Source organism: Anolis carolinensis, chromosome 2, assembly GCF_035594765.1.
Source record: "Anolis carolinensis isolate JA03-04 chromosome 2, rAnoCar3.1.pri, whole genome shotgun sequence".
NCBI classification, from domain to species: domain Eukaryota; kingdom Metazoa; phylum Chordata; class Lepidosauria; order Squamata; family Dactyloidae; genus Anolis; species Anolis carolinensis.
This window is the reverse complement of record NC_085842.1, coordinates 298804839-298876927: the sequence shown is the minus strand read 5'-3', so window position 1 is coordinate 298876927 and position 72089 is coordinate 298804839. Positions and strand designations below refer to the sequence as shown.

At 43.1% G+C, this 72089-nt stretch overlaps 1 protein-coding gene and 1 long non-coding RNA gene across 7 annotated transcripts; one reads left to right on the top strand and one right to left on the bottom strand.

Annotated features, from left to right (window-relative positions):
• Nucleotides 1-13222: 13222 nt before the first annotated feature.
• On the bottom strand, nt 13223-20104 carry LOC134296752 (uncharacterized). Its single transcript, XR_010003602.1, has 2 exons — nt 17730-20104; nt 13223-16334 (listed from the first exon to the last, which is right to left on the bottom strand). It is a non-coding gene; the product is annotated as an uncharacterized LOC134296752 (long non-coding RNA).
• Nucleotides 20105-26590: 6486 nt separating this feature from the next.
• Nucleotides 26591-63741, top strand: isl1 (ISL LIM homeobox 1). 6 transcript variants are annotated; one of them, XM_008102804.2, is made up of 7 exons: nt 26591-27188; nt 28561-28750; nt 34822-35081; nt 43556-43839; nt 51407-51574; nt 56763-56840; nt 61828-63741. In XM_008102804.2, exons 1-7 carry the CDS (start codon nt 27161-27163, stop codon nt 61942-61944), a joined length of 1125 nt encoding a protein of 374 aa, XP_008101011.1. In that variant the 5' UTR covers nt 26591-27160; the 3' UTR covers nt 61945-63741. The 6 variants fall into 6 exon arrangements, 4 of the variants coding, with proteins under 4 accessions (XP_008101011.1, XP_008101010.1, XP_008101012.1 ...); XM_008102803.2 differs by having other exon boundaries at nt 26599-27188; nt 43553-43839; XR_010003601.1 differs by lacking the exon at nt 56763-56840 and adding an exon at nt 54333-54454 and having other exon boundaries at nt 26602-27188; nt 43553-43839.
• The last annotated feature ends 8348 nt before the right edge of the window (nt 63742-72089 follow it).

The window sequence follows — 72089 nt, the reverse complement described above, 5'->3', positions numbered from 1 at the left end:
AGAATTCTGATTTTAAAGGGTGCACTTGCTTTATGTGAATAGTACCTGGTCTAAGCACTTCTTCTGTAATTTTCATTAATGAAAATATGCCTTTTGTAACTTTTCAATGTGCAGACCATAACATAGTTTTTGCATTTTAATAAACCTTTTCCATGTTTTCATGATAGAACCAATTAGGAAATGACATTTATAACCCAGGAACAAAAAATGTGTTACATGGTGTTATGATTAATTTATATCCTGCCTTTTTCTCTAAAACAGAAACTCAAGGTGCGTTCCAAAAATTAAAAAGTTAAAAAAAATCTATAAAAAGCATTTTTTTCTAATATGTAAGAAAAACATATAAAAGCTGCTAACATTTAAACTATCAATTGAATTAAAACTTTTAAACAAAACAGTTAAAAAGAAAAAAAGACCACAATCCACTAAAACAACACACTGTAAAAACCTCTTCCAGGCAGAAGAGAAGTTTGAGGAGGAGAGAGCCATCCTAGCCTCCAGATGAAGGGAGTTACTAGCCTGGTGGGAGCAACCATTGAAAAGGCCTTTCTGGTGTTCCTATCAGAGTCTCTGTGAAGTTAGTTGGGTAGACAGGGGAAATTTCTACATGCTTGCTGCTGTCCCACACCATTCTTGCAACATAGGATGGTGGCAATGTACCATTATGCAAAATCACGGCTGTGTGAAGCCTCACTTCCAAATCTGCTGTGTAATTCCATCTTCGCTCTGTCCCCTAGTTCTTCTTTTTTATATTTTTAAAATGGCAAAGTGCTTGGTGAAAGAAAAATTACAGTGACGGTAGGGTGACATACCACTACAGAGGTGCCCAGACTCACCACAAAAAGTACACCATAACAGAGCTGTGACCTAAGTCATATAAAACAGGCTTTATTTATCATGTCAGAAATGAATTGATATAAATACAGTTATACTATACTTAAAAACACATACAAAGAAAGTTAAAAATTTGGCATTATACTATATTTCCTTTGACCAGTAGCTGGCTACTTGAAGTGCCTCTGGTGTTGCTGTGAGAAGGCCCTCCATAGTGCACGTGGCAAGGCTCACACTACATTGTAGTAAGACCCTATAAAATAGATATAAAAATCAAACATTTACTGATAGCATTTGCAAGTCTTGCTAAACAGGCCAATTGAAACATTTTCTGCAAAGTCCAGTATAAACACTGCATGTTGTTGCTAATAATTTGTGAAAATGGGTAGTGGTCAGTGACCCTTTACTGTTGCCAATTTTTTCATGACATTGAGCTAAGGTGACCCCCATTTGGGGGTCGGGACTCATAGTTTAAGAAGCAGTATATGTCTAGAAGAAATTTCTAAACTTATACTCATGTATAGATTTAGAAATTTTATTTTTTTAAAATCAATAAAAAAAAACCTGAGTCAACTTTTATATGGGTCAATGTGAGTTATCAAAAACTATCTCCTTCTCTAAGTAGAGTGGTGAAAGGCCAAAGTTTAGACCACCCTGAGAGTACCTAAAAGAAACAGCAATCCCTGCTACTCTCTCCACCACGGCACCGGTTCTGGCCTTTTGGAATGCCTTGGTAGGAAAATGGCTATGACCAAGGGTGGCTGGCTCCCTGAGGTGACATTGGTGCTTTGCCCTCTCCACAGAATGACCCTTGACTTATCCATGGGTCATATCAAAAGTCAGTAGTTTGGCCCCCAAAACCTGTGCTCAACATATACATTTGGTTAGTTTATACACAGGTGTATTTGGTAAGTCCCAGAATCCCACAAATATTTTAAGACATAGCAGGCTCACATAGGAAAATATGGTCCCTCAGATAACCTAGAGCTGAGCTGGAAAGCAAATTGAAAGACACTTTTGCAAGGAGAGAGAAAGACTGCACCTTACAAACAGTTTCAAAAATAGGTTGGTCCCTTGTGGTGTACAGAACCTGAGCATCCTCCCAAACTATCAGCTTTGCATCCAAGATTTTCAGTCAGTTTGAGAAAACTATGTCCTGTTTTTATGATAGCACTTGTTTATTTCTTTACACTGGCATTTCTCTGCATTTAAACACTGCAAGCCATGTTGGGTCTCTTCCCTTGGCAGAAAGGCTGTATATACATGAAACAAATAAGCAAAACAATTCCCTCTTTGCCTCATAACTGTTACAATCCTTCCATCAATCCTCTGACTTTGTGGCTTCAACTGTGCACCTGTCTACACAACCCTGAGCCCCATTGACTCCAATGAGACTGAAACATGTGTATCTGGGTGCCAGATTGCTGCCTAAATTAATTATTTAATGCTTAATTATCCCTTTGACCAGATTCATTGCAGGGAGGACTGACAAGCTGAAATAGTATGCGTTGAAGTGCTAAATTATTAATATACCATTTGGGACCAAAGAAACAAACAAACAAAAAAAGAGAATAAAGAAAACACTGTGGGCTGGTTGGATTTTTCTGGTAAGTTTGAAACAGCATTGGAGAAAAGGGCAATATCTGAATAATGTTCATAACAAGCCAAACAAGGTGTATGGCCATTCACAGAACTCTGTGACCCATGCTTGCTTCCTTCCCTCATTACCACCTCATCTTGGCTATCGCTACTAACTCATTCATTTGAAGTGACCATTATCTACAATGTGCTAACTACTCATTGTGTGAACTCCACTCCCTGGCACCTCTACGACTTGCCTCTAAGGATTCTATTCATGTCAAGTGGCTACTCCCATATGCTCTTATGTGTTTGCCTCTGCTTGTACTTAGCCCCTCCTTTTGGCCTACCTTCTCATCTGACCTTCTCATCTCACACAGCAGAGAGACGAATGGACTAATAGATCCAATATATCTGCTCAAATTTGAGCTCACCAGCTCTCCAAGAAGCTTAAAGGAGAGCTTTGAGCTATTCCTCGACCTAACCTGTTGTTGTTACATGCCTTCAATTCATTTCCAGCTAATGATGACCCTTAGGAGAACCTGTCATGGGGTTTTCTTGACAGAGATTTGCCTTTGCCATCCTCTGAGAATGTGAAAGTGTGACTTGCCCAAGGTCACCACTGGGCTTCCATGGCCAAGTGGGGGATTTGAACCCTAGTCTCCAGAGTTGTAGTCCAATGCTCAAGCCATGATGGCTATCACCTTCCTGAAAACAAATCCTGATAAAATGAACTGGAAATTACTTCCAAGTAGACTGCTCTAGGAATCCATTGCCACTAGGGCTGACCTATGACATTTTTCTACCTGAGCAAATGGAAACACCCTATATTCATCATAAGCAGAACTAGACATAGGAGGAACTACCGTGATGCCTTCAAATTCACCATCTAACAGAAAAGCCCAACAATAAATTGTTTTTGTCAGTATTGGTGCAGAAGACATAGTAGAGATGAAGATAGTGATGGCTGATGGATTTGCTGCCTCCTCATCACAACACAGTCAGCTGCCAGTAACTGTTGCCTTCCTCTTGACTAATACATGGACTGGTCCTTCAGTTGGATATAAATTATCCAGCCCTTCTGCATTTTTGTTTCCTTGCCCATATTATAATTAAAAAACAACAAAAAAATTATATAAGTGTGCCAGAAGAGTGTGCAATAAAGACCCACAGTAAGCAATATCTTCATGAGAGAAGAAAAAAATATAGCACCAGAACCGAACTCTCAGACATTTGGTGTAAAAGCTAAGACATTTAGACTACCACTAAGTACTGGTTTACTTAGAAATAAATCCCACTTCATTAGGATTTAATCACACACACACACACACACACACACACTATAACCCACCATATCCATGGGTGATGCATTTCTGGACATTGAAATGATGGACTTGTGGCCCAAGAATGCTACACAGTCAAGCTGGAGAACTTTTGAAAAATGTCTCGAGATGACATGTTTTATCAGACATTAATAAATGAAGCCATGGATACCAATTCCATGGATACAGGGGTCCCACTCTACAAATGAATATCACTGAATTCCTTGGGCTGCTTAATTTAATCCTACATTAAATCCTACGTTTACCTAAAAGATAGGCCCCATCTACACTAGATTATACGGCAGTCTAGACTCATAGAATCCAGTTCAAAGCACATACTGTGGATTATCTACTTTGATAATCTGAATTACATGGCAAAGTAGAAAGGGCCTTAAATTCATTCTGAGTAGAAATGTAAAAACTGCAGTGTTGAATATCATATTATTTCAATGAGTAGCATGACCTAGGACATGTCAGTTCAGGGTGAATCTGAGTTTTCATGCCCATGTAGACATGCCCCTTGTGTACACTATGCCATAGATGTCAATAAACATATCTACATGCATCTCTGTCATCCTCTATTTCTCAGCTTCAGCATTGGAAAGAATTAAACCAATCTACTTTACATGATTGTCACAAAGATTGTAACAAATGTGATGTACACTTTGTACACTCAAAAGTTTTATTATGTGTACATCCTATGTGAATGATAGATATTTCTAATACATATTTACATGTATATTACTAATCTACTAACAAAATAAATTAACATTAAGATATGTATATAGTTGACTATCATCAAGCGTGGATGACTTGCAGTTTTGTAAGAGCAGAAAAAATAGAGTTTGAATTAGTTTAGTGATAAAATAATGAGAAGGACTACTATGCAATCAGAAGAGAATAGAAGAAAAGAAGGGAAAATGTAAGGAGATAAAAGAAATCAATGCAGATCCTGAAGGATAATCTGTTACACTTGGTAGAGAAAATTGAACTTTTTTTCCTTTTACTGTACTTCCTCCCTATACTAAAGAATATGTATAACGATACTCCTTCCCCCTCTATGTCTTTGACAATACAATATACTCATGTGTAGAACTCTTTATCTAACAGGGATCCATAACGTAAATACTATATCCTGTGATGTTTCCCATTTTTCCTTTCTTTTTTCATTTTTTAAATTATTTTTTCTCTTTTAAAAAAAACTAAATAAAAACTTATTTGCACCAAAAAGAAAAGGGAACTATGAAACAGTGAAACCAGAAGAAAGAGGAAAAATTGAGATCTTGTCTTCAGTATCTAGTTGCCTTGCCAACAATGAATCTCCACAATTTTCACCACCTTGAAGTTATTGTAGTCATTCCTTTTGTCTCTGAGCATAATGACTGTATCAATGATGTGCTCTTTTTCTCTCTCTTAGTGAAAACCTGCAATTAATCAGTTAAGGAGCTGATTAACTACACTGGTGTAATTTGCTAACAGTTACATACTGTACATTGAAACTGAAGTATTAATTACACCATACACTGAGCCAAGAAGGAATATGTGTTATCATCTGGTTTTGCATTATTCAACTGTTTCTTGTGCCTTTATTCATTTCTTAATTCTTCACTAAATGTATAATCCTAAGCATGTCTATTCAAAAATAAGAATGGCTGAGTGAGTACCATAGTGCTTGAAGCTTGACACCACTTTAACTGTCATGGCTCAGAGCTATGGAATCATGGGAGTTGTAGTTTTAGAAGGTCTTTAGCCTTTTCTGCCAGAGAGTGCTGTGCCTCACCAAATTACAAATCACAGGATTTCACAGCATTGAGCTATGGCTTGAAGAAAAGACTGTCCTTTTTTAACCAGCAGCCTCCTCAAACCTCATGTTAGAATTGATTGGAAAAGTTAAGTGTAAGAAAATGCACATGCAAACGCATCTCCACAAGAATTTTCCAGCAACATTTTAGAAAGGCTAATGTTGCATATCATTCACCTATTAAAGCCATTTGATATTTATAATAATATAATAACGTTATTCTTATAACCCGCCTCCAGCTCCCCAAAGGGACTTGGGGTGACTTACATGGAGACAAAGCCGGGAAAACAAGTGTACATAATATAAGAATAAAACGCATAACAACAATATAATTAAAAACAAACTACAGAATAAAAACATTTTTATGATCATTCAGTTATTAAAACTCATTCACAAAGCATTATGCTCAAAGTTTTTCCGGTGCAGATATATGACCATACAAATGTTTATATTTAGATTTATTTAATGTTCTATTTCAGAGCTGAAACTAAAAGCCTACATTATGCTAAAACTAAACATCTGTTGTTATGGATTTTTCTACAACCATGGGTGGCTAACTACAGACAAGATTTTCTCCAAACATCTAAACTTGATGCTGGTTTTAAGGAAGATTCTTACCACTTACTTACTTAGGCGATCCCTCGACGTTCGAGGACGATGGTCTTCCAACCTTGGTATCTTGGGCGTGTGTTCTTAGGTGACTGAAGAGACCGATTCTTGACCCGCATATTCTCCCGCAGTGAGGACATCGGTTTCCAGGTGGAAGGCGGTCCCGGTCGGGGTTAGCTTGACGCTCCTTCCTCTTGGCACGTTTCTCCCTTAAGCCCTCCGTTCGTGCCTCTTCAAACTCCGCAGCACTGCTGGTCACAGCTGACCTCCAATTAGAGCGCTCAAGGGCCAGGGCTTCCCAGTTCTCAGTGTCTATGCCACAGTTTTTAAGGTTGGCTTTGAGCCCATCTTTAAATCTCTTTTCCTGCCCTCCAACATTCCGTTTCCCATTCTTGAGTTCAGAGTAGAGGAGCTGCTTTGGGAGACGGTGATCGGGCATTCGGACAACGTGGCCAGTCCAACGGAGTTGATGGCGTAAGAGCATCGCTTCAATGCTGGTGGTCTTTGCTTCCTCAAGCACGCTGACATTTGTCCGCCTGTCTTCCCAAGAGATTTGCAGGATTTTCCTGAGACAACGCTGATGGAAACGCTCCAGGAGTTTGGTGTGACGTCTGTACACAGTCCACGTTTCGCAGGCATAGAGCAGGGTTGGGAGGACAATGGCTTTATAAACAAGCACCTTGGTCTCTCTACGGATGTCCCGGTCATCGAACACTCTCTGCTTCATACGGAAAAATGCTGCACTCGCAGAGCTCAGGCGGTGTTGTATTTCAGTGTCGATGTTGACTTTTGTGGAGAGGTGGCTACCAAGGTAGCGGAAATGGTCAACATTTTCTAATGTTGCACCGTTAAGCTGTATTCCTGGCTTTGCAGAGGGATTAGCTGGTGCCTGTTGGAAGAGCACTTTGGTTTTCTCGATGTTCAGTGAGAGGCCGAGCTTCTCGTATGCTTCTGCGAAGGTGTTTAGAGTGGCTTGTAGGTCTTCTTCTGAACGCGCACAGACTACGTTGTCATCAGCATATTGGAGTTCTATAACAGATGTTGTGGTGACCTTGGTTTTGGCTCTCAGTCTGCTGAGGTTAAATAGCTTGCCATCTGTCCGATAGATGATTTCCACTCCGGTGGGAAGCTTCCCATCAACAAGGTGAAGTATCATAGCGATGAAGATGGAAAATAAGGTGGGGGCAATAACACATCCCTGCTTGACACCTGATTCAACCTTAAATGGGTCACTTTGGGAGCCGTTGCTGTCCAAGACTGTTGCCATCATGTCATCATGGAGGAGCCGCAGGATGTTCACAAATTTGTCAGGGCACCCGATTTTTTGGAGGATGGTCCAGAGAGCGCTGCGATTCACTGTGTCGAATGCCTTTGCAAGGTCAATGAATGCCATGTACAGAGGTTGGTTTTGTTCCCTGCATTTTTCTTGGAGCTGTCGAGCAGTGAAGATCATGTCCACTGTTCCTCTGGAGGGGCGGAAGCCATTCTGGGATTCTGGGAGGGTGTCTTCTGAGACAGGGAGAAGGCGGTTTGCAAGGATTCTTGCGAGGATTTTCCCGGCGGAGGTTAGAAGGGAGATACCACGATAGTTCCCGCAGTCTGTTCTGTCCCCTTTCTTGAAAAGGGTGATGATGGTGGCATCCTTGAAGTCTGCTGGGATTTTCTCGGTCATCCACACCTTTTCAATAAGCTGGTGGAGTTGTTGCATCAGCTCAGGTCCACCCTCTTTGAAGATTTCAGCGGGAATCCCATCAGGTCCGCTAGCTTTGTTGTTTTTTTGTTGGCTGATGGCATTGCTGACTTCTTCCAAACTAGGCAGTGCTGCAAGCTCATCCCTGGTTTGTTGTTGCGGGATTTGTGAGAGGGTCTCTTCGGCCACATTGGAGCTGCGATTCAGCAGGTTCTGGTAGTGCTCTTTCCAACGTAGTGCAATTGATGTTTTGTCCTTCAGAATTTTGGTTCCATCTGATGAGCGTAGGGGCTGTATGCCATGGTTTCTTGGTCCATAAATGATCTTTGTGGCTTTGAAAAATCCCTGAGCGTCATGGGTATCTGCAAGGTGTTGGATTTCTTCAGCCTTCTTTGTCCACCAGATGTTCTTGAGTTCTCTGGTCCTTCTTTGGACCTCGGCTTTTGCACTGGCATAGATCTTTTTCTTGGCAGCACAGTTGGTGTCTCTCTGCCATGTTTGGAAGGCTTTCCTTTTGTTATCAATCAGCTGTTGGATCTCTTTGTCGTTATCATCAAACCAGTCTTGATGTTTCTTAGTTAGGTATCCAATGCTTTCTTCGCAGGCTGTGATGATGGAGGTCTTCAGTTTGTTCCAATGTTCCTCAACATTTTCGGGGTGTTCTGTGGGTAGATGATCTTTGAGTGTTGTTTGGAGAAGGGCTCGTTTGGAGGGCACCTGAAGGGCTTGGGTGTTCATTTTTCGCCTTGTTTTCCTTCCTTGGAGTCTGCGTTTGGGGACGATCTTGATAGCCATCGTGGATCGGATTAGCCTGTGGTCTGTCCAGCAGTCATCAGTACCTGTCATGGCTCTTGTGAGAAGCACATCGCGGCGGTCTCTGGCACGTGTGATAACATAGTCCAGGAGGTGCCAATGCTTTGACCGAGGGTGCTTCCATGATGTCTTGAGCTTGTTTTTCTGGCGGAAGAGCGTGTTGGTGATGACAAGGTTGTGCTCTCCGCATTTGGTGAGAAGCAAGATGCCATTCGAGTTGCTGTTTCCGACCCCGTCTTTTCCTATGATCCCTGGCCACAGGTCAGAGTCCCTTCCGACTCTTGCGTTAAAGTCCCCCAGGAGGATGATTTTGTCCTCCTTAGGTATCTCCGATAGGATGGTATCCAGCTGACAGTAAAATTTTTCCTTGATGTCTTCGTCAGCATCTAGAGTTGGTGCATAGGCGCATATGATGGTTGCCTGTTGGTTTTTGGCAAGGTTAATTCGGAGGGTTGAAAGTCGTTCGTTGATGCCAGTGGGTGCTTCAGTCAGGTGCTTCACCAGGTCGTTTCTGATAGCAAAGCCAACTCCGTGTATTCTTCTTCGCTCTTCTTCAGGTAGTCCCTTCCAGAAGAAGGTGTAGCCTCCCTTTTCTTCCTTCAGCTGCCCCTCTCCTGCTCTCCGGGTCTCCTGAAGGGCTGCTATGTCGATCTTGAAGCGTCCCAGCTCTCTTGCAATGAGAGCAGTCCTGCGTTCGGGGCGCTCGCTGTCAGTGTTATCTAACAATGTCCGTACGTTCCATGTTCCAAAGTTCATTTTTCTTTTTTGGCCGCAGAGTGGTGACCCCTCTGGACGCGGCAGTCCAGTCAGGGTAGGAGAGGCAGACTATGTTTAGGGCACCTTTTCTAGCCCCTTCCCCGTGTGGGGTGAGCAGAGCGGATCCTAAAAAGGGCTGCTCAGTCATGGATACAGCTGCCGGACTACTCAACTGCCTCGGTCCTTGAGGTAGAACGACTGAGTCCATATCCACCGCCCATGTGCCAGTCTGTGACTAGGGGCTTCCAGATTTCACAGTCCTGCCCCCGTCGCCACTCGCTGATCGCCATGGGACTTTTGTAGGTTTGTTTTTATTTTTGTTGGAAGACGCCTGTGCGTGATTTTTTTTAATGTGTGGAGGTCGGTGCACGGCCCCCCTCGATGGATTGTCACCTTGCCGTGGTGAGGGGGCTTGCGTGTTCCGATGAACCTGTGGGCACTGGAGTGATGCACTCCCAGGAGTGGCCGCAGGGGAGGTTCCAGACCAAGCACAATCCGAAGACCCAAAGACCTCAACGGCGGAGCAGGCGGAGGATAACATGGTACATGTTACAACGGCTGTGAAGGCGGAAGAAGGCTGCAACAGACTGAGAAGCCACTGTCGTTGTGTTAACCACACCACTGCTGGAACCTCACTCTGTGAAGACTGTGTGTTACCACTTAAGGACCTAGGATACTGCCTGGATCCAACTGCTAGCCCATGTCACTCCATATTATCTTTCTATACCAGTTGTTCTCAACCTTTTTTGACCAGGGCCCACTTGACCAGCGACCACTTTGACCAGGAGTCACTCTCCAACATTAGTATCAAAAGGGTTACAAATCAGTTTTTGGTCAACTTTAGATTTGGTTGGTTATTTGGGGTGCTGATTCAGAAAACTGCATTGGATAGACCAGATCAGCTAGAGCTGATGTGGCCTATCTAGTGCAATAGTCAGCTCTGTGGAAAGGAGTGGAAATAAAATTAATGAAATAAAATAAATAAAGAGAAAGAAAGTTTGTGGACCTGATTTTCATTTTCATGACCCACTGCTGGGCCACAGCCCACAGGTTGAGAATCACTGATCTATACTAACTGGCAGGTTTTGATCACTGTTTCAGACAGTTGTCAATTCTAGTTCTACTTGGAGATGTCAAGGATTCAAAATAGGTCCTTTCATAAGCAAAGCATGAGTTTTACCATTAAACTCCAGATATTAAGACTCAACCTTGCTTGCTATGAAACTGAAACAGGAAAACAGCTGCTGGAAGTATTTGGCAGAAATCATATGAGATAAATGTCTTGCAATACAATCTTTTTTCTTTCTTTTTTAGAACTTCTGCTTAAGAAGATTAAACAAGGGAATTCGGAATTTTATTTTTTACAACATTGCCAGTCTATACCCATATGAAGGGTTAAATAAGAAAACTGCACTTGTGTATACACACATATCTGAATTCTCTTGTTTAATGTGTGTATGTATATATGTTTGACGAGTTTGTGTCCCTGGATAATTACATTTGAATTGAATGTTAGATATGGAAATTGGAAAGCTTAGTGACCTAAAGTCAGCCACTATGGCTCAGCCTAACCTTTCCCACAAAGTTATGATGAGAATAAAATAGGGGAGACCATGCATGTTGCCCCGATTATCTTAAACGTTGGATGGAGTTGGATATGAATGAAACACATGCATACATACCTATTACTATTACTATTACTATTATCTCCGTTATCACCAGCAGAAGTTTTCCCTGATGCTAAACTGAGGTGGAATGTATTTTTTTATTATTACTAATTTCCCATAATCCCTAAGCATGACTAGGGAGCTTTTTAAAAGTACCCTTTTCAGGCTTTGAATCTAATTGCATGGAGAATGTCATTCAAAAGGAATAATTCCCCAGTGTTGACTTTCTGTTCTTTTCTTAACTCAGATAGTTAAAATAGACATAAAATTGCTAAGGCAGATAAAGAAAGGGATAGAGATGCAGAGGGAGAGAAGAATAGAGAAATATATAGAAAAGGCAAATGGAGATACAGATATAGACGAGATAGAAAGAACTATATATTCTTGTATTGGATCTTTGCAGTGAAGACAATCTAAAGTGGATATTGGAAACAATATATGAATGCTGAATTGGCATAAATATCCTGTCTGTTAAGGTGTTTGTATCATGTTTTAAAAAAATGTCACTACCACACAGTTTGGTTTCAAAGTTCCAGAGTTTCACCTGTCTTTAAAAAGAAGCACACAACCATTTGTGAACTTATGGTGACCCTAAGGAGAGCCCATCACTTTCTTGACAAGTTTTGTCCAGAGAGAGTTTGCCTTTGCTTTCATCTGAGGCTGAGAAAGAGAGAGTGACTTGCTCATAGTCACCCATGGATGTTAGGATGAACACATGGATTCAAACCCTTTTACCAAAGTCATAGGCCAATGCTCAACCCACTACACCACACTAGCTCTCTGTGTGACAGCTACTTGGGATTATTCTTTATGATTAAGAGAAAAACTATGTATATATCTTCATTCTGTTACACAATTATTCTTTTGTTTGTGTGCTGAAACACTGGAAGGAAATGTTCGGGATTCAGTGACATCCAGATTCAAAAGTGGTGTAAAGTGTTTATAAACAGTATAAGTAGAACAATATATGTATATCCTACTAAATGTATGTCCAAATTGTGTTTTGTCGATTTAGGGCTGAAACAACTCATAGTAAAAGTACCATGATGCCAGAAACAGAAGTTTCACATCACATTGTTCAGTAGACCCTTGGTGTCCACTGGGGTTTGGCTCCAGAACCTCCAACAGATACTAAAATCCAAAAATGCTCAAGTTCCATTTTGTACAATGGCATAGTAAAATGATATACCTTATATAAAATGACAATATTGAGGTTTCCTTTTGAATTGTTAAAATATTTAAAGCCATGCATGGTGGGATCTGTGGATATAGATTCCATGGATATGGAGGGCCAACTTTATTTTAATTTGTAAACATCACAGGTCCAAATTTGGGGGGGGGGGGGGGGGAGATGGTATGGGTCACTGTCATCACCACCTCTAAGAAAATGCTTTTCATTAAAGTTAGTTGACATTATTCATCTGCCCCATTTCTAGAAAACATAAAAGCAATTTCATTCATACACAAACAAATGCAGGAGTGAATGAGCCTTTGCATAGATCATGGTCTCTTTGGCAGCATGTGCTAGAGCTTTCATCCATTAAAAGAACATTAGGCTGCAATTCCATATGTACTCTCCTGTCCATAGAACTCATTAAATTCAATAGGACTTACTTGGGGGGGGGGGGGGAATGTTCACTGATCAGAAGTGTTATAGTCAATTGCATAAATCTGCTTATGGATAAAAAGAGTCCCTCCAAAATAAGTACAGTAGAGTCTCACTTATCCAAGCCTCTGGATTATCCAAGCCATTTTTGTAGTCAATGTTTTCAATATATCGTGATATTTTGGTGCTAAATTTGTAAATACAGTAATTACAACATAACATTACTGCGTATTGAACTACTTTTTCTGTCAAATTTGTTGTATAACATGATGTTTTGGTGCTTAATTTGTAAAATCATAACCTAATTTGATGTTTAATAGGCTTTTCCTTAATCCCTCCTTATTATCCAAGATATTCGCTTATCCAAGCTTCTGCTGGCCCGTTTAGCATGGATAAGTGAGATTCTAGTCTGTAGTTTTAATTTTTAGTTAGTTTAGTTTTAAAGTATTTAAAAATAAGAATGAAACAACAACATTTTTATAATTATGTGTTTGTGTGAGAGGTAAATATAAGCCAAAATGGTTCAATGACAGGAGGCTGTTAAACTTCCAACTTCAGGTAGATCATGATTTTATTTATTTATTTTGAAAAGACTTCACTGCACAAATAGTTCCCCCATTGTTATAGCTAAACCAGGCTACTCTAGACTAGGCTTGGTTGCTGTTATGCTTCTTTGCTTCCTTTTTTCAAGAAATATCAAAAAGGGAGCCAGGAGAAATATGATCACCACCACCACCTGTAGGCTGAAGGGGTGCATTCCACTGCAACATCTCTCGAAACTTTGCTTGCTCCTTCCTTTGCACTGATCATGCCTGGGGGTGTTAAATAATAATAATAATAATAATAATAATAATAATAATAATAATAATAATAATAATAATAATAAAAACTTTATTTATACCCCGCCACCATCTCCCCAGCGGGGACTCGGGGCGGCTAACATGGGGCCATGCCCAAAGCAATACAATATAATAAAATATAAAACAGCATATCAAAACATAATTAAAAGTAATACAAGAGATAATAATAGACATCACATCAAGAAATCAAGAAACAGTAAAACAAGAGCAGGCCGCATGAACACAAAGATAAAACCCGGAGTGAGAGGGACAGAGGGGTACTCCAATGTGGACAGGGACATATGAGAGTGCGAAGGATGAAAAGGGGCATGGCCATTCATGATAGACGGGGACAGGGTTCCCATCATTCCAGGGTCCCATTTTCTGGAGCTAAGGAAGAAGGTACAGAAAAACAGAAAGAAATTGGGAGAGCCTTGTCTGTATTGTGCATGTGAATGTCTCTGGGTGCATCTATGCTGTAGAATTAATGCAAATTGATAAAACTTTATCTGCTATGGACCAGTGGTATGAAATCCTAAAAGTTGCAGTTTGGTGAGGCACCAGCACTCTTTGGCAAAGTAGGCTAAAGATGTTGTAAAACTACAACTTGAAAGAATCTTTGGCCGCATTCACGCGTGGAAAAGGTTAAGGGCGAGTGTGGAAGGAAACCCAGGATGGAAAGGGCAGGAAGAAGAAGACCAAGCAGAGCCATCTGCTTGGCGAAGGGGGCGAGGAAAGGGAGATGCGGGGTTTGGACACGTGTCTCGTCTGCCGCGTCCTCCCACCCGAGCCCACCTGGAGCACTTTTCGCCGAGGGGGACGCTGGGTCTCCCACCTCCAACCTCCCTCCTCGCTTGGCTTGCCCCGTTCTTTCTTCCACGAGGCAAACTCCCAGGAAGGCTGTGAAGTCCTGGGGTGTGTGACGAACGCAGTTTGACGCCCTTAACCGTCATGGCTCAATTTCCCATGGGAATCGTGGAAGTCTCACGAGGTCTTTAACCAACTCCGCCAACTAGCTTTGGTGTCCCGCATTGAGCCTTAGTAGTTAAAATCCGATGTCAAACTTTAATAATTCTACAGTGTAGATGCGCCCACCGTGGTGGTTCTGGGGTCGCTGTAACGTTTTTCTATTAAGCTGCTTTGAGTCAGGGAGGATAAAGCGGGCTATAAATACATTTAAGAAGAAGAAGAAGAAGAAGAAAAGAAGGAGGAAGAGGAAGAGGAGGAGGAGGAAAAAGAAGAAGAAGAAGAAGAAGAAGAAGAAGAAGAAGAAGAAGAACAACAACAACAACAACAACAACAACACAAGTCGGGAAGTATTTGAAGTCAAACAACAAGGAGCGCGTGGTGGTTGGATAGGAATAAAAGAAAGAAATACGGGAGGTTATAAATATATTTTAGGTAGAAAAGGGAGTTGTTAAAACATGCATCTAATACACAAACACATATATGAATACACACACACACACACATCGGGATGAAAATTTAATATACTATATATATGTGTATATATACATATATATATATATATATATATAATATATATATATGATTGTTCAAAAGGAGTTACTGAAACATGAATCTAACACACACACACACACGTATGTATATGTATATATGTGTATGTATACATACACACACACTCATATATATAATACATACATAGGTGTGTCTATTAGATGCATGTTTCAGTAACTCCCTTTCAATCACTTCCCAACAAAGGATTCCCCCAAGCGAGAAGCAGCCAAGCGTTGAAGCTGCAAGGCTATTCAATGCTAATCAGGGTGATCAAATTGTAACATTCACACGTGCCTCAAGAGTTCTTTCACCCATTCTGAACATTCCACAGATATATAAACCCCACTTGCCTAGTTTCCAACAAACCCCACAACCTCTGAGGATGCCTGCCATCGATGTGGGTGAAACGTCAGGAGAGAATGCTTCTGGAACATTGCCAGACAGCCCGGAAAACTCACAGCAATCCCTTTCAATAAACCTCATATACACTATATAGATAGATAGATAGATAGATAGATAGATAGATAGATAGTATCTATCTATCTATATTCATATATCTGGAATTTATTGAAAGGGAGTTATTGAAACATGCATCTAATACACACACATATGTATGTGTGTGCGTGTGCGAATGTATAGCTATCAAGTTTTCACCCGGATCCGAAACACATTGACTTGAAAGGAAGCCCAAGTAAACGGCTTAGGATGTCAGATTTGATTTAAAGCCGTCTCTCTGCTTCGGACGGGTGAGTCTGAACTTCTGGTTTGCCTCGAACCGGGAGGCGAGTTTATTTTCCCCGCTTACGATTTTTTTGTCTCCTTTTCCCCAAAACATGTTGCCCACCCCATCAGGATACATATAACCCATTTAAAAGCCCATTTTAAAAAATCCCCATCTTTTCCACGGCAAGGAAGGACCGGGTTCCACAGGATCCGGAGACTCGGTCTCTATGTTGGGCTGTGTGTCGTGGAAGAGTCGCTTTCCGGAACTGGATGGGTTAAGCCTGCCTGCCTGCCTGCCTCCAGCCCCCTCGGTAGGCAGGAAGGCAGGCAGCCCGCCCAGCCCGCCCCCCAGCCCTCCAGCCCCCGCCTGGCAGGGTAGTCGCCAAGGGGCTCCCAAGCACGGTTTGGACCTTCTCGACCCTCCCGACACAGGCGCACAGCAGCCAGGGGCCGGCTTCAGTCCGCTTTTTTAAAATCTGGGAAAGCCAAGCGCATTTCAAGAACACAAGTTTGCAGTCAACGGCTTCTTCTCTGAGGGCTGTCGTTTTGGACTCTGGAAATCCGATATTTTTCTCAGGCTTCCAGGAAAGGATTTCGGGGGTGGAAGAGATGGGGGGAGAGGGAGAGGGAGATGAAAAGAGAGAGAGAGAGAGAGAGAGAGAGAGAGAGAGAGAGAGAGATATTAAATTCAGCAAGAAATAATTTATATCAGAAAGAGAAAAGGGAGAGATTATATAGAAAGATCGGGAATGCAGCATCAGCATCAGCACCAGCATACATATATTATGCATATATAAACATGTGTGTGTGTGTGCAAGTGTGTCTGGAGTACACACACATACATATTTTGCATGCCCCCTGATTTTACACACACACACACACGCAAATATATATATATTCACACACATTCACATTTATCCATGTATGTAAAAATCAGGAGCCATGTACTATATATATATAGTACATATATTTAGTATACATATACTATATGTACTAGATATGCTACATATATAGTATATATAGTACATATCTATAGTACATATAGTGCATATATATATATATATACACTTAAACATTTGTGCCATGCCTCCTGAGTATGTGTGTGTATAGTACATACATATTTTGCATGTGTCCGGATTTTACATACATATATAGATATAGATAGAAATGTATACACATTCACATTTATCCCTCTATGTAAAAATCAGGAGGCATGTACTATATATATAATACGTATATGTGTGTGTACTATACTATATATATAGTACAGATAGCATATATAGCAATATGTGTGTGTGTGTGTGTGTATATATATATATACACAGTGTGTGTGTGTGTGTGTGTGTGTGTATATATATATATATATATATATATAAAATATGTGCTATATACTATATGTACTATTACAGTAGAGTCTCACTTATCCAAGCCTCACTTATCCAAGCCTCTGGATAATCCAAGCCATTTTTGTAGTCAATGTTTTCAATATATCGTGATATTTTGGTGCTAAATTCGTAAATACAGTAATTACAACATAACATTACTGCATATTGAACTACTTTTTCTGTCAAATTTGTTCTATAACATGATGTTTTGGTGCTTAATTTGTAAAATCATAACCTAATTTGATGTTTAATAGACTTTTCCTTAATCCCTCCTTGTTATCCAAGATATTCGCTTATCCAAGCTTCTGCCGGCCCGTTTAGCTTGGATAAGTGAGACTCTACTGTATGTATGTATGTGTGTGTGTGTGTGTGTGTATATATATATATATATATATATATATATATATATATATATATGTACTATATATATATACACGAACACACAGAGAGACAAATAGACAGTCACACACGTATCAGGACCCATGCACCAAAATCTAGGCATATATGTTCATGCCTATATTTTTCCCTCGCTTCTTCTGTCAGAAACAAGAAATCTTTTCATTGCTTTCCATATGTATATATGTCTACCTTGCTCCCTGAAAGCAGCAGTGTTTCCCTTCAGGTCCTTTCCAAAACTCCTTCCCCCTGCGCACCTTCTGGCAGGCAGACAAGTCAGTTGCAAAGGAAGGGGGCGGGGGAGAGAGAGAAAGAGGGATTGAGACGGGAGAGAGAAGGAAAGCAAGCGAGCGAGCGAGGGGGAAACGTCAAATCCCAGCCTTGATTCGCGAGGTCCTTTCCCTGCCTGGTCCCTCTTGAACGGGGCGGAGACAGGGTTCCTTCCTTGCCCATCCTTTCCGATCTTCCAAAAGCGTTATTTCTCTCCCCATCCCTCTATAAGTAATTGGGAAGGGAGCTCGAAAGAAATTTACAAATCTATTACAGAAATAAAAGCAGGCAGGGCATTTTCTCCCCCTGACAACGAGGATAGGCTGGAAAAACCAGGAATACTTTCCCATCGAGGCTGGTTAAGCCAGAAAGAATGCAGACATATTGTGGAGGGGAGCAAACTTGAGGGTCGGGGGGGAGATCACAAGGGACTCGAGAAGAAATAGCCCACCTATTCTATTCCAATCTTTATGTTATGATGGGGCGTCTTATGAAAGTTATACGAGTTTCCATCTTTCTTTGCAGCTCATAAAAAGGCCTTTCATTCATGCGGCCCACGAGGGAACCTCATTAGTCTTGAGCGCTTAATTATGTTTGTAGAAATGGGGAGGAGAAGGGGGAATAATCATAAAAAGGTCGCCAGGAAGGGAGCTGGTGGGCTTCTGAAATATGAATGAACGCCGGGAGGTGCGTTCCGCTTTCGGACGCCAGGGGTCGCTGTTGTAGTCGAAGTCAAAGGGGGAAAACAAACCCTATTCCACTCTCTCTTCTCCATCACCGACTGAGCCTTTCTATTAAAAGCATAGAGATACAGGGAGAGAATATATACACAGTCACACACACACACACCCTGCAAATATCCTCAATCACAAGCCATGCTGATGGTTCCTAGAAAAGGAACGAGACAGACTCCTATGCAATGCATCCTTCGGAGCTTTGAAACGGATTGCAAGGGAAGTATGAAGAAATGTAGTCGTCTGCACTAATACAGTGGGTTACTGGGAGTTTTGGGGGCTGTACGGCCATGTTCCAGAAGCATTCTCTCCTGACGTTTCGCCCACATCTATGGCAGGCATTCTCAGAGGTTGTGAGGTCTGTTGGAAACTAAGCGTGCGAGGTTTATATATCTGTAGAAGGCCCAGTGTGGGAGAAAGAACTCTTGTCTGTTGGAAGTGTGAATGTTGAAACTGATCATCTAAACTGGGCTCTGCAGGCCATTGGCTGCTCCACCACAGACATCAGAAGAACCTGCAGAAACTACAAGGCCAAGAACAAGGCATGAGAGTAAAGACAAAGATCCACCCAGAGGAAAAGTGTTCTTAACATACATCAAGGGAACCACTGACCGTGTTGGGAAGCTGATGGAGAAACACAACCTACAAACTATCTACAGAGCCACTAAGAAAATCCAGCAAATGCTACGTTCAGCAAAGGACAAGAAGGATCCTCTCACCTCTGCAGGAGTCAATCGTATACCATGCAACTGTGGACAAGTCTACATAGGGACCACCAAGCGCAGCATTGCCAAAACACGAATCAAGGAACATGAAAGAAGGCACTGCAGACTAAATCAACCAGAGAAGTCAGCCACAGCAGAGCACTTGATGAACCAACCTGGACACAGCATATTATTTGAGAACACAAAAATGCTGGACCACTCTAACAACTATCATGTCAAACTACACGGAGAAGTCACTGAAATCCATAAGCATGTGGACAATTTCAACTGAAAGGAGGAAACCATGAAAATGTACAAAATATAGCTACCAGTATTAACAAAGCTTTAAAATCAGGACAGTAAATAAAGAACAACACTCAGAAAACAGAATAATCCCAGAAATGAAACAACCAGGGCCAGCTAACACCTCCCAACAAAGGCAGGAAGCAGCCAGGCAGGAAGCAGCCAGGCTTTGAAACTGCAAGGCTTTTTGGTGCTAATCAAGGTAATTAATTGTAACATTCACACTTTCAACAGAGAAGAGTTCTTTCTCCCACCCTGGACATTCCACAGATATATAAACCCCACTTGCCTAGTTTCCAACAAACCTCACAACCTCTGAGGATGCCTGCCATAGATGCGGGCGAGACGACAGGAGATATTTCTTCTGGAACATCATCCACTGGATTCCTGAACAATATCTTTGTCCTCTTCAGCTTCCACGGACACTGACAGTTTCTCCAGTTCCGGTCCACGCAGGATTTCTCCTTCCATGTCTACGAAGTTCCGTGGGAGGGCAAATCCGAGGCTGTCGCCCTCCGTGTCCGCCGAGAGACGTATTCATGGGTTGGTTTCTCCGAAGTCAAATTGGGGAGGGGGGTGGCAACCTCTCCCTTTTTTCCCGGTGGCTTTAGGATAACTATGCCCTGCAATTATTACTAATTGCTCCTTGGTTTACAGAGCAAAATATTGCGGGGGGAGGGAGGTGGCTCCTTTCTTTCTCGGATTCTAGGAAATTTTTAATGGCCCTCTTAGATCTCCCCACCCCCATCCACCCATGTATATAGACTGAATCGTGTAATCAGCCATGTTTGTTTACAATGCCAATTTGGCCTTCCTGGCCTTTTCTGGAAATCAATTAAATTCCTTTTTTAGAAGAAAAAAAAACAAGAAGAAAGTACAGGGAATATCACACTGTGCTGTTTCAAGATCCAAAATAAATGCAATTAGCCGATATTATTTTTAGATATATTGTCGAAGGCTTTCACGGCCGGAATCACTGGGTTGTTGTGAGTTTTCCGGGCTGTATGGCCATGTTCAACAAGCATTCTTCGCCCACATCTATGGCAGGCATCCTCAGAGGTCGTGAGATCTGTTGGAAACTAGGCAAGTGGGGTTTGTATATCTGTGGAATGGCCAGGGTGGGAGAAAGAATTTTTGTCTGTTTGAGGTAAATGTGAATGTTGCAATTGACCAGCTTGATTAGCACTGAATAACCTTGCAGCTTCAAAGCCTGGCTAAAATCAGGACAGTAAGTAAAGAACAACACTCAGAAGACAGGGGAAACTCCAGACAATAAACAATCAGGGCCAACTAACACTTCCCAACAAAGGATTCCCCACGGGCAGGAAGCAGACAGGCTTTGAAGCTGGGAAAACTCACAGCAACCCAATTAGATATATAGGTGTGTGTGTAAGAAACATATGTATACATTCATAGTGTTTACATATATAGGAAGATAGGTGTCTCTGGCTGAATTTAAGCTGTGGTCTGACCCCACTTTAACTGTCTCAGTTCTATGTAATACATGGAGTTGTAGTTTTACCAGATCTTTAGCCTTCCTTGCCAAAAGGAAGTTATAACAAAACAAACTCACCAAACTACCAATCCCAATATGCTATAGCACTGAGAGGTGGTTAAAGTGGGGTCGAACTGCACTAGTCTTACAGTGTATGTGCGCCCTTTGTTCTCTTCAATTCAGGTATATTACAATACAGGCATTGAGTACATTTACCCGTTTCGTGTATATATATATTTATTCAATATGAAGGGCTATTTCTCCTTATATTCCCCATCCAGGAGGTTGGGGTCCCGTTGCTGCCATTCTTAAGGAAAAGGAACAGTCTCCCATATCATGTAATGTTTAAAGCCCCCACAAAAGCGTCCCCCTCCTTTCCTTTCCCTTCCCTTCCTCCGAGGGAATGAATGGGAGCTGAACCAGTAGTATCTCCTCCTCCTTGCAAACGGGTGGCTGCCGAGCTTGAAAACGTATAGGAGGAGGGGGGGGGGGGTCCTTTGTGACATAATTTACGCCTCGCCTACCGCACTGAGGTTAACGAAGCCAGGAACGGAACCGTGCACAATCATATTTTTTGTATCCGGATTACACTGGCGCTGCCCTGATTCGGGAGGCTGGTTGCTTCCATAAAGGCCAGCTCCACATCCCAGGGCGCATCTACACTGTAGAAATAACGCAGTTGGACACCACTTGAACTGCCCTGGTTCAATGCATGGAATCTTGGGAGTTGTCGTTTTAGGAGGACTTGAGTCTTTCCTGACAAAGAGTGTTGGTGCCTCAACAACTACAACTTTTATGATTCCATAGCATTGAGATATGGCAACTCAAGTGACGTCAAACTGCATTAATTCTTCAGTGTAGACACACTCCTGTATACTCCCCAATATCTCCACCTACTGCTGTTGAGAACAGCCGAGATTCCCCAACAACTGGAAAGGGAAGAGGTGTAGAGTTAGGAACCTGTTATGTTGACTTGAAACTTTTGAGGGGCACCTGTGAGTTGAGGAGAGGATGTTCAAGGTTTCCCAGGCTTGGCCTTTCACAAATGCAGGTTAAGACATCAGTTGACGTTCTCCCAAAGCAAGAAGGCGAGGAAGAGCAGGAGAAGGAACAACAGGATCAGGAGGCGACCCTGGGAGGAGAAAGAGAGGGTTTCAGCCATGGAAACCCATTGGGTAAGCCACATTCTCTCAGCCTCAAAAGAAGGCCGTGGAAACCCTTCTTTGAACAAATTTTACCAAGAAGTCCTCTTAGGGTCGCCATGAGTTGTGAAGGACCTAAAGGCACATCAACAACTGATAACTGATATGGTTGTATTTCTCAAAGTCTTACCCTAAGAAGATTATACCGAAGCAGAGGCAGCTGCACTTCTGTTTACCCATTCTTTCTCTTAAAAAAGAACTCTGAAATCAGGACAGTAAATAAAGAACAACACCTATAAAAGGGAAATTCCAGGCAGGAAACAATCAGGGCCAGATAACACCTCCCAACAAAGTATTCCCCCAGGAAGGAAGCAGCCAGACCTTGAAGCTGCAAGGCTATTCAATGCTAATCAAGGTGGCCAATTGAATCATTCACCCTTGCCTCAAACAGAGGTGGTTCTTTCTCCCACCCTGGATCTTCCACAGATATATAAACCTCACTTGCCTAGTTTGCAACAGCCCTCACAACTTCTGAGGATGCCTGCCCTAGATGCAGGCGAAAGTCAGGAGAGAATGCATGGCCATACAACCTGGAAAATTCACAGCAATCCATAATTCCGGCCATTAAAGCCTTCGACCACACACTTTCTCTGAAATGTTTAGGGCATCATATCATATTGTGGTAATAGCACAGCAGTGCTAATTCACACTGCCTGTCCTCCCAGGAAGATTATAAGGAAGCAGAGATAGTGATAATCCATTTTTGTGTTTTAATCTTAGGGTTATGTCTTATGTGTTTTAATGGTCTTACGTTGTTGTTGTTGTTGTTGTTGTTGTTGTTATGTTTATATAGTAACGTGTTGTACCCTACATCGCGCCTTGAGGAAAGACTGATGACAAATTATTATTATTAGTAGTAGCAGTAATATCAGCAGCAGCATAGAAAGTTGAGGACATCATGTCCTGTACTGGCAGCAGGAAGAGTATAGTAGTGGCAGTTTTCTCTATTTCTCCTCTAAGGAGAAGAAACTGGATTGTGCAGAAGATAGCCCTACCGTAGTTATTCTCTCTGCCTTTTCAAGAAGTTCAAGGTACAGGAGGAGGAGGGGGAGGGAGGGAGGGAGGGAGGGACTTCGTAGCCGAAGCAAAGTTTTTCGAAGTCTTGACGTAAATTCCCTCGGAAACTATTCTGAGACCTAGTACTGAATTAAACGTTTGAATAATAATAGTTAATTCTGGGTTGCTGTGAGTTTTCCAGGCTGTATGTGCATGTTCCAGAAGCATTCTCTCTTGACGTTTCGCCCACATATATGGCAGACATCCTCAGAGGTTGTGGGGTGTTGGAAACTAGGCAAGTGGGGTTTATATATCTGTGGAATGTTCCGGGTGGGAGAAAGAACTCATGTCTGCCTAACAAGTGCGAATGTTACAATTGGCCAGATTGATTAGCATTGAATAGCCTTGCAGCTTCAAGATCTGGCTGCTTATTGTCTGGGGGAATCCTTTGTTGGGAGGTGTTAACTAGCCCTGATTGTTTCCTGTCTGGAATTCCCCTGTCTTCTGATTGTTGTTCTCTATTTACTGTCCTGGTTTTAGAGGGTTATTAAAAATACTGGTAGCCAGATTTTGTTCATTTTCACGGTTTTCTCCTTTCTGTTGAAATTGTCCACATGCTTGTGGATTTCAGTGGTATCTCTGTGTCGTCTGACATGGTGTTTGTTGGAGTGGTCCAGCATTTCTGTCTTCTCAAATAATATGCTCTGTCCAGGTTGGTTCATCAAGTGCTCAGTTATGGCTGACTTCTCTGGTTGAATCCATCTAGGGTGCCTTTCATGTTGCTTGATTCGTGGTTGGGCAGTGCTGCATTTGGTGGTCCCTATGTAGACTTGTCCACAGTAGACTCCTGTAGAGTACAACACATTTAAAAAACCAAGATTAAAACCTGAGGCCACTAACACACACACATATATATAAAGACATAGACCTACGATTAAAACACATTAATCTTAGGCTCAGACTGGCCAACTCAACAACTCTAGGCGTGTGGATGGTTAGGAGGGTTAGGATCCACAGGTCCTCATCCTTTCTGTCTTAAACTGGGGTTGGTGGGGGAGGAGAGAGAAAGTTAGACGTCAGTAATTATTTTGGGGGCGAAGGGGTTTAAAAGCCCCGACAGTCTGGGGTCAACCGGAGTCTCGCTTGCGCTTTTATGCCCAGATCTACATTATTATTTCAAAAGTACAGCGAGTAAATATCCAAGCAGCAACTAAGCCTTGATTGCCCCCTTTTCGTGGCATAATACAGATTGCAGCGTTTTTAATCCGCCGCTCCACCTCTCCTCTCCTCTCCCCCCTTTTCCATATTTGATCTGATCAATTTCGTTCCTTGTGGGGGGAGAGAGATTTGGAGGGGGGAGGAAAGGGACCAGCGTCGCTTCCCCTTCCCAATAAAAAGGGGGAGAAAAAGAAATCCCACATTTTAAAAAAAACAGATTGAGGGAGAACAGGGAAAGACAGCTGCCTGTTTCATAATCCAATGAAAGGGAAGGCGGGATCCAAAGAGATGTAGAGGGAGCAGGGTTTTTAAAGATAAATATATAGAGAGAGGGGGGATTAAGGATGGAAGAGAAGAGTGGAAAGGGAATGGAGTGAGAAGGGGAAAGTTGCCCCTGGTTTTCTTTTTCTCCCCACTCTCTTCTTCTTGTGCGTCCCCAATTTCCAGGCTCTGCCTGTTGGAAATAGCAATTTCCCAAGCCTTTCACTATTTATTTTGTTAATGTATATCTGCTAACCTGTATTCTATGTATATGCTGGTTTGCCAGTTTTACTGTACCTCTTTGGTATGGGAGGGGTAATAGATATGTAACTGCACCAAGCATGTTCTGACTCAGGACCTCATTTTGTATTCAGTGTCTGTTTAACACCTCAGTGGAGGTGGATGTGTGTCTGCTTTACATCTCAGTGGAGGTGGATGCATTTTCCTGTTTGGACTTCAGTAGACAAGTATTACTTATGGACTTATAGAGTACATCTATACCTAACGATTATGGACAATTGATTAAGAATGATACCCTGTACTCAACAGAGAGAACTACATTCTATCTATAACTGAACTTAAATAAGAAATGTTTATGTATGGTCAATTAATGTAATATGTTTGTGTGTAAATAAGATATGTTATTTTCCAAAGAAGACGTTTTTTTTTTCTCAGAGTGTGTATTTTAAACTAAGAGGTTTCAAGGCAGTGTATATCTTTTGGGCAATTACAATTACAACTGCAACTGCAATTTCAACTTCAAAGAAACAACCATCCTCTGCTAACCCAATATATTTTTGTAGTGGCATGTCTTTGTCCTTGGCAGTTCAAAGACATGGTTCTTCAGTTTAGCAGCTGAGTTACCTGTGTGCCATTACATGAATGCTTATGAATATCACTTGCTCAAAGGGTTGACTTCTAACAAGGTTGTGTTTTTCTTGACTAGTGGCTTTCAAAAGGTGGTCTCCATATGTTCATGGAGATTCACATTTGCCAAACGAATATGACATAATTTTATCCCTTTTCAATAAAGTTATGGTTAGGTTGCTGTGCGTTTTCCAGGCTGTATGGCCATGTTCCAGAAGCATTTTTTCCTGACGTTTCGCCCACATCTATGTCAGGCATCCTCAGAGGTTGAGAGGTATATGATTGCCATATATTTCCAAAGGCCTATGTGCCCAGAGACTGGGGGCAGTTATTTCCAATAGGAGCCTCCCGTGGCTCAGTGTGTTAAAACGCTGAGCTGCTGAACTTGCAGACGGAAAGGTCCCTGGTTCAAACCCGGGGAGCGGAGTGAGCACTCGCTGTTAGCTCCAGCTCCTGCCAACCTAGCAGTTCGAAAACATGCCAATGTGAGTAGATCAATAGGTACCACTCCGGCGGGAAGGTAACGGCGCGCCATGCAGTCATGACCTTGGAGGTGTCTACGGACAACGCCGGCTCTTCGGCTTAGAAATGGAGATGAGCACCAACCCCCAGAGTCAGACATGACTGGACTTAACGTCAGGGGAAACCTTTACCTTTACCTTTTATGCCCAATACTGCCCGGGCTTTCTCTCAAACCTTTCTTCTCCTTCACTCCCTCCAGTTCTCCCACCCGCAACTCCTCTCCCCCTCCCCCCCCCATCCCTGCAGCCCTCTCCCTCTCCCTTCAGGTCCTTCCCCTCCCTCTTGGTCCTCTTTCTCCCCTCTGCTTCCCTTCCTGAGGGACTGTTTCCCTCCCTCCCTCCCTGGTCCTCTTCCCCCTTCTCTCTAGTATTTCTCCCCCTCTCCCCCACCATTTCCCCCCTCCTTTCGAGCTCCTTTCCCCCTCCCCCCTCCTCCTTCTTCCTCCCTCCCTCCAGCCCCTGAAAGATGATAATCAGAACAGCTGCTTCTGCGTCCCGCCCGGCCAATCAGAGGCCAGCAAGCCTGACGTCCCCGCGGCCGACGCCGACCAATGGCGAGCGGGCCGAGTTGGAGCAGAGAAGTTTGAGTAAGAGATAAGGAAGAGCGAGCGAAAGGAGGGAAGGAAGGAAGGAGGGAGGGAAGGAAGGAAGGAGGGAGGGAGGCGGGAGCCAGGGAGGGAGGCTGGCTGGCTGGCTGGCTGGTGGCCGCGCCGCGTCCGGACAAGCGCCTCTCCCCTCCGGCCACTCGGGGCGTCTCGCCTCGCGTGTCCCCGACCCACGGCGTGTCCCCAGCCCTTGCTTTGAAAAGAAGCCTCGCCGTGGCCCTAAGCGAGCCCAGCCCTGAGCCCCTTCTTCCTCTCGGACTCGTCCACCCAACAAGCGGCACTTCTTGCATCCCCTTCGCCTTGGCAGCCTCTTCTGTGTGACTTTCTTCCTATTGCTGATCTTCGCATCATCATCACCTTCTTCCTCCTCCTCCTCGTCTTCTTCTTTGGGAAGTCCCAACTCAACCGTGCACCATTCCACTGTGGACCCTGTACCCTCTCACAGAGATGGGAGATATGGGAGACCCACCGAAAAGTAAGGATGCAATTATTATTATCATTATTATCATTATGATTGTGTGTGTGTGTGTGTGTGTGTCAGGAGCGACTTGAGTAACTGCATGCCGCTTCTGGTGTGAGAGAATTGGCCGTCTGCAAGGATGTTTTTCCAGGGGAGGCCAGGATGTTTTGATGTTTTACCATCCTGTGAGAGGCTTCTTTCATGTCTCCGCATGGGGAGCTGGAGCTGACAGACGGGAGCTCAACCCGCTCTCCCCAGGTTCGAACCGCTGACTTGTCAGTCAGCAGTCCTGCCGGCACCATCCTTACCTGCTGGATGGATTTGAAAAGCAACCTCGAGTGCCCATATTCAGGGCGAAGGGGGGGGGGGACAGTGATGGGGAAGCAGGTGGGAGAAAATGGGAAGGAGCAGGGATCTCCTCGCCTCTGCTAAATAATCCCACAACCCTCGCTAGAAGTAAGTTCTGTCAGAGAAGGACAATCCAGGCAGTGGAGTTCCCTGCAAAGGCACTGAAGGAGCGTATGTCTGGGCGGGGAAGGGCGCAGGGCGCAAGAATCCGGATCCTTTTCCATGCCTCCCTCCCTCAACGCCCTCAATGACAGTGGCAAGGGCTTTTCAAAGGGGGGGGGGGACAGCTTTGGAAAGGAGACATGTCCAAGGGAAACTGGGGTGGGATTTCCTTCCGAGTAATGAGACCATGAAGCTCCTTTGGCTCTAGACATTTGGAGGTGGGGGGGGGGGGGGGTCTGTACAAATGTGATTGGACCCTCCTCATTCACATAGAAAGAAAGGTGAATGAAATTGCAAAAAGAGAGAGAAGGGGGATGCTATGAGAACTGATAACCTAGAGCCTCAAGGTTTCCCAAACCCCATCACTGAGAGGAATCCACCGGCCCCTGCCTCCTGCTTGCCCCTTCCCCCTCCCGAGTTTGGGGCGACCTCCAAAGGGGGGTGTTTTGACTGCGTGGAAAGAAGGCGTGTAAAATCTGCCCCTTCCTGATTATGTCCTCTTTGCTTTGGAAGGCGATCCGCCTCTTTTCTTTCTGCTTTTTTTTCTCAATGAGGGAAGCCTTTGATGGCCGAGACGCAGGCACACAACACACACACACATACACACGCTCTTGCTCCCGTTGCCCTCCGAAAAAGGCGACTCGGATCTCTCTCCCTCGCCCCCCCCCCTGCCGAGCTTAGAGCGCAACCCGAGCCCCCAACAACAACAACAACAACAACAACAACCAGAGCAGAAGCAGCAGTAGCAGCAGCAACGCGGCTTCCGAAGCGCCGTGACCGAGGCTCCTCAAGTGTCTTCTTTCTGGCCGGAGGAGAGCGAGAGAGAGCGAGAGCGAGAGAGGGGGGTCCGTCATGTCTCTCCTCCTTTGCCTTGCAGAGAAGCGGCTGATCTCCCTCTGCGTGGGCTGCGGGAACCAGATCCACGACCAGTATATCCTGCGGGTTTCCCCGGACCTGGAATGGCACGCGGCGTGCTTGAAGTGCGCGGAATGTAACCAGTATTTGGACGAGACCTGTACCTGCTTTGTTAGGGACGGGAAGACCTACTGCAAGCGGGACTACATCAGGTAGGAGGCTGCCCTTCCCTTCTGCCTTCCCTTCCTCGCTCGCTCGCTCTCTCCTTCCCCTTTTCCCTGCGCAGTTGCCCTGAAAGAGGCAAAAGCAGTCTTGCTCCGGCTTGTTTACACTTGTTTGTGGAGGCTGGAGTGGGAGTGGGGTGCCTTGCGGAAAATAAATCCCCTCCCCCAAGACGAAATAAACGTCCATTCGATGGAAATAACAGCCACATGGAAAATAAATTAAGGTATATGAAGCTTCCCTCTCTGAAACACTATAAGCTGGAAGGCAGGTTGCTTCATCAACAGTTCTCTCTCTTTCCCAGAGCTTTGTGCAGATGGACTCTCCTAGAAGTGTTTTTATTCCAGTGCGCTTTATAAAACAGAGATGAACGAGGCCGTGGAAATAAACCAGGGGTGTCACTGGGCTCTAAGGCCCATTTCCACACAGCTGAATAAAATCCCACATTTTCTGCTTTGAACTGCTTTGAATATATGACAGTGTGGACTCAGATAACCCTGTTCAAAGCAGATATTGTGGGATTTTCTGTCTTGATATTCTGAGTTATAAGGCTGTATGGAAAGGCCCTTAATCTCTAGAATTTGGAATTCGGTTTCTTTAAATCCAATTTGCAAACAGGCTGGATCTACACAGTGAAGACCCATATAATGCAATTTAGTGCAGTTTTAATTGCATTATAAAACTGTTTAAATGCAGTCCAAGTGCCTTTCTAAGTAAGTTTCGAAGCCACCGGCTCTGGGAGCTTCAGGAAATGTGCTGTCCACGTTTCTTTATTTTCCTTCCGGGGAAATAAATGGAGGCAGGATGAGGCCTCTGCGCAGACGTGCTCTCTTTCTTGGGAGCCAACCTCGTAGGATCGGGGCCTCGAGGAGCGGCTGGAGTTTGAGACTCTTTTGACCCTGTCAGTCCTCAAATCCAGCCCCTGGTCCCAGCTGGAGGCCTAATTCAAAGGCAACCTTCATTTGAGGTTCAAAGCAGGAGAGGGATCTCTGCTCTAGTTGGAATTAACCCTTGGATTTAAGGCCTGGGCTTATTCTTAGGGGGTGGGGAGCGGCTAGCATGTTGTCGTTGGTCCCCTTGATACAGCAAACCCACTTATCTTACAACAAACCCCCTCCCCTCGCCTCTTTTCCACTCGAGCTAATATTAGTCTAATTGAAATTAAGTGCGCGGCCTTTAGGCCTCGTTTGCCTGCCTCTCAGCTGCAGGGCTGGGACTGCGATTTGAGATATTTAGCCAATATATATGCAACAGGGGAAGCAGCACAACATTGGCCCCATTAAAAGTGGGCCCTGGACCTCTTTAGAAACAGACAAGAGAGCCCCGAAAAACGGGCTTCTCCTCCCCTAGCCGCCTTTGGTGACACCGCTGAGCAACTTGGGACAGGACAGCAGGGAGAGAATTAGGAAGAGATAATTAGCAATAGCGTGGCAATGGGAACCTTCTGCTGAATCAAGGGAGGGTACTTCAAACTGGGAGGGAAAACTGGGAGGGGGGATGGAACAACAGAAGAAGAAAAAACAATGATACCGAATATGTTGCTGTGAGTTTTCCGGGCTGTATAGCCATGATACAGAAGCATTCTCTCCTGACGTTTCGCCCACATCTATGGCAGGCATTCTCAGAGGTTGTGAGGTCTGTTGGAAACTCGGCAAGGGAAGTTTATATATCTGTGGAAGGTCCAGCAGTGGGAGAAAGAACTCCTATCTGTTGGAGACAAGTGTTAATGCTGCAATTAATTACCTTGATTAGCATTAAAAAGCCTTGCGGCTTCAAGGCCTGGCTGATTCCTGCCTGGGGGAATCCTTTGTTGGGAGGTGTTAGCTGACCCTGGTTGTTTCTTGTCTGGAATTCCCCTGTTTTTGAGTGTTGTTCTTTATTTACTGTCATTATTTTAGAGTTTTTCAATATTGATAGCCAGAATTACTGTCCTGATTTAAGAGTTTTTTAAAATACTGGTAGCCAGATTTTGTTCTTTTTCATGGTTTCCTCCTTTCTGTTGAACTTGTCCACATGCTTGTGGATTTTGACAACACAATGATATCGAATCTTTTTTTAAATATTAACTCTTTGGTGGCTCTCTCCCTTCTTATCTTATCTGGCTTGGTGAATTGGACAGGCGTGATCAAATTGCCCCTCATCTGCTGGCGAACAATCGGGACATTTAGATAATGGAACAGCTTCCTTCCTACCCTGGAAATCTGGGAGCTGATTATTTTTGTTTTGTTTCCCTCCCCCCCCCCCAAAAAAAAACAAACAAAAAAACGGCACAGTTAGCCCCGGCTGGCATTGTTGTGAGATACAAGGAAAGAGGAAGGAAAAAAATTAGGAATAGATTTATTTTTAGGGACTCCTTGTCTTTTCTTTCTTTTTCTCTCTATCCTACTCTCTCTGGATTTCTTTCTTTTTTTCTTTTTCTTTTTTCTTTTTTTTTTGAGAGGGGTGATAGTTGTTAGTTTCGATCATACTGGGCTCCTGGGGGACTGGCTGGAGTCAGTTTTGTCATAACCCCGGGGAACCAGTTGGGCGATTTCTAAGAAAGCTAACTCCAAGGGAGAACCCGACGCAAATGTCTCCTATGTTAAGGTCTCTTAGCAAACAACTAGTTTGCGCCCATCTTTTTTCTTTTTTTCTTTTTTGCATTGGGGAGGGGGGGCAATATTTTGAAGAGCGACTTCTTGAATTAGGAATCGCCCCCTGTATTCCCTGCGACTCCAGCCAACCTCCTCCGTTTCCTAAACACATCATACAGTTGACTACCTGCGAGTCAATCCTTAGTATAAGAATGAATGCCTCTTCCCCCTTTTCCCCGGTTCTAAGTCAGGTCCAGAAGGGGTTTCTGAATGCTTTTTGGACACCTTCGCCCAGAAATGTGGACCGGTTGGAGAGCTTTGTCTGCCAAACTCCCCGATCCTAGGGCATGCCCAAATCTCCCGCTCGGTTGGCTGGCAAAGATCTTCTCGCCAAGCCAAAGGGAAAGCTCGAAGTAAATTGGCCTCAGAATGTCTTTTGCGCTGTTGCTCCCTCCTGGATTAATCTCCTTTTGTTTAGGGCCCGATCCTAAATCCCGATGCTGTTCTGATTCTCACCCTGTTTACTCTGACATTCTGTTTACTCCCAGGAGGTTTATTTCTGGAACTGTACAAATGGCTAGGTATACATATACCGGGGATATATAGGGTTCTTTGGAGGTCTCTCATTCATGAGGCTGCCATAAATCGACTTGACGGTAGTTCATGCGAGTGTGCGCACACGTATGAACACAGCTTGTGTGTTCAAACAAATCTTCATTGACTGGCAATCGGAGAGCCAGCCTGCTTGGCATCACAGCCTTTTGATCCATGGGTTTGAAAGGCTCAATGCAAGAAGGGGAGCGTGCTCAAACCTTAGTTGAGGACAGGAGCCAGTTCAGTAGCAGGGCGGTTGTTGTTCGTCGAAGTCTTCCATGGCCGGAATCACAGGATTGTTGTGTGTTTTCCGGGCTGTATTGCCATGTTCCAGAAGTATTCTCTCCTGACGTTTCGCCCACATCTAGGGCAGGCATCCTCAGAGGTTGTGAGGTTATTCTTGGCCGAAGAAGCAGAGGTATTTTGGACGTTTCAGCACAACAGGGCAGTGTTTACTCAGAAGTAAATCGCATTGAGTCCAATGGAGATTCCATATCTTCTCGGGGATGTGGGAATATACTCCTGTATCCCTACACTTTTTGGATCTGGCGTGAAACCCTAACGCCAACCTAAGGCGAGGAGGCATTGTGTGCCATGGGACGGAGGAGGGAAAGAAAACATATCTGAAAAGCCCATTGTAGGGCGAGGACCCTGCCCTGGAAGGCCCTTCTGAGCCTGACTGGGGTTTTCCTGCCTTTTGAGGCGCCCTGGTTGATTTGCTGGGCTGAGCCCAGAGCAGAAGGCACATTTTGCCTTTTTGAGTCAGGCTTGTGTCTTTGGGATTTCTCCAGCCCAGTGCTTGCTAGTGGCTGCACTTAAAACAAAACCTGCCTGTGTCTGAGCCCTGCTTTTTCCAAAAGCTACCTGTCCCCTTCACTCCTACTTTTTTCTTGTTTGCACCATTACTGCGAAGCAATTCCCCTTGGTTTCCTCTGGTACCAATTCGGGGTTGGGGGTGAAGATGGCATTATTATTTAGTGCTGAGTTAGAAAGACAGAGAAGGGAGCAGAAGAATGGACGGCTGGCATGTGTTTCTGCGCCTTCGGGTTGGAAGTCTTGATTTAGACGCAGAAAAAACGGGTTTAGGACTAAAGGGTAACAGATTCTGCCGAAGGCAGGCCACAAAAATGCTTCGGGCCGAAACAAAGGAGCCCAGTATGGTTTCGACCCCGATTTTCCGTGTATTGATACTCGCTCAGGGCTTCCATTTAGGCTTTTTCTGAGTCAAGACAATGCCCTCCATGCGGGTTGTGGAGGAATGGAGATTTGGCCCTTGGGTTGAGCTTTTGTCAGCAAGGATGTCCCTCTTCAAATAAAGGTTTTTGCCCTCTCTTTGTGAGTGCTTAAAAAAAACTAAACCTCCTTCCGACGAGGTCGAGGGCACCCTGTCTAGTTGGGCTTAGCTCAGTAGCTGGTTGGAGTCTCGCCTCTCTTTTGCAGCCGACCCCCAGGATTGTAAGGGAGGCTATAGGGCTAGGAAATGGGAAACACACACCTAAGCCGAATCCCAAAAGCGGGCGTCGCTTTCACGGGGTTTTTCTCTCAACGGGAGGTTACGGATTGCAGCCTTCGGGTTTTTTCCCTTATTTCCTGCGATTCTTGGGTGGGCTGTTGGCAGTCTTTCAGCCAGTGGGGTTTATTTCGGGCGCAAAGGCAACGCTTTGGGTTTGAAAGCCCGTTTGTGGGCCCTCCTTCATTCTTGGGTAGGAGAGAGAAACCCGCCAGAAAGACCCCTCCCCCAGGTTAACACAAAACTACACAATTATTATTATTATTATTATTATTATTATTATTATTATTATTATTATTATTATTATTATTATTATTACATTGAAAAAGAGTTGCAATCGATTCGACTCTTGACACAACGCACAGACAATAGTCGGCTTTGCCAAACAAGCGAAAGACACAGAGAACAGAAAGGTTGACGTTGACGCGAAGGGAGGAATGGGGCACCAAAGGCCCCATCTACATCCAACATTTATTGCAGTTTCAAACCGGTATAGAAGGAATTAGAAATTCTGGAGCCGGGTTGATGCCTGGATAGTGATGACAGAAACCAAACCACACTAAGCAGGAATGAGCATGAAGGGCCTTGTGTTATCTAAGGCTTTCATGGCGGAATCACTGGTTTGTTGTGAGTTTTCCGGGCTGTATGTTTCAAAAGCATTCACTCCTGCCATTTTTCCCAGATCTATGGCAGACATCCTTAGTGGGGTTTATATATCTGTGGGAAGTCCTGGATACCAGTATTTAAAAACTCTAACTTCAGGACAGTTAATAAAGAACAACACTCTGAAAACAGGAAAACCCGAGACAAGAAACAACCAGGGCCAGCTAACACGTCCCAACAAAGGATTACCTCAGGCAGGAATTAGCTAGGCCTTGAAGCTGCAAGGCTTTTCAGTGCTAACCATGGTGATTAACTGCAATATTAACGCTTGCCTCCAACAGACAAAGAGTTCTTTCTCCCACCCTGGACCTTCCACAGATGTATAAACCCCACTTGCCTAGTTTCCAACAGACCTCACAACCTCTGAGGATGCCTGCCATAGATGTGGGAGAAACGCCAGGAGAGAATGCTTCTGGAACAAGGCCATACAGGACGCAAAACTCACAGCAACCCATGAAGGGCTTTCTTTCGTGAGCGTTTGTTTGTTGTCCGGGCCACCTCAAAGCGCATTCATTCAATCTTTAGTGTAGATGGGGCCCGAATTCTGCTTCGCCAAAGAAGCGAGAGGCTTCGGGAAGAGAGGAGGTGCCGGGAAGGGTAACTTTGCGGGGTGCCTGGGGAAGCGAAGGCTCTCCTGGAAAGGGATTCAACCTCTCTTTTTCCTTCTCGGTCTCCTCCTCCGCCTCCTGCTCCTTCCCGGGCCTCCTCCGCCGCCATGCAGGCTCTACGGCATCAAGTGCGCCAAGTGCAACATCGGCTTCAGCAAGAACGACTTCGTGATGCGGGCCCGCTCCAAGGTCTACCACATCGAGTGCTTCCGCTGCGTGGCCTGCAGCCGGCAGCTCATCCCCGGGGACGAGTTCGCGCTGCGGGAGGACGGGCTCTTCTGCCGCGCGGATCACGACGTGGTGGAGCGCGCCAGCCTGGGCCCCGGGGACCCCCTCAGCCCCCTACACCCGGCCAGGCCCCTCCAGATGGCAGGTAGGTAGGCGCCCCCGAGGCAAGCAGGGTCGAGCTCCCAGGCAAGAATGAAGGCAACGCTCCAATTGCCATGGCTCAAGGCTGTGGGATCCTGGGATTTGTTGCTTCACGAAGCCTGTTGAAACGTACTGGTGCTCCACCAAACTACAACTCAGGACACCATAGCATTGAGCCGTGGAGGTTCAAGTGGCGTCAAACTATATATTAATTCAACACTATAGATCAGTGGTTTTCAACCTGTGGCTCCCCAGATGTTTTGGCCTTCAATACCCAGAAATCCTAAACTGCCTGGGATTTCTGGGAGTTGTAGGTCAAAACACATGGGGACCCACAGGTTGAGAACCACTGGTATAGGTGCACATTTCCTCTTCCTTCCCCGGCCATAGTGCATTTCTGTACATGTCCTAAAGTGAATGAACACCAGTGGTTCCCAACCTGTGGTCCGTGGACCACCAGTCCAAGACCTCATCCTTACTACTATGGATAACACAGCCCAACCAAATATATATTTTTTCTTGGTATCCTCGTTGTTAGGCCTGTTCCTGGGGTGTTTTGGGGTGCTGATTCAGAAAATTGCATTGGATAGACCACATCAGCTCTAGATTATTAACTACGGATTTCTGTGGGTGAGCAGATGGTGACTACTGGATGGCATATGTTCTGTATCAGAAACTAGAGCTGATGTGGTCTATCCAGTGCAATTTTCAGAATCAGCACTCCAAATAAGCAAACCGAATCTAAAGTTGACCAAAAACTGATTGTTAACCCTTTTGGTACTAATGTTGGAGAGTGGTCGCTGGTCAAAGTGGTCCCTGATCAAGTGGGTCCTGGTAAAAATAAAAGTTGGGAACTATCGATTTACACTGTAGAGGAAACTTCGGCCCTCCAGGTATTTTGTACTTCAACTCCCACAATTTCTAACATCCTAAACTGGCTGGGATTTCTGGGAGTTGAAGTCCAAAACACCTGGAGGGCATAGGTTTCCCCATGCCTCGGTTAACAGCACTTGAACTGTGAAATCGTATGGCATCCTGGGAGCTGTAGTTTGACGAGGCACCGAGTGGGAGAGAGGCTGGGAAGAATGAGATCTCGGCATGGTAGCAAGGAGACTATAAAGCCCATCCTCCAAGCACAAGGGTAGCCGGTTGTGCTGGACAGAGACCGATCCTTCCCTCTCTGTCAACGCTGTCTCAACCCATGAACCTATAAACACTTACTCTGGCGTAAATTTCAGTGACTGATGAGGCTTCTGTTGAAGCCTATGCGATAAGGCTGTAAATCTCGAGGTGTGTGTCTCTGTATACACAGATAGTTACCAAACAGAGAATGTTTCCAGGCAGCGTTTGCCCTTTCCATGAAAAACAAAAAACAAAACCAAGATTTGTTCAGCTTTACGCCTTCGGGGTAGTTAGATTTGACCCATGAAGAGAAGAGACATTTAGTATGAACTCTCTCCCACTGGAATAAGTGAAACGCGGTGAGCTATTTTTCGGGTTTGCTAGAAAATAAATCTCCCGCAGAGCCTCCCAAGTCAACTGGACCTCACTCACTCTAAGGGTTGAGCCAGGAAATTCACATCCACATCCCAGTTATGGTTCCTCGGGCATAAGGAGTGGGACATTCAGTGGGATTTATTCCTAGATAGGTTTGCATTTGCACTTTAACGACTACTGCCGGTATTGAAGAACTGGGTCCTCAGTAAATTAAACTTACACTTGGATCCTTCAGTTTAACTCTCTTCCTCATCTGCCACGGCTCAGTGCTATGGAATCCTGGGATTTGTAGTTTGGCGAGGCACCTCCACTCTATAGCAATGAGGGCTAAAATACTCCCATGATCCCACAGCATTGATCCCTGCTGCTTCAAATGATATCAAACTGTATTAATTCTACAGTGTAGATGAGCCCTAAATACTGCCAACACCTCCTAGTGAACTGTCTATGGAATTGTCCTGCTAGAAAGTCGGAATGAGCAAAAGAAATATTGGAAATGCTCGCGCCCCAAGTCTGTCCCACCATTATCTACAAGCAAACAAACCCAAAAGCCCCCTTTGAAATCAATCTGAAGTCTTTTCTAGCATGGGGGGCACATGGAGGAAAATACCACCATGTATTGACAGAACCAACGGGAGAAAAAGAAAGAGGCTTAAATATATATATCTGTTGGCTTACTATCAACAGAAGCATGTGTGCCTGTTTACATAAGAGTTGTGTGTCTTGCACTATCCGGTTTATGGTCCAGATAATCATAAAGTGCTCATATCTTGCATTGTAAATAGAAGAGGTGGGAAAAAGAAACACAGGGCGACCACAACTTGCATGACAAAGAAAGTGTGCAGTGGTTCCTATGACACGGTGCCCTGACATTGTATGTGTATATATATATGTGTGTGAATAAAATCCCACATTTTCTGCTTTGAACTGGAATATATGGCAGTGTGGACTCAGATAACCCAGTTCAAAGCAGATATTGTGGGATTTTCTGCATTGATATTCTGAGTTATATGGCTGTGTGGAAGGGACCTAGGTATCTCTCCATAATGGGATTTCCTCCTAATGTCAGTGCACAGCGCCATAGGAATCACTATGTGTGTGTGTGTGTACACACACATATATAATGCCATAGGAATCACTGTATATATATAAGGTCAAGCCTGGATGTAGTTTATGTAGGCTTGCATCCACTGCTGTACTCCAAAGTAAGTCCCACTGAACTCAGTGAAATTTATTTCCATTCAAGAGAAGACAAGATTGCACCGGAAATCCTCTAATTCTAATTCTCCCATTTGTAAGGTTGGAAAAAAAAAGAATGGCAAGGAAGTGCGAAAAAAGGAAAACCACACTCCAGCTGGATTGATGCAATCCAGGGCCCTGCGTTTTGCAAGACCTGGGCAAGGTAGTAGATGGTTAAAGTCCTAGAAATATGTCATTTATAGGGTCAGCATAACTGCCTCGAGTCCCTATATCGAGATAATAAGTAAATAAGAACTCCAGTTCGACTTAACAGCATATATCAGTGGATTTCCCTACATTTGTTTCCCCATCCAACAGCTCATTCCATGAGATTCTATTCCAGATGGGTCTAACCCATAGAATTCAGCCCTGGAATGCTATAATTTCAACAAAGTGGGGCCCGTTCCACACAGCTGAATAGAATCCCACATTTTCTGTTTTGAACTGGAATATATGGCAGTGTAGACTCAGATAACCCAGTTCAAAGCAGATATTGTGGGATTTTCTGCCTTGATATTCTGGGTTACATGGCTGTGTGGAAGGGCCCTGGGTAGGATCTTGCTATCCCTTCGGGGAATTTCCCAGTATGTTTCAGAATTATGAAGAGGGGGGAAAGAGGCAGAGGGGAAAATCAGGAAATCAAAGGGGGACAAGAAAGCAGTCTCCCCTCTCTTGACAAGGCAGCATCTGTATACTCTCCAGTTCCCCAGAGGTTCTGCCAAACCTGGCCTCCCTTGCTTGAAACCTTTGAAGCGAGGTATGTCTAGGAGGCAGACAGTTTCCTGAGAAGGGAAGGTGGAGGAGACCGAGACTTAGAACGAAAAGAACCCTTCAAGCTCTAATTTAATACTGTTCACAAATTAATAGAGGGAAGTTGGGTCTCAAATGGTGCACCCTTGGAATGCAGTACTATAGGTACACACTTGGGAGCTAGAAGGATTGAATTCTGTGAATATTATTGCTGAACCAGCTTTAGCTTGTGCTGTGGTCCAAGTTCGGTTTCAATTGGAGTTATTACATTGCTGTGAGTTTTCCGAGCTGTACGGTCATGTTCCAGAAGCATTCTTTCCTGAAGTTTTGTCTGCATCTATGGCAGACATCCTTTGAGGTTCTGGGGTCTGTTGGAAACTAGGCAAGTGGGATTTATATATTTATGGAATGTTCAGAGGGAGAGAAATAACTCTTGTCTGCTTGAAGCAGGTGTCAATGTTGCAAATGGTCACCCTGATTAGCATTGAATAACCTTACAGATTCAAGGTCTGGCTGCTTACTGCCTGGGGGAATCCTTTGTTGGGAGGTGTTATCTGGCTGTCTGGAATTCCTCTGTTTATACACACACACACACACACACATATATGTGTCCATATATATATATATCCCAATTGCCTGGTTTCCAACAGACCCCCAACCTCTGAGAATGCGTGCCATAGATGCAGGCGAAACGTCAGGAAAGAATGCTTATGGAACATGGCCATACGGCCCAGAAAACTCACAGCAACCCATTGATTTCTGCCATGAAAGCCTTCGACAACAAGTTAGCAGCAGTCTTCATTTGCCTGTAGTTCGAATCGGATGGAAATTCCATTGATATTTATGGGATTTCCGGCCAAACATTAGACAGAACAGGAAGCTTTCCTCATTGATTTCTAGTGTTCCTAAATGTGAATCGTTTGGAGGTATGTATGTGGCCCCTTCTATACTGCCATATAATCTAGATTATCCACATTGTCTGCTTCCAACTGGATTATATGAGTCTACACTGCTAGATAATCCAGTTCAAAGCAGATAAATTGGATTTTATCTGGCAGTGTAGAAGGGGCCACACACATACACACACATATACATATTCCTTTCTCTGCTGGGTAGCACAATCTTAAAGGAGAGTAAAGTTCTCCTCGCCTTACCTGCAATGCAGTTAATATTTGAAAATCGTAAACCCACCCAGGCTGGTTGACGACTTGCTCAATAATGGGTCTGAGATTTGGATTGTGTGTGTATGTCTGCGCGCGTTTTATATCAAGACCAGGCAAGGACCTTCCCTAGTGGCCCATACTGAAACAGAAAGGAGTTTAATGGATTAGAACAAAATTCCTACCGATTGCAGTTGCACTTGCTTCCCAGTAAGGAGAGTTCAGGCTGTGTTATTCTCACTACAGCTGGAAACCAAACTGAATGTGATCTGTCTTCCCAAATCAGTTGTTTGTGGGGGTGCAGCTACACTGTAGAATTAATGCAGTTTGACCCCCACTTTAACTGCCATGGCTCAATATTATGGAATCCTGGGAATTGTTGCTTGGGCTATTTGGAAGAGATAAGTAAGGATTTTGTAAAACTACAACTCCAATGATACTATACATTTGAATGGAAGCCATATATTCAATAGACATCCGTGGGCGACGCCATTATTCATAGGAGGGACTTTATTTTCTGAGTAAATGCGCATAGGATTACCACTTTCCTTCCAAAGACCTATGGTAGAATCTAACGCTGCATCTACACTCTAGAATTAACGCACTTTTACACTGCTTTAGCTGCCATGGCTCAATGTAAGGGAAACCTGTGATATGTCTGCCAAAGAGCACCAATACTAATTGGCAGAGAAGGCTAAAGACTTGCAAAAGTTACAGCTTCCACGATTACTGAGCATGGAGACATTGTAGTTAAAGTGGGATCAAACTGCATTAATTCTAGTGTAGGTGCACCTTTATATACACTTATCCAGACTTTATAATGTAGATGCACCTTTATATACACTTACTCAGACCCTTGTGGTGCTGAAGAAGTATACAGAAAAGGAGACAAGGAAACAGAGAGATACAACCACCAGTGTCTTTACACAGGAGACTTAATGCAGTTTGATACTACAGCAGAGTCTCACTTATCCAACATAAACGGGCCGGCAGAATGTTGGATAAGCGAATATGTTGGATAATAAGGAGGCATTAAGGAAAAGCCTATTAAACATCAAATTGGGTTATTATTTTACAAATGAAGCACCAAAACATCATGTTAGACAACAAATTTGGCAGAAAAAGTAGTTCAATACGCAGTAATGCTATGTAGTAATTACCGTATTTATGAATTTAGCACCAAAATATCACGATATATTTAAAACATTGACTACAAAAATGCGTTGGATAATCCAGAACGTTGGATAAGCGAGTGTTGGATAAGTGAGACTCTACTGTACTTTATTTGCCATGGGTCAATGCTATGACATCCTGGGAGTTGTAGTTTAGTGGGGCGCCAGCAATCTTTGGCAGAGAAGGTGCCTGTAATAAAACTACAACACTCGCGATTGCATAGCCCTAATACAGCCACAATAATTAAAGTGGGGTTACAGTGCTATAATTGTGCGATGTGGAAGGACTCCTAGACTGGTTTGGAAAGGACTAAATTGTCTTGGGACAACCTTCAAATGTTTCCAGCAATGATGACTATCATAGTGGAGGATAATCACTAGGACTGGTGGGCATTGTAATCTAAACCTCTGCTTAGCCCTGGATAAGATTGCTCATCAAAGTCCTTATGCTCTCCTGTAGCCATAATAGACACAGAGAAATTTAATTCCACGGTGACTGTTCCGAAGTTCTGGGATTAGTAGCCTGGGGAGGTTCTTGGAATTCTCTGATAGAGAGCTTTAATCTCCTTCCAGGAACTACAGTACTAGGGGCTTCTCACAGAGAATTCTAGGTATCTCATCAGACATAGAATTCTATGAGATGCAATAATAGCAACGTGTTATAGAACTGATATAATTGTGTAATGTAGATGCTCCTGCCCAGTGACATAATGGGTAAAGAGAATGAAAGTTGGCAGTACTGTAGTATTGTTCCTCTCTTTCCTTTCAAAACCCTTGTGCATTCCTTATTCACTCCCAGATGACCTCTTCAACCCTAAATACTCCAAGGTGGGAAACCATGCATTTTGTGCTTCCCAGAAAGAACTGGACTTCATCCTGATTCTTCCTTCTATGCAGTTCGGAGTCCATAGATGGACAAAATAATCTGTTGGGGGACTTTCACTACTTCATCAGAAATTTAGAAATGAAAATATAGAAATGTTATTGTTTGGACCATTCTTATCAGCATGGGGATAGTGAGGGGATTCTGGCAGTAGAGTTTCCAAAACCTGTATGCCAGTGTTTGTGGGTGTTGTGTGCCTTCAAGCCGGGTTTTCTTGTCAAGCTTTGTTCAAAAGCCCCCCCCCCCTCTAAGGCCCAGAATGTGTGACTTGCCCAGGACCACCCAAAGGGTTTGAGTGGCCAATCAGGGTTTTGAAACTGGTTTCCAGAGTCATATTCCAACACCGAAACCACCACTTTCATTTGCCAGTGTCCATGATGCTTCACATAGCCAGGAAATAAATCTGCTCCCTTCCTCCAAGGAACTAAAACAGGGATGGATGGTGGGGCCCAGGAGTGAATTTTCTGGCCCTTGGACCTTTTTGGAAATGCACCAAATGACAAAAAAAAGTCAGGGAGCCTGGAATTGTGTGGATGTCCAGGAAATCAGGGAACAATGGATTCAAATTTCAGGAAAGAGGTTCCTCCCAAATATTAGAGAGGGAGAAATCCGGATGGGATGAGCCATTTGACAGTGGAATATGCTGCCTGGAGCATGGAGTTTCCTTCTCTGGAGGTTTTAAAGCAGAGGCGGAGTGGCCATCTGTTGGGAATCCTTAGATTGTTTATTTTTTCATGGCGGAAGGGAGTTGTGTTTGTCTCTTCCAACTCTGTGAGTCTATGATTCTATGAAGGTCAATTCAATTAGGGTTGCTGTGAGTTTTCCGGGATGTTATGGCCGTGTTCTAGAAGCATTTTCCCCTGACGTTTTGCCCACATTTATGGCAGGCATCCTCAGAGGTTGTGGGGTCTGTTGGAAACTAGGCAAGTGGGGTTAATAATATATGTGTGGAATGTTCAGGGTGGGAGAAAGAACTCTTGTCTGCCTTAAGCAAATGTGGATGTTGTAACTGGCCAGCTTGATTAGCACTGAAGAGCCTTTCAGCTTCAAAACCTGGCTGCTTCCTGCCTGGAGGAATCTTTTGTTGGGAGGTGTTAGCTGGCCCTGATTGTTTCATGTCTGGAATTTCCCTGTTTTCAGAGTGTTGTTCTTTATTTACTGTCGTGATTCTAGAGTTTTTTTAAAAATAATAATACCGGTAGCCAGATTTTGTTCATTTTCATGGTTTCCTCCTTTCTGTTGGATTCCCCCAGGCAGGAAGCAGACAGGTTTTAAAGCTGCAAGACTATTCAATGCTAATCAAGCTGTCCAATTACAACATTCGCACTTGCCTCAGGCAGACAAGAGTTCTTTATTCCACCCTGGACATTATTCCACAGATATATAAACCAAATTTTCCTAGTTTCCAACAGACCTCACAACCTCTGAGGATACCATGGATGTGGGCGAAAAGTTAGGAGAGAATGCTACTAGGAGATGGCCATACAGCCCGGAATATTCACAGCAACCCTATGGTCCCTGCCATGTAAGCCTTCGACAACACTTTCAATCCAATTTCTAGTAATGTTGGCTTAGGGGAGTATGGAAGCTATATTATTACCCCACCCCAAATATTAAACTCTTCCCATTGGACCTAAATGTCGTGGGATGGGGCGGAGGAGACCTTGGTAAGAAACTGGCCCATCCAAAGGTGGATATGGGGGTGTTCGTGTCCCTCCCCCACTTACAGGGCTGCCTTTCTTCCTCCCCCCCCCACTCCCTCCCTCCTTTACAGCAGAGCCTATCTCGGCCCGGCAACCGGCTCTCCGGCCGCACGTCCACAAGCAGCCGGAGAAGACCACCCGGGTCCGGACCGTCCTCAACGAGAAGCAGCTCCACACTTTGCGGACCTGCTACGCCGCCAACCCGAGGCCCGACGCCCTCATGAAGGAGCAACTGGTGGAAATGACTGGCCTCAGTCCCAGGGTCATCCGGGTCTGGTTTCAAAACAAGCGCTGCAAGGACAAGAAGCGGAGCATCATGATGAAGCAGCTACAGCAGCAGCAACCCAACGACAAGACGGTGAGTCCGGCGCCAACGCCGCCAACGCCTCCTTGGCCTCCAGGGGGCGCCCCTGCCCGAAGCCGCGTTCTACATTGGAGAAATAGAGCAGTTTGACATCACTTCAACCGCTCTGGCTCAACGCTACGGGATCCTGGGAGATGCAGTTTGGTGAGACTCGGTGCTCTTCGGCAGAGAAAGCGAAAGGCCTTCTCAAACTACAATTCTCGTGATTCCATAGACTTGAGCCCTGGCACCTAAAGTACCAAGCTGCATTAATTGTACAATGTAGATGCACCCTGTGTTCCTGTTTGAAAATGCTCTGGGGGGCTTTGAAAATGCTTTTTGTTGTTGCCTGCGGCCAGTTCGACATTGCCATATCATCCAGACTATCAAAGCAGATAATCCACATTTTCTGCTCTGAACTGGATTATATGAGTCTACACTGCCATATAATCCAGTTCAAATCAGATAATCTGGATTTTATATGGTGGTGTAGAAGGTATCTGAGTTGCCCCATTTCTCAGGATCTGATCCCAAATTATCTGTTTATCCTAGATTATTTGGCAGTGTAGACAGGCACATACAATCCAGTACAAAGCAAACAATCTGGGATTTGATCCTGAGATATAGGACAGTGCAGAAGGGACCTGAAGCCCCTTCTGCACTGCCATATAAAATCCAAATTATCTGATTTGAACTGGATTATATGTCAGTCTAGACTCATACAATCCAGTTCAAAGGAGAGAATGTGGACTCCCTGATTTGATAATCTGGATTATATGGCAGTGTAGAGGCACAGTGCTTCTATTTCCCAGGATCTGATTCCAGATTATCTGACAGTAGAGACTCATATAATGCAGTTTAAATCAGATAATCTGGGATCATATCCTGGGATATAGGGCAGGGTGGAAGGGACCTAAGGGCCTTTCCACACAGCCATATAACCCAGAATATGAAGGCAGAAAATCCACAATATCTGCTTTGAATTGGATTATCTGAGTCCACATATAATCCAGTTAAATGTGGATTTTTACTGGATTATATGCCTTGGACCCCTTCTATACTGCCATATAATCCATATTATCATTGCTGGTAATCTATAATATCTGATTTGAACTGGATTATTTGAGTCTACACTATCATATAATCTAATTCAAAGCAGATAATCTGAATTTTATATGACAGTGTAGAAGGGGCTGAGTCTCGTTTGATTTAAATCCTGGTTTTTATATTGGACAGTATCCCTTTCCCTGTAGTGCAGTGATCTGAGTAGCGAAGTTGAGTCCAATCTTTCCGGAAACCCACTGGGTGGATGTGGCAAAAAAAAGGGATAAGGAAGTCTGGTATTCTATTCTATGTTTAGGAGGCCATAGTGGACATTCTTGGTGGTTTCTGCATTTGTGTGAGATCTTCCTGATGTTTAGTGGAACAAGTGGTTACTTTGAAAAATAATTTTCAATTTAAAATACTTTGAGGCTGTCATTTGACTTGCATGTAGTTGGAAGTACAGCAAATGCCATGGGCCTGTGTGACATAGTGGTTTGAGTGTTCGATTCCTGCCAAGAAAATCCTATGATAGGCTTGCCTTAGAGCTCCCCAAGTCAGAAAAAACTTGAAGCCACATAATAACAACATGGAGGAAACTGCATTTCAGAGGAAGGAATTTCTGAGTATTCTTTGCCTAAGAAAACCTTATGAAAATGAATGGGGATTCTATAAATTGACAGTCAACTATGAGGCACTCACAGAAGGAAGGGGATAAGATAGTTCTTTTTCAAAGAGGTTTTGTGCCCAGATGCATCCTGGAGTTGAATGCCTCTTCTAAAATGTGTATTGTAGATAGGGAAGAACAATGCTAGCTCTTTCAGGACATTATTTAGTTTAAGACCAGTTGCAATCAGTGGAAAAACAGAATCCTTGTAAACACCTCCAAATGCAAAACTTGCTACATAGGCCTACAGAGTAGAGCAGTGGTAGGGTGCGTCACTCTGTAGAATTAACCCGTTTGACACCATGGCTCAATACTATGGATTTATAGGAACTGTAGATTTACATGGTCTTCAGTTTTCTCTGGTACTCCACCAAACTACAACACCCAGGATTCCATAGCATTGAGCCATAGCAACTAAGGTGGTGTGTAGGTGCAGCCTTAGATGGGTTATGCCGAAGTCTCACTTCTGCATTATTCAGTGAAACTAAACCTATGGAAACACTATGGCTTTACTATAGTGTTGGTGGAGGGAGTCCACCCCATTGAACTCAGTAGATGGTGGCCTAGGGGATAAAAGCCTTGTGACCTGAAGGTTAAGTTGCTGACCTGAAGGCTGCCTGGTTCGAAACCCACCCGGGGATGAGCTCCTTCTATCAGCTCCAGCTCCATGCGGGGACGTGAGAGAAGCCTCCCACAAGGATGGTAAAACATCAAAACATCCGGGCGTCCCCTGGGCAACGTCCTTACAGACGGCCAATTCTCTCACTCCAGAAGCAACTCCGGTTGCTCCTGACACGAAAAAAAAAGCTTAGTAGACGTCCTTTGTGCTGTGATGCCTGCTCTTAACTGAATAGGGACACAGATCTTCTGCCTAATTGGGGGACGAAATCTCATTGACCACAGCAAAGCTTAATTTACGAAGAAGTCGACTAAAGCAGGGCATCTCAAATCCTAAGATTTCCCCAGTAGCTGATACAAGGGAGGAAATATTCACAAATAAGGATAGGAATGAAAGGCGTCTGGGTAAGGCTGGTTTACAAAGCAACTTCCCCAGCAGTGCGCCCATTCATCACGTTTCCCTCTGTATACAGAAGAAGACAAATGTTCCCCAGCTTCTTGTCTAAACCTGGAGAAAGGGACGGCTATTAATTTTTCTTTAAAAAGTCTGCCTACCTAGGTTAAGTGGAATTTAAGGAGTTGAGTTTTTACCAGGGTGGAATGTAATAAATCCCAATTCAAAGGACTTTTCTGGGTTGCTCAGAATTAGGTTGTTATTCTGGACGCAGAGCAATTCAGTTGCCTGTAGGATTGTCTCTAGAGCCAGTGTAGTGCTCTGAGCGCTGGGCATGAGCAGGATAATATTTGCTTGGTCATGGAAATCCACTGGGTGGCCTTGGGCAAGTCTTTCAGCCTTAGAGGAAGAATCCCCCTCTGAACAAAGCTTGCCAAGAAAACACAATAATAGGCTCGCCCTTTGTGGTTAACTGCCTTCATGTTGACTTCGACTTAAGGAAGGCATCCTCAAACTGCAGCCCTCCATCTGTCTGGGCCTCCAACTCCAGAATTTCTGATAAGCTGGCTAGGGCTTCAGGGAGTTGGAGATCAAAACAACTGGAGGGCCACAGTTTGAGGATGCCTGCCTTATGGCAATCCTATGAATGAGATATCTTGCAAGTTCAAGGCTCCCCTGATTGAGTCCATCCATCTGGAATGCTGTCTTCCTCTTTTCCTACTGCTCTCCAGTCTCCACCCTAACAAGCATTGCCATCTTTTCGAATGAGTTATGTCTTCTCCTGATATGGCCAAAGTAAGACAACCTTAGTTGAGTCATCTTGGCTTCTAGAGAGAATTGGGGCCCATTGATTGATTATTTTAGCTGTCCACTGTATCTGCAGAACTCTTCTCCAGCATCATAACTCACTATCCAGCTTTCATGACCATACATGGAAACAGAAAATACCCTGGCATGGACCATTCTAATTTTAGTAATAAATGATGCGTTTTCACACTCTAGGATCTTGTTTAGTTTCTTCATAATTGCCCTTCCAAGCCTTACCTTTCTTCAGTTTTCTTGATTGAAGGCACACGACAAACAAAAGTCAGGAAAAAGAAAGTCCCCTAACCTCATCAGATCCTCCAAAATCATGTGGCTTTTCATTGGCCTTGATCAATGCAGTCGGACTTCTTTCTCGAGTAAGATCTCACTGAAACAGTGTTAGGAGACTCTGCTAAACTTGGTGGTGAATTCCATTGAGTCATTTTGAGATTCCAAGTGTCCTTGTCTTAAGTCTCTCCCGCCTTGTTCCCTTCTGCTGAGTGGAATCATAGACTTTCCCCTTGTTTTGAAAGCACCACTCTTCTTAAACTTCTTTGCTTGCTTGCTGCTGCCAGTATCTTCTCCAGAGATGGAAAGTGGCTTGAAAGTAACCTTCTTTGAATGACCTTTACTGTTCGTTAAGTGGATGTAGGATATGTGGTGGCGATCTAAAAGCGCTTTCTTAGAAGGAAGTCTTTCTGGCACTTTTCATTCTGATCCCGAGAGATTCAAAGAGAGACCTCTCTAGAAGATCTTGAGTAGATTTTGCGCCTTAGGTAGGGCTTCGATGAGGGTGGAGGACGACGACGGCGATACTCGTGTCCCAATCTTTCGCTTCAGTATGTCTTGAAGAAAAGGTCTACTCACGAACAATGTAGGGAAGGAAAGGCTGTATAAACGGGGTTTACTTTACCTTTAAGGAATCATCTTACAGTCTGATACTGATTATGGTTATTAGGGCAGTGAAGTATCTAAGGCAGGATTTACACTGTCGTATAATGCAGTTCGGTCAGTGTGGACCCATATAATGCAGTTCACTGCATTGTTGTGAGTTTTCCAGGCTGTATGGCCATGTTCCAGAAGCATTCTCTCCTGTCGTTTCGTCCTCATTGGAATTCAAACTGCATTATATGGGTCTACAGTACACTAACCATATAATACAGTACAAACTGTGTTACATGGCAGTGTAGATCCAGCCTAAGGTTGAGCTAGTTGACTTGGTTTTGGAGGAAGTGGAATCCATTCCACTGACCTTGAATTAAGTGGCCGACGGCTGCATCATTAGTATCCTTGTGATAATGATGATGATGAATGAAGTGCCATCAATGTACTTTAAAGAGCAATACATCAAGGCACACACGGACCAGCCAAAGATGTACAATTACTACAACAATAGTAAACAAGTCTTATTTACATGCCAAAATAATCCCCTTGTAAAGAGGTTTCCCCAGGAATAAAGGCTGTAGTGTGTTGTGAAGGCTTTCATGGTCGGAATCACTGAGTTGCTGTGAGTTTTCCGGGCTGTATGGTCATGTTCCAGAAGCATTCCCTCCTGACGTTTCGCCCACTTCTATGGCAGGCATCCTCAGAGGCTGTGAGATCTGTTGGAAACTAGTCACCTGAGGTTTAGATATCTGTGGAACGTTCAGGGTGGCAGAAAGAACTCTTGTCTGCTTGAGGCAAGTGTGAGTGTTCCAGTTGGCCAGCTTGATTAACATTGAATGGCCTTGCAGCTTCAAAACCTGACTTCCCGCCTGGGGGATCCTTTGTTGGAAGGTGTTAGCTGTCCCTGATTGATTTGTGTCTGGAATTCCTGTTTTCAGAGTGTTGTTCTTTATTTACTGTCCTGATTTTAGAGTGTTTATTTTTAATACTGGGAGCCAGATTTTGTTCATTTTCATGGTTTCCTCCTTTCAGAATTCCAGACATGAATCAATTAGGGCCAGCTAACACCTCCCAACAAAAGATCCCCCAGGCAGGAGTCAGCCAGGATTTTAAGCTGCAAGGCCATCCAATACTAATTAAGGTGGCCAATTGCAACATTCACACTTGCCTCAAGCAGATAAGAGTTCTTTCTCCCACCGGGAACATTCCACAGATATATTAACCCCACTTGCCTGGTTTCCAACAACTCACAGCCTCTGCGGATGCCTGCCATAGATGTGGGCGAAACTTCAGGAGATAATGCTTCTGGAACATGTCCATACAGCCGGAAAATTCAGTTATCCGAAGGCTGCAATCATTTTAACATCGTGTCAAATCTATATGTGCAGACATTCAAGCAACTTGTCGATTTATGACAACCCCATGAATTTCATAGGGTTTTCTTCGACAAAGATTTCTCAGAGATGTTTTCTCTAGTTTCTTCCTCTGAAATCTAGCCTACAACACCGGGCATTTGTTGGTGGTCTCCCATCCAAGCACTGGCTACGGTGGACCCTACTTAATTTCCAAAATCAGATGGATCTGGTATCTTTAGATTATTTAAACCCTACAGTCTACCTTACCAAACATTATTGTCTTTCTACTGAGTCGTGTCTTCTCGTGATATATGACCATTTTACCACCTTGAGTCTAATAATGTGTGCTTAAAAAGAGCCTGTAATGTCTTTCAAAATGTTGTCCATTATTTAAAAGTTATAACGTTCCAGTAAGTATTTCCAAATATCTGAATTCCCATGCCCTTTCGAAGACCCACTGCTCCTATAGAAATGTTTGCGTGTAAGTATCTTCAAGGCCCTTGTCGATTTATGGAGACCCCATGAATTCCACAGGGTTTTCTTAGGGAAAGAATAATCAATAGCTGTTTTGCATGTTCTTCTGAAATATAGAACTCTCTGCCGCAGAGTGTGGTGGAAGCTCCTTCTTTGGAGGCTTTTAAGCAGAGGCTGGATGGCCATCTGTCGGGGGTGGTTTGAATGCGGTTTCCTGCTTCTTGGCAGGGGGTTGGACTGGATGGCCCATGAGGTCTCTTCCAACTCTACTATTCTATGATTCTATGATTCTATAGCTTGTATCTCCTAGTGATCCTCGGTAGTCTGTCTCCCCTTCAAGTACTAATAATCAGGTCTGACTCTGCCTAGCTTCCAAGATCAGATGAGAGCTGGTGCCTTTGGAATATTTAGGTCCTTGGAATTTTTCAAAGGGGATTTCTAAGGAAGTGTCCAGAGGATCAGAGCCTTAATCCCACGCGGTGTTTGCTTCGTGTGTGTGACAGAGAGAGAGAGAACACAGTGAGTGCGAGAGAGAGAGAGAACAACAGAAGGCGCAAACCATATCTCTGTACAGTAGAAAGGGAGAACTATAATCTTATTTATATAACCAACAATGGGGGTGTGCATGTTAAATGTGAACGAGATCCTCCATCCTCCTGGAGTCCCTACTGAGAACTAGCCGATATTTACTGGCAACCATGTCAACATCACAACTACAACGTAGTTTACAAGAACCTTTCCCGCAAAATGGGGTTTGAAGGCGTCGCTGTCGCTCTATGGAAAACAAGGTGCATTTAAACTGTAGAATTAATGCAGTTTGGGACCACTTGAATTGCCATTGCTCAAGGCTCTGGAGTCATGGGAGTTGCAGCTTGTCTTTGGCAGAGAAGGCTACAGAGCACCAAAAACTACAACTCCCACAATTTCATAGCTTTAAGCCCTGGCAGTTCAAGTGGTGTCTTTTAAACTGCAATATTTCTACAGTGTGGATGCACACAATGTTCCTAAATTCCAGACTGTAGCTCCGGAAAAGAGTCAATTCCCCAACTAAAAGGAAATAAAGTATAATGGAGGTTTTTCTCTCTCCCAAAAACCTTTCCAGTCTGGAGGGATAGACAGGGTTTGTGTGTGTTTGCTTCTGGCTTGGTGTTTTTGAAATCACCCCCGACATTCCGCGAAAGGCAGATTAGCAAAGTCAATAAAAGTCGAGTCCTTGATAAGCCGCCCAAAGCGTTTATTGACTCTCCCTCCCGGGGCGGCGGTGAAGACAATGGCGGGGCATTCGGTCTCCTTTCCTCCCTTTGACTCGCCTGCTCTTCTTGCCCCATCCTCCGCCTTCTGCAGAACATCCAGGGCCTGACGGGCACTCCGATGGTGGCCTCCAGTCCGGAGCGGCACGACGGGGGTTTGCAGGCGAACCCGGTGGAGGTGCAGAGCTACCAGCCGCCTTGGAAAGTCCTCAGCGACTTCGCCTTGCAGAGTGACATCGACCAACCCGCCTTTCAGCAACTCGTAAGTGTCTTTTGGAGAGCGGTCTTCCAAGTTTACTCAAAAGCCTCTTTTTCCCACCTTGCAGCCAGATCTTCAGATCTTCTGAAGGTCCTCATCTCACACTCTGCCCTGTTCTTGCATTGCTGCCTGGTGGCTTTCATGTGGGTCTTCTTCTGGGGCAGTGGTTCCCAATATTTGGTCCTCTAGATCAGACTTGGGCAAATTTCGGCCCTCCAAATATTTTGGACTTCAACTGCTGTTAGGAATTGTGGGAGTTGAAGTCCAAAACACCTGGAGGGCTGAAGTTTGCCCATGCCTCCTCTAGACATTTTGAACTTGGGTTGTCAGGATTCCTTGACCATGTTGGTTTGGATTTCTTGGAGATGAAGTCCAAAACACCTGGAGGATCAAAGTGGGAGAGCCACTGTTTTATGGAGAAGAAGTGAAGAATGGAGCCTGGAACTCACTTTGGGGTGGAAGAAAGCTCCAAAGATGCCCCCATCTTCCACCATGTTAACTAACTAGGGGATTTGGGGAGGAGATGTCCTCAAAGGTACCTGCTCCACGTTTTGGTCAAGGTCCCAAGAAGAATGCACAATTGCATAGTGCCCAAGGCTAATGTGCAGGGAGAGCAGACATGTGCAAACAGTGGGGGTATCTGTGTCCAATTTGCTCAGTTGTCAAGCTGTGCACCAATTCCACAGTAAGGTGCAGAGCAGTGGGTGGGCAGACATAGGACATGGCTCTAAAATTGGACTATGGTAAGAGAGAAAATTGGACTGTAGTGCAAGGGAAAATTATGGTACTGCATAAGATTTCTTTGCTTGATTTATCACAGTTTAGTTGATGGGTTAGATCAGTTGATTTAACTTCCCGATTCCATGTCTAACTAAAATATAGCATCTCTTAATTCAGGGGAAACGTGCTCCTGCCCACCATCACAAAATTAATTTGAATAGTGATGCTTAGGGAAATTGCAGGGGGAAATTTGTCAGTGGAATTAAGACAAACTAAGACTCTAAATGATTTTACACTTAAGAAGCCCTAGAACAGATTTTCAAATTGTATAGGATTATGGAATAATTCTTCTATGGTTATTATTGAAATTTAGGATTTAAAAAATAATAATGAAAGCTTTATTTATAGACCGCCCTCTCTACCCAAGGGGACTCAGGGCAGTTTACACACCAAAGAAGGCAATCATTCAATGCCTTATGCAAATACAAAAATCTCAAAAATAGTACAAAATAATACACAATAATAACCATAAACTTGTGACAAAGGAGAAATTAACATCAAAATAGAAAACTTAATACAAGTAAGATATAAACCCTAAGAGAACAATTAAAATACAGTGTTCCCTCACTTATCGCGGGGGTTAGGTTCCAGGACCACTCGCAATAAGTGAAAATCCGCGAAGTAGGGATATTATATATTTAAACATTATTTTAGTTGTTATACACTATCAACCCAATGTGTGTTGATAAATCGCCTCCTTCCCCTCCCGTTGCCATTTGGGCTCCTTTTCTCTCCCTTCGGCTTCTCCTTCCTCCTTTCCTTAGGCTGTAAATTGTAATTTTTTATGATGCATAATATTATTTTAGAGTTTATTGAAAAACCGCGAAACAGCGAATCTGCAACAAGCGAACCACGAAGTAGTGAGGGAACACTGTACATAAAATGGCTATCATGGTTGTTCTTTCTCATGTACCATAGAAGCAATGGAATACAAATAAATTATCCAGCATTCAGATGGAATTAAAAGTGTCCCAGTCTTCCCAATTTGAGTCACCAGGCTATACCTGATTTTGCTGATATTATTATGTGCTTTCAAATCCACTATGACTTATGGTCACCCTAGCATAGGGCCTTCCTGGCAAGAGTCATCCAGAGGCTTGCCAACACCTTCCTTTTAAGATAAGAGGATGGGAGATCATTCACGTGGTTTCCAGGACTCAATGGGATTTGAATCTTGGCCTCCCAGATCTGTAGTCCAAAACTCAAACAACAAAAGGAACTCTCTTCTTTCATACTTTAACTAATTTGACTAAATTTTGCACTTGGTAGCATGCAGCGCTACAAAAGTGATGTCCCTCATTCCTCCTGACCTGCACAGGGTAGAACAAGTGCTTTAAAAAGCCAGATGAGTATTGCCATAAGATGCATTCATTCATTCATTAAAAATTATGCCACTCCTAAATTAGTGTTTCTTTGTTTAAGGTACTTCTTTGCTCCCCTATTAACTGTCAGTGTCTTGGGGTAGTTTGAAAGATAACAGTTTCAGTGGATTAGTTAATTAAAATCTGTATGGTAAATGGGATGTTGGGGTTGGAGATCTGTATTGCAGAGCAAAACTTTAATATGAAATTCAAATTCTAATAAATCTAGTAGTAATGAAGACTAAATAACAAAATGAAACTTTGGCAGCCCTAAAGCTGTACACATCTATCAACTATTATAAAGATGAACTCTATTTCATATTGGTATGGATTAGTTTTATGTATTGTAATATTAACCGTAAGCACGGTGTATTAAAGTGTATGAGTTGGCAGAACTATATACTATTTTCTATTTTTGTACCTTTTAAACATCTATTTTAAAACTTCCATTGATCAATATATGCTTTTCCTATTTTGCTTTCCTTTTTTAATGTGGTTATGTATAATTTACATGCAAGATTTTAGTATTAGTAGGCTGGCTTGCAACAAAAAGCCATAACAGGAATTTGCCAATCAATTCTGTTCTTAACTCACTTCCTTATGCCTACATCATTTGGCAGCTCATATGGGACCATATCATCTGCAATACTTAGGCCCAACCAGGTGATTTAAGGACAGAAGTTCAACCTTAACTCAATTTCCTGGCCTAAGTGTGTTAAAACCAGATCTTAAAAATAATAAGGTATGTTATGAATGGTTTTTCAGTGATTAAAATTCATAGTAGTAATGATAGATCATTTAATGACTAGATGCACAAGTGCTACCAAAATTTATAACAGGAGAACATTTTGCTTTGGGTTTCTCTCACATTAGAAAATGTAGTTTGATTGCTTCATGAAAACGGTACCAAAAGCTATTCCATTAAGACCCACTGTGCCACTACCAGAGCATGGAAGAGTTACTCTTCTGGAGTATTGTCCAGTTCTTCCCAGCTGCCTCGGCAATGCTTTCAGGAATCTTCTTGGGGTTTTAATACCCACAAAATAATTTTTCTAGCTCTAGTCATAATTAAAATTATATGGTACATATCCGATCATTTGATAGCTAGTTACTTTGGACAGAAAAAAAATCAACATGCTTACTAATCCCTAATCCTATTGAACATAAGGAAATTTACTTCTGAGTAATGTTTTGAAAGAATGTCCTGCTTGAAGCAGAAAATATAAGAAGGCACCTTCCGGATGGTAAAAATATAATGAAAACGGCCATGCCCAATTTAGTTATTTATCTGCTATGCATAATGGACCACCTTGCCTGTTATTATGAGTAGTTTCCCCAATCATTTCCAAGGACTGTGTGTATATTTCCTGAAGAGAATTAGCATGCCTCTGGTCTTTTGATGCAGCTTTTAATGATATTTGAGATGGACAGACTCTGTAGTAGGTAATGAGTCTGGGGAGATACAATGAGAAGATTTTAGGACAGCATGACAAAGATAGGAAAAAGCCTAGGCTGGGAAGGAAATTGCATATGGAATGAGTTATAATGGGTATCCACTAAGAGAACTGAGGAGAAACCAGTATATGGTTAATGTTACCACAAAATGGGGATCTCAACAAAGGATCTGAAATCTCACCCTTTCTAATATTAAGCGATATCAAGAAACTACACGTTTATTTCGCTCTAGAGAGAATTACTTGGTGCATGTATATTATTGGGCAGGTAAACTAGAAAAAAAAGGATTGTAGTTCAAAATCTTTTTAATGCTCAGAGATTTCTAAGATGCAATTCTGAGTCTGCGAGCAATATTGCAATAGATTGAACACCTTTTTTTGGAGGGGGAACCATTTGGAGAATGGAAGTGCTTTCAGCTAGTCCTCTTATTTCCTGAAATTATTTTTCATTTCGGTGGGGCATTTTCCTGGCTTACTGAAGGCAGGATTGTAATTTGGAAGTCAATTTGAAATTTTCTTCACATGCTACTTCCATATCTAGTAAACAGATTTTTGTAGCGCTGAACCAGAGGAGACAATGGGCAATGCATTTCTATGAAGGGATACTACTCAAAGTGTCCCTTTGCAGATCCTTTGAGATTCCTCTGCATGGAAACATAGGCCCACTTTTCAGGAATACTGTCTGACTGCGGAACATACACACACAGACAGAGAAGTTTGGGTTGGAGCATTATGCGAAAATGAATCCATTGGATGCAATGGGCATTGCCTTCAAGTAATGTATTTTTCACTGGTAATATAACCCACTGCAGATCACTTGATGAAATTGTTGATCATCTACTACATATCATTTAAAAATGTCAAGTGATTAGAAAGGGAACTAGGTCATGGAAAGCATCACACTGAGTTTAATGGTTCTAATTTTGAGCCAATATACAGAAATTCACAACCTTCACAAATTTTTGAATTTTATTTTTTTATGGTAGGCCCAAATCTATTGCTCATTTGGATTTTTACATAAAATGGTAATTCTAAAACATATATGGTATTATACTGACTGCAGTGGGATTACATTCTAATTTTCATTTTGGAAATTATATTAAATTGCAATTTCTCATGGATAGGAAAAATTTCCATTGGACGTGGTTGATCGTGACCCTATTTACATATAAATAAATTATTTATAGATCCTAAACTTTTGCTCTTTCAACTGAATATGTTCACAAAAGGGAAGCCGTAGTTGTAAAATGGACCCTTCTGATTGATTCCAACAGCACTTACAGATTCAAATGGCACTTCATTTATACCCTGTCTTTAAGATATCATATTGTCATCCAATGACTTGAACTTATTTTTATTACCAACTAAAGTAGACCCATTGAATTTATGAGATTTTCCAGAGTGTTTAATTATAATACAATAATTAATTCAATGAGTCCACTGTAGTTGCAATTAATGGTAAAGATCCAAATACTTGAATTAAATTAGATTTTAGCACATATTTTATATGCTTTGGTTTTCTTTGAAAAATACAATTTCTTTTATGAAAATAAGGGAAGCCTGTAATAATACTTAGCATTTTACATGTGTTCACAGCACTCTCGGCATAATATTGATGAGAGACTTGGGCTAAGAAAGAATGGCTGGTGCCTAAGCCCACTGAATGAATTCAAGGTAAAGGCTATATAAAGGCTGTCCCAAAAATGTGTACTCTATTTAACAGCTAAAAGCAGCTAGAATATTGAAAGGCCAAGTAACTATATTTATGTTGAAAAAAATGTTTTAATAATTATTTAATTGGAGTTCAAAATTCCATTTTATAATCACATTTTAACCTAATATGTTCAAATTGTTGTGCCTTTGTAGCAATGCACTCCTCGCATTGTTAAAGCACACAGTTTTCCACCTCACTTAGAGTTTCTCTTGTAATTTTGTGACACTTCTCTATTACAATATTGGAATCTTTAATCCTGTTAAGGGCATTTGGGCTGGGGATGCAAACAAAAATTCAGAATTGCAAGCTGTTAATGATAAAATCATAGAATTGGAAGAGATCACAGGGGCCATCCCAGCCCCCGCCATGTAGGAATATACACTCTCAGCACTCCTGAGGCCATCTAGTCTCTGTTTATAAACCTCCAGAGAAAGCAACTCTACCACCCTGCAAACAGCTCTTACCATCAGGACATTTTTCCTAATGTTTAGGTGGAATCTCTTTTCCTACAGTTTGAATAAGTTACTTCATGTCTTAGTTTTTGAAGTAGCATAAATTAAGGTTGCCCTTTGCTCAGAGTGTCATCTTTTCAAATATTTAAACATGGTTAGGCTATCATGTCACCTCCTCTTCTCCGAGCTATACATTTCCAGCTCCCTCAGATACTTCTCACAGGGCTTAGGGAGTTTTACCATTTTGTTTTCCCTTCTCTGGATATATATTAAAGATGCATACACTTCTTTAAAAAGACAACAATATATATTCAGAATTAAACCTTATTAAATTCAGTCGATCTTCTTCCCTAGTACGTTTGTGTAAGACAAGTTCAGACCCTTTAGATATTTTGGAGCACAGCTCCTCCAAATTCTAATCGTCAAACAGGCATGGAACATCTCTCACTTACACCTCATGTCTTTACAGCACATACATGTTTACTCAGAAGAAAATTCAACTGTGTTTAATGGGGCTTGCTCTGTTTGGCATACCCTTGTAGTCGCTATCCATCATCACCCTCCTTTGTATAACCGAGCATATATCATAATACTATATCACTATAGTTTGCAAAATGTATGCATGCTAGGAATATATAACTTGCTGCAGCAAAATTGCAGCAGACAGTATGTTCCCCACCTTAATTTACAAAATGCACTCATTGTGTTTGGATTCTATCATTTCTTCAAGGGGTTCCTGTGATAAATTTAGATTGACATACTTTGACTAGAGTGATTTTTAGAAATGCTACTCTTGTCAGTTATATTAACAGCTGCTCTAAATGATACAGTCCAGATTAACAAGTGTTCTTGTGAAAGCACTCTTGCATTAGTAATCCTTATTATGCCTATTCAGAATTAAACCTTAAACAATATATTCAATGTTTCTTACCTCATTTGTATTAGACAGAGGTGAGAAGCCATTGTCCCTCCAGATGTTTTGAGCCATGGCTCCCACAATCTCTTACCATTGGCCTTGCTGGGTGGACCTGACAAGAGTTGTAAGCCAAAATATACACACAGCAAGAAGTTCTTCACCAATGACATTGAGCTGTCCTACTAGATAGATTACTGCCATTGAAAATGAGTCTGTCTAAGAAGGTGCTTTCAGCGGTTTTGATATGGTAAAAGAATGGATTTCAGCCTGATCTCATTCTGAGATGAGTTATCTTCAAGGCAATTAGGATTATTTCAGAGCAGAAGATTAAACCCCTCCTCAGCTCTCCTGTTCCAAAACCAGTTTTTCTTATCTGTGCCAGTGCCTTCAGTCTGGGATCTATTAAAAAACATATGGATGTGAAACACCCTTACATTGAATCACACTTGGCCAGTCAATATATGACTATATCCTTTAATGTACCTGGCACTGGCTCTCCAAGATGGGGAATCTTGTGGCTCTCTAGATGTTATTGGATTACAACTCCCATCATATCTCACTTCTGGCCAGACAGGCTTAGGCTGAAAGGAGCTGGAGTCAGATAACATCTGGAAGGCCACATGTTTTCCAGACCATGGCTCTTATGAATTCTGCTAGTGGAGTTCCACAATGGAAAGCCAACTATATCAGTGTCTGCCAAAATGCTGTTGACTTTTTGCGGAATTCATGAATTTTCTTAGACAAGGAATACTTGTCTATACATATGAATAATTGATCTGATACGGAAACTTCTAAGATCTTGCTCCCTTGTCTGCTTAATTGGGAATCTGAATTCCTATATTTTGTAAATATTCCCACAGAGCTATCAATATACTATGCAGCACAATTCTATGCATGGTGTAAGTCCCACTAAATATCCTCTTCCCAGTTAAATGCCCACAATTGCAGCCATGATGTAATGTATCCTCATTTAAAAACAAACAAATTAAAAACACTACAATTTCCCTTTACAGATAGATAATTTTATTCTTACCTTGATTATGGTAAATGCCTTCAAAATAACAATAAGAACCTACTGTGAAATAGGCAGTTACTTCATTCTGATCTAAGTTATGCAAAATATTCCAAATAGAAATGAATGCCCTCTTAAGATGAAAATGTTAAATTGACCCAGGTGTGTAGATAAGCATTTCAGTATTCCATATCCAGATACAATTTCTGTGCTTCAGTCCAGTGGTTCTGAAATCAACTTTCCCCATCTAGTTCAATGGCTCAAAAGCCAGTCCTTCCAATCAACCTGGGAATAAGGATCACCAAACTCTACAGGTCTTACTTCTGAGCAGATTTGTTTTTAGGTCACTTTCAACTTGTGACCTTCAGTTTGTTCAGTGGTTTGGCTGTTCACAACAGCATAATCTATACTATGTTGTATGCTGTATGAATGTGCCTTTAAGTTTCTGTTGACGTACACTGAACCCATGAATTTCATAGGATTCTCTCTGGCAAGGAGTACTCAAAGGCTGAAATACAGCAATCTTATTTAAAAAATAGTATAATGTTCCTAGGGGTAGCTTGATCAGGTTGGGGTAGCACAGTAATTGTGAAAGCTAATGAGTTATGAACCAAGCCCATCTCTATTCCCCCCCCCCCCCCGTTTAATATTTCACTTCATATATAAGTTCCTACGTTCTGCAATTCCATAGGTGTACACACAAGCACATGTAAATTTCACTGAGTTTAGTGAAGCATATTGTAAGGTAAGTGTATATAGGACTGTAGTATAAATGACCCATACACGGCATTATCTGCTTGACATTTCAGCATGGAATATTGACCTAGCTTACAGAACCATACTGAAGATAAGCATAATAAATGGGAAATACATTGGATATGAATACTCTAGTATTTATACAAAAGGCATATTAATTAGCTCTGGTTGCCAAATATTTCATATAATTTCTTGACTTTTTCCATATGAGATTTTCACCCATTTTTATTTTGTAAACAACTGTGTCACTTCCAGAATTATTAATATTTTACTTGCAGTGTTTACAAATGTATTTTAGATAATCGTCTCATGCTATATTTTTGCATTTCTCACCTTGTGGTTCCAAAAATAAAGAGAAAAGAATGATGATGAAGATGATGATGATGATGATGTTATTGTTACATAAGTAGCCAGACAGCTTACTTTTTCTAGTATACAGGCTGAGTATCATTTATTGCAAATTCCAAAATTCTATAAAAGTCCAAAATATCCGCATGCATTGCTGATACTGCCATGCTTGTTTCATGGTCAAAATTATTACAAACACTGTATGAATTACTTTCAGGCTATGTTTACAAGCTGTATATGAAGTAGAACTTAATTTCATATTTAGACTTGGGTCACATCTCCAGCAGTTCTCATTATGTATATGCAAAGTGGAGCCCTAGTAGTGCAATGGGTTAAAACCTTGTGCTGGCTGAACTGCTGATCTGAAGATCTGAAGGTCGGTGGTTTGAATAACTGAAATTGGGTGAGCTCCTGTGAGTGAGTTCCCATGGGTGAGCTCCCATGGGTGAGCTCCCATTTGTCAGCTCCAGCTTCCATGTGGGAACATGAGAGAAGCCTCCCATAGGATGGTAAAACATCCGGGTGTCCCCAGGGCAAAGTCTCACACCAAAAGTGACTTGCATAATATTCTCAATTTGCCTCTGACACAATAAAATGTAAATGCAAGTATTCCTAAATCTGAAAAACAAATCACCAAAATATAGAACACTTTTGATTGAAAGAATTTTGGATAAGAGATACTCAACCTGTATTAACAGAAAAAGAGGTCCATATCCTAAGGTAAATAAACAAGGTCATCAGAAAGCTGGAGAAATTATGCCATTGACTTGGATTCAGGTATAATCATGCTGTTGAAATCAAAGGGACTTAAATTAATTGTGACTACTTAGGTTCAACCTAGGGTGCATCTACATTGTAGAATTAGTGCAGTTTGACACCACTTAAACTGTCATGGCTCAATGTTATGAAATCCAAGAAGTTGTAGTTTTATAAGGTTTTGAGCCTTCTCTACCAAATGATGTGGTTGCCTCTCCAAACTATGAATCCTAGGATTCAATAGTGTTGAGCTATGGCAGCTCAAGTGATTTTTTTTATCATGTCAGAAGCGACTTGGGAACATACTGCAAGTTGCTTCTGGTGTGAGATAATTGGCTGTCTACAGAGACATTACCCAGGGGATGCCCAGATGTGTTACCATCCTGCTGGGAGGCTTCTCTCAAGCTAGAGCTAACAGACGTGTGCTCACCCCATTTTGTGAATTCAAATTGGCAACCTTCAGGTTGGCACAAGGGTTTAATCCATTGCGCCACCACGGCTCCAACTAAAGTGGTATCAAGCTGCATTGATTCTACAATGTAGATACATCTTAGTTAAATGGATCTACCCAGAGTTCCATAGATTTTAATAAGTCTGCATTGAACATTTATAAACTTTCTGGAAGGCTGTTGCTTTCTTTTTCTTTCTTGTAATTTCTTTTTCTTTCTTCCTTCCTCTCTCTCTTTTTTCAAAAAATATATTGGCAGGTCAATTTTTCCGAAGGAGGACCAGGTTCCAATTCTACCGGAAGTGAGGTAGCATCGATGTCCTCTCAACTCCCAGATACACCCAACAGCATGGTAGCCAGTCCCATTGAGGCATGAGGAACATTCCGGCAAAATTGTGGTCCTTGTTGAAACTTTTGGCCCCCTGCTGGAGAGAGTGGGAAAACTATCACCTTTGGGGCCTGGAGAGGGGGAAATTTGAAAAGAAAGAAGAGAAAAGAAGAAGAAAAAGTATTCAACACAGCTGTGTTCATGAACCTAATGGAAAGAAACCTCCATGAACTGTCTGGGGATTCTTGTTTGTTCCTCTCTTTTTATTTTTGGTTGTTTTTGTTTTGCAATGATAAGGTAGCAACACTGTGAAGACAATCATGGGATCTTACTAGAATAATATTCCTAAAGAGCAAATGAAAATGCTTTTTAATAATAATAATAATAATATTATTGATAATAATAATAATAATCCACCCACACTTAAAGGATCGTAGGAGGAAGAGGAAAGCAAAAAGAGACGTTGGAGAAACGTGTACGAATTGGGATCTGGAGATCTCCTGTTCCAAAAGGACATCTTTCAGTGACTGCACATCCTGGAGAGAGACAAGAACACAAAGGAAAAAAAAACGCCCAGTGATTCTCTTGACGTGAATGGTGCTCTTTCTATGGCCTTTCCCTTGCCAAAAAAATTATTAAATATTAATAAATTTAAACAAATATATAAATAAAATGTTAAAATAATTCAAAACATAAGAAGGAGCTCGGATAGGTTGCATTTCCCAAGAAGAAAGGACAATCTTGACTCACGACCAGAATGAGCCATTGCGAAGGTGTGGAGCTGCGCTCGGTTTGGAATCTCTCTCTCTCTCTCTCTCTCTATTATTTCTTCCTTCCTTGCTTTTTCCCTGTTCTTTCAGTTCTGTTTTTAGACAGAGGGTTCTTCGGAAGGCTTGGGCTTGGGCCGCCAAATAGCATGTACTGTAGCTATTTTTCTCTCCCTTCTCCTGTTTTTAGGAGCATAGGGAGGACTTTTCTGTTGACTTGACTCCCTTGTTCTTATTTTATTTTAAGGAGGTTGGGGGTTTTTCATCTCTTTTTTGAAAATTTTGTGTTATGGGTTAAAAACAAAACAAAGGAAAAACATTCGCAACAAGGTATACCTCGCTTTGGCCACAAACAAGGGCGTTTTTCGGGGTTGTGTTTGTGACTGGCGTTGGCTCAGTAACATTCCCCCTTCCTCCCTCCTCTCCCCCAAAGATGTGTATATTTCTCGGTTTTTTAATTTTCTCTCTTCTTTCTTTTCTTTCTCTCTCCTTCGCTGAAAACCCAAGAGGAGGGGAGGGAACCCTTTTGGTTTTTGTTTGCTCTCTTGTTGCAAAAAAAATTATAAAGTAATTTATTATTTATTATCCGAAGACTTGCCACTTTTTCATGTCCTGATTTTGTGTCGTTGATGTTGTTGTTTGGTTGTTGTTGGATTCTTTGGGTTGATTTCCCCCTTTTGCTATTATTTTTAGAGAACGAGAGGTCCTATCCACGCCAAGCATTCCTCCTACTCAAGCCTCCATTGTAAATAAATACAAATATAAAAAAAAATATGGGGAGGGTTGGATGTGGTTGGGTAGGAGGATGTCCCCGTGGATTGAACCCCAAGGAAAGAATGAAGGTGGGGATCGGGGAAGGTTTCCACCTCGGTCTGTGAAAAATGATGTCGAATTCTATTCTGTGGGACTTTTATTATTTTTTATTTTTTTTATTTGTTGGTCTTTTTTTTTTCAAGTTTCCTCTCCTTTAAGTATTATGTGAAATAAAAGCGCCGTATGTAGAATGATTATATCTTCAGGACTATTTCACGAAATAAACGTTTGGTATAGAGAAAACAATAAAAAGAATTAAGAATGACCGAAGCGCCCTCTTTTATATATATAATATCATACAGAGAAAAGGGAGCCCCCGGTAGCGCAATGGGTTAAACCCTTGTGCCGGCAGGACTGCTGACCGACAGGTTGGCTGTTCGAAAACGCAGAGAGCGGGTTGAGCTCCCTCTGCCAGCTCCAGCTCCCCGTGCGGGGACACGAGAGAAGCCTCCCACGGGATGGTAAAACACCAAACATCCCGGCACCCCCTGAGTAACGTCCTTGCAGACGGCCAATTCTCACACCAGAAGCGAATTGAAGTTTCTCAAGTCGCTCCTGACACGAAAAAAATACAGAGAAAATATATTAAATACACACACACACACACACATATACATACACATCTCTTACAAGTTAGATGCTGAATACTTGAAATAAAATATTACATTGTGAGGAACTAATTTGGGCGACAGTAGGGTGTGATATTCTGTTGCAGGTATTAAACAATTGGTTGTTTTGTCCTTCAACTTCTATGTGTTGTCCTAGGCTTTCACTGGATTGTTGCGAGTTTTCTGGACTGTATGGCCATGGTCCAGAAGCATTCCCTCCTGACGTTTCGCCCACATCTATGGAGGTTTTTATATATCTGTGGAATAATGTCCAGGGTGGGAGAAAGAACTCTTGTCTGTTGGAGGCAAGTGTGAATGTTGTAATTAATCATATTAACGAGCATTTAATGGCCTTGCAGCTTCAAGGCCTGGCTGATTCCTGCCTGGGGAAATTTTTTTTTTTGTGGGGAGGTGTTATCTGGCCCTAATTGTTTCTCTTGTGTGTTGAAGGCTAGTATGAGTGCTGCAATTAATCACCTTGATTAGCATTGCAAGGCTAATTTGCAGCTTTCCAACAGACAAGAGTTCTTTCTCCCAACCTGGACCTTCAACAGAGATATCCCTTGCCTTGTTTCCAATATACAGTACCTCACAACCTTTGAGAATGCCTGCCATAGAAGTGGGTGAAACGTCAGGAGGGAGTGCTTGTGGAACATGACCACACAGCCCGGAAAACTCACAGCGACCCAATCAGCTTATAAATGTCCACATCTTAATGTGTCAGCGATAATAATCCACTAACCTTTTTCATCTCCCCATCTTTTTAAGTATTTTTCAGTTTTATTTTCGGGCCAGCCGGACAAGTTGGCTTAGAAAAAAAGTATTTACTGTGGTTGACATTTGAAAGCGTTTCCAGTCATTAGTATTGGGTTGCGGAGCGCAGAGCTGGCTCCCAAATCCCCCAAAGAGTTTGTGTGGCTTTTGGCAATTGCGTCCTTTCAAAACATCACGTGTGAACGCGATAGATGAGGTCGGTGGTCTAACTTGGGTTTGCTGCCTTCCCAAATGGGCTGTTGTTGAAGGCGAAGGATAAATTGGTGCCCCTGGCTTACACTTTTCCCACCCAGAAGCCAACAACTGAATCCTGCAGTTTGGGCCCCAGTTTGGCAACTGGCAATGTCCTCATTTCCCCGTTATTTTTTCCACTCACGCGTCCCAGGCCGAAGAGCTTTGGGGAGGCCTTAGAGTTGCAACCAGAGCGCATTGTGTTAAAACAGTGTAGCAGTGTGGAAACCAGGGCTCCGTGAGTTGAAACAACATGGCCTAAGGCTCGGTTTTAAGAAGAAACGGACCCAGGGGCATGTTAAAAGTTTTGTTTGTCCATCCTGTGGTTTATTTGTGTGCATGTGTTTGTATCTATGGAGTAGGGAGGAGAACACAAAGCCAATGCAGAACATCATTGTCTTTTCCAATGAGGTGTTTTATACATCTCACATTTGTCCCAGTCAGGTCCCTTTGGCTTCTAGGGAAAGTTAAGTCCTGGTTTGCTCTCGGGTCCGTTCCTTTGTCTGTTTCCTATTTGAATGAAGCATGCAAGCGGGTGAGGTTGTTTAGATGCTTGAGTTCAGATGCTCTATGATGATCATGACAACACACGGTTTTTGATCAGGTTTGCAAAATTTATTAAAGCAGTTCTCTATGTGCTACATGCAAAGAAAAAGGCGATAAAATAAATGCAGGCCCATGCTTGTGAAGCTATTGATAGAAAATAGATTTTACTTTATACTTGTATTAAATCTGAAGCAGAGAAAATCCACACTAGGAGAGTTCATTTTTATTTCAACTGGTGTTTATTTTTTATTGATTTAGGCTAATTTCTGTTGTATAAGCTGTGTGTGTTTGTTGGGCACTGTTGTTGTCTTGTAAGCCGCCCCGAGCCCCTCCGGGGAGATGGGGCGGGATATAAATGATGTGTATTATTATTATTATTATTATTATTATTATTATTATTATTATTATTATTATTATTATTATTATTATTATTGTTGACATGGGACGCATGAGGCTGTGCTAATAATATCTGTTAAGTAACTGTTCCCCGGGTACTATAACGAGTAACGGGAACAAATTACTTTTTGAATAGTCTTTTTTTTTCCAGGCTGTGTTTTGTTTCCTCTCACCTCGAGACCCTCCCGGAGGACCCTCTCCCTTTCCAAGCTGCCTGCGTCTCTTTCCCTCCCTCCCTGCGAAATGCCAAAGTCTCTTTTCCTCCGAGCTGTTTACCTGATCTCTCTCTGTTTTTATTTGGGGCGGGGAGGGGAGGACAATGGGAAGTCCAGGCCGGGCTTGGGCTCGGCTTCGCCGCTGAAGGATGGCTGTTATTCGTCACTGTCTCTTGTCCAGAGAAAGGCTTGGGAAAGGCTGCGGGCGGGATTCGGGCCGGAGGGAGACGTGGACTGTTTGTTGTTTTTCTGGCGGCTTCCGTTTTCCTGGAGTTTCCTTGGAAAGGGGGTGCCAAGGAGTGGTGCAAGCTGGGGAGGAGGGAGAAAGGAGGGGGAGAGAAGGAGGAATCGCCTCCTCCTTAAAGACAAAGGCGGAGGGGTCCTGTTGATCTGCCTTACTTGAAACCAGGATGGTCTGTTTGTTTGGGTTTTGGACTAGGAATTCGCATATGGAGACCTGGGACAAGTCCCACTCTCTCAGCTTCCAAGAAAGGCGAGGGCAAAGCCCTAAATGCACGGTCGAAGGCTTTTCATGGTTGCTAGAATCATAGAATCATGCTGTGAGTTTTCAGAGTTGTATGGCCATGTTCCAGAAGCATGATCTGCTGACCTTATTCCCACATCTGTGGCAGGCATCCTTAGAGGTTGTGAGATTAGACAAGTGGAGTTTATATCTCTGTGGAATATTCAGGGTAGGAGAAAGAATCCTTGCCTGCCTGAGGCAAGTGCGAATGTTTCAATTGGCCAGCTTGATTAGCATTGAATAGCCTGGCAGCTTCAAAGCCTGGCTGATTCCTACCCGGGGGAATGCTTTCTTGAGAAGTGTGAACTGGCCCTGATTGTTTCATGCCTGGAATTCCACTGTCTTCTGAGTGTTTACTGTCCTGATGTTAGAGTTTTTAAAATACTAGTATCCAAATTTGAATTCCAGACAATCCAGGAACATGACAGGCACTGTAGACTCAGTCAACCAGAGAAGTCAGCCATAGCAGAACACTTGATGAACCAATCTTGACACAGCATATTATCTGAGAACACAGAATGTTGGACCACTCTAACAACCACCATTTCAGACTACACAGAGAAGCCATGGAAATCCACAAGCATGTGGACAACTTCAACAGAAAGAAGGAAACCATGAAAATGAACAAACTCTGGCTACCAGTATTTTAAAAAATCCCTCTAAAATCAGGACAGTAAATAAAAAACAACACTAAGGAGAGGGGAATTCCAGACAAGAAACAATTAGGGCCAGCTAACACCTCCAAACAAGGGATTCCCCCAGGCAGGAAACAGCCAGGCTTTGAAACTGCAAAGCTATTCAATGCTAATCAAACTGGTCAATTACAACCTTAACACTTGTCTCCAACAGATAAGACTTCTTTCTCCACCCTGAATATACCTCTGATATATAAACCCCACTTGCCTAGTTTCTAACAGACCTCACAACTTCTGAGGATGTCTGCCATAGATGTGGGTGAAACGTCAGGAGAGAATGCTTCGAACATACAGCTGGAAAACTCACAGCAACTCAGAAACCCCTAAATCTTTCCAAGAAACCCCGAACCTGTAAATCGGAGTGGACTCGAAGACACAGGCAACTAGAAGCCTTTCCATTAGAGGCAACCAAAATGCTGCAAAGGTGGCACAGTTTCCACAACTTGGTTTAAAAAGCCACAGGGCTCTTTTTTTTCTCGTGTCAGGAGCAACCGGGGTTGCTTCTGGAGTGAGAGAATTGGCCGTCTGCAAGGACGTTGCCCAGGGGACGCCCGGATGTTTTGATATTTTTACTATCCTTGTGGGAGGCTTCTCTCATGTCCCCGCATGGAGCTGGAGCTGATAGAGGGAGCTCATCCACACTCTCCCCAGGTGGGATTCGAACCTGGCAGCTTTCAGGTCAGCAAGCCAACCTTCAAGTCACTTAATCCACTACGCCATCTGGGGGCTCCGCCACAGGGCTCTGAGATAATAATACCAAGAAGCCCTGTAGTCCTCAAGCTATATTTTCTTTTGCTATCTTCTTAAAGTGGATTCTATGCGAGTCTCCAAAATTGTACTACAATCCCAATTCAACTCAGGATTTATTTCTATCAGTTCAGGTGGAGAGATTATGACTTCGGTCCCATATATAATCTTTACCTGGAAGTCACCTCCGGTTGAATTTCATGAAGTTGACATCTGTAAAGATATATTGAGAAATGCTTTGTTTACCCCCCTCCCCCCGCCAGCAACTTCGTAATGATTCTGTTTACATAAATCCTTGAATTACTTGACCAGGTCTTGGTTATGGCCAAGCAATGTAAAAGGTGAGCAATTGAATGATCAGTATGGCCTTATTAGAGAGACATTTCTTCTTATGGGGAAATGTGTCTGGCAAGACACTGAGATGATCCCGAGGGAAGTTAAGCCACAACTCTGTAGTTTAGAAATCCATGATTTAGAAATTACTTATTCAGATTGTCGGCCATCCTGACAAACAAAGGTGAAAGAAAAACCGAGCATTTGGGTTTCGACCCAGTTTTTGAACGCGTTTGAAATGTTGCATCAATATTGCGATTTTCCAGAAAGTAAGATGATTTCAGCTTAATTGGTCTTCCTTCTGAGGAGTTATAAAAAAGATTATTCTATCTCCACTGTGCTGAAACATATTTTTAAGCTGACGACAAATCACAATTTAATTTTTTTCAGTCGAGCAAATGTCAGAGTTCAGACCTCTTCAGTTCTTTGAAGAAGTAACGAGTTATGTAAAGAAAAAGCTAGTCCTTCAAAGAAGTAACTAATTACTCTGGTTCCCGAGGCTCTCTTAGGACTATAAGTTGAAAATAAACTTACTCGTTGGAGGGAACTAAGTGGGATTTATTTTTGTGTGAGCCCCTCAGGTATCGTGTTATTACTAAATTAGATTTCCAAGGGTTTATAAGAATCCAGCTGTCATAAAAGCTCGCATTAAGACGAAGATTCATGCGTGGGTTTATAAGATCTATTTAAAACAGAAATAGGAAAGATAACTTGAAGTTTCTCCAGCGGCTGAGGGAGGAAAGGAAGGCTGTTAGGAATGGTGGGAGTTGAAGTCCAAAACACCTGGAGGGCCCAAGTTTGCCCATGCCTGGTGTAGATGGACCCTAAGCTTGTGTAAAGGCTTTCTAAACCTGAACTTCTGATTGTGGGGACGCTGCTTGCTTGGTGAGTGTGGCCAGGCGAATGATATTCCTCTATCATCCTTGAAGGATTTCCTGAGGCTTTCCATTCTGTGTCCGAAATAAGGCGAGGAGAAGATTAGAAGACCGGGAGGCTTGTCTGCAAGAGGCAGAAGGGAAGCAGTGGTGTCTGTGCCTGCAAGCCAAGGCTTCCCTTTCTGCGCCTTTTAGGGATCTGAGGCTGGGAAATCTCTGTTTTCGCCTGATAAGAGATCTCAGGCACAGGGCTGGAAAGGATTTACACTTTGCAGGATTTAGAAGAGCGGCTACCTGTCAAGGGAGGGAACTGTATAACTCTAAAGTAGGGGGGAACCTGTGTTCTGAATGTGTGCCAGGCAACTTTCAATGTAGGCTGGGTTTACACTGGCAAAGAATGCAGTTCCCTTCTATGGTCAATGTAAACTTATACATATGGTGTAGTTAGAACTGCATTATATGGATCTATACTAACCATACAACTGCTTTGGGTTGCTGTGAGTTTTCCGGGCTGTATGGCCATGTTCCAGAAGCATTCCCTCCTGACGTTTCGCCCACATATATGGCAAGCATCCTCAGAGGTTATTTGAGAATATAAAAATAACAGAATATTATTTGAGAACACAGAAATGATGGACCACTCCAACAACCACCATGTCAGACTACACAGGGAAGCCACTGAAATCCATAAACATGGGAACAATTTCAACAGAAAGGAGGAAACCATGAAAATGAACAAAATCTGGCTACCAGTTTTTAAAAAAAACCTCTAAAATCAGGACAATAAATAAAGAACACTCTGAAAACAGGAATTCCAGACAGTTAACACCTCCCAACCAAGGATTCCCCCAGGCAGGAATCAGCCAGGCCTTGAAGCTGCAAGGCTTTCCAATGCTAATCAAGGTGATTAACTGCAGCATTCACACTTGCCTCCAACAGACAAGAGTTCTTTCTCCCACCCTGGACCTTCCACAGATAGATAAACCTCCCTTGCTGAATTTCCAACAGACCTCCCAACCTCTGAGGATGCCTGCCATAGATGTTGGTAAAACGTCAGGAGAGAATGCTTCTGGAACATAGCCATACAACCCGGGAAACCCACAGCAACCTAGTGATTCCGACCATGAAGGCTTTCCATAACACATTAAACTGCTTTATTTGGCAGTTTGAACTGCATTATGTGAACAGTTGCATTATATGGTCATTGTTGACCAGGGGTCTTCAAACTTTTAAAGCAGAGGGTAGTCTCACAGCATTGTTTGGCAGAGAAGTCTGAAGAATGTGTTGTTGACCTATGGTGGGCATCCTCAGAGGTAATGAGGTGTGTTGGAAACTGGGCAAGTGGGGTTTATGTATCTGTGGAATGTTCAGGGTGGGAGAAAAAACTATTGTCTGCTTGAGGCAGGTGTGAATGTTTCAATTGGCCACATTGATTAGCATTGAATAGCCTTTCAGCTTCAAGGTTTGGCTGCTTCCTTCCTGGGGGAATCCTTTGTTGGGAAGTGCTAACTGGCCCTGATTGATTTGTCTGAATTCCTATTGTTTTCAGACTGTTGTTCTTTATTTACTGTCCTGATTTTAGAGTTTTTAATACTGATGGCCACTAGCCAGACTTTGTTCATTTTCATGATTTCCTCCTTTCTGCTGAAATTGTCCACATGCTTGTGGATTTCAATGGCTTCTCTGTGTGTACTCTGACATGGTGGCTGTTACAGTGGTCCAGCATTTCTGTGTTCTCCAATAATACGGTTGTATAAAGTCTGAAGACTTTGTAAATGCGATGCGTCCATAGCATTATGCATGACAACCAATTGCACTAATGCTACACTGTAGATGCACATCATGGTGCATCTTTGAAAAAATCAAGGATGAGTTAGGTTTGTTTTTCTCTTTGGTTCTTGCATGATGTATTTTTTTTCATTCTGGATTCTCGAACTATTTCCCCCCTTTTACAATAGAAGTGAATTCTTTTGATATTTTTAAAATAAAAGCAGTCAGATATGCTACACGTCGAATGACGTAACAGGTCACTCCAAGTTGGGTGGTGGAGTCTTATTGTGTTTCTTCAGGCCTCGTTTGGTGAGGCGTCAGGGCTCTTATGCAGAGGAGGCACAAGACCTTGCATAAAGGATCCCATAGCATTGAGCCATGGCCGCTCAAGTGGTGCCAAGCTGTATGAAGCCTGCAGTGCAGATGCACCCTCGGCTGTTGTGCAAAAGGAGAGCCTCCCCCCACCCGAGGAGCTTTGCGGGAAAGCCCAGCCAGCTTGGCTAAGCTCTGCCTGGGAAGCAGAGGGAGGAGGGATGGCGACAAAGGTGGGGCCTTTTCTTGAGCGTGTTTTCTCCCTTGTTGTTTTCTTGATAACAAGGCGAGTCCCTGAATGGGTGTGTTTGAGTTCAGGCGCCAGTCACCTCGGCCTGGCCCTGCGTCCTGTCGCGGATGGAGGAGGACATCTCTCTTCACCTTCGGGCCAGAGACAAGGTGCCTTCCAGGACACGAGAGGGAGGGAGGGAAGGAAGGCAAGGCCCGGGAAAAGGGGGGAAGGAGCGGGATCTTGCTTCCTGGCCCTGCTTGCATGTCACTGAGCTGTCCCTTGTCAATGCCCGAGGGAAATGACGAATTGGGGCTGTATCCTCGCCGGGACTTTCCCATGCAAACTAAGCCATTTCC

What these genes read in the sequence shown, in the direction of transcription:
- isl1 (XM_008102803.2), top strand. Translation starts at nt 27,161, where the DNA reads ATGGGAGATATGGGAGACCCACCGAAAA. An exon ending in CAGGCCCCTCCAGATGGCAG is followed by an intron (nt 35,082 to 43,552) that starts GTAGGTAGGCGC and finishes CCTCCTTTACAG; the next exon opens with CAGAGCCTATCTCGGCCCGG. An exon ending in AACCCGCCTTTCAGCAACTC is followed by an intron (nt 51,575 to 56,762) that starts GTAAGTGTCTTT and finishes ATGTGTTCACAG; the next exon opens with CACTCTCGGCATAATATTGA.